Source organism: Bidens hawaiensis, unplaced genomic scaffold, assembly GCF_021521415.1.
Source record: "Bidens hawaiensis isolate Kalapana, Puna unplaced genomic scaffold, B.hawaiensis_p1.1 tig00033425_1, whole genome shotgun sequence".
Lineage (NCBI taxonomy): Eukaryota > Viridiplantae > Streptophyta > Magnoliopsida > Asterales > Asteraceae > Bidens > Bidens hawaiensis.
In genome coordinates this window covers 2,839-74,927 of record NW_027495723.1, presented here as the reverse complement: position 1 = coordinate 74,927, position 72,089 = coordinate 2,839, and positions in this window count along the sequence as shown.

The following is a 72,089-nucleotide window of genomic DNA, read 5'->3' as shown; positions in this document are numbered from 1 at the left end:
ATCGGGTGTTACTCAAAGTCTCACCTTGGAAAGGTGTGGTTCGCTTTGGAAAGCGAAACAAACTCAACCCACGATATGTTGGTCCTTACCGGATAATGAAACGCGTTGGTCCGGTGGCGTACCGACTGGACCTACCAACGGAACTCAATGGCGTACACAATGTATTCCACGTATCCAATTTGAAGAAATGCCTATCTGATGAAACCCAAGTAGTCCATTTGGACGAATTGCAAGTTGATGAACAGCTACGCTTCATTGAAGAACCAGTTGAAGTTTTGGATTGGGAAACCAAAACACTCAAGCACAGCAAAATCCCAATCGTTAAGGTTCGTTGGAACTCGAAACGTGGACCGGAGTTCACGTGGGAACGCGAGGATCAAATGATGAAAAAGTATCCTCACCTTTTTGAAGGGCTGACCAAACACAAAAAACCGCGAAACCCGACAGACCGTCAGAAATCACCGGAGGTATGAATTAAATTTCGGGACGAAATTTCTTTCTACTAGGGGATGATATGACAAACTGAAAATTTTTTATTACTTTTTCAGACACTCATCACGACTTGACTCAAATTTTCGGGACGAAAATTCTTTAACATGGGAATGATGTGACAATCGTCAATTTCAGGTTAACTCCGTTAACTCAACTCCGTCAATTCAAACTTAAGATCATTGAATCTATAACGCACACCTCATTACATTTAAACTAGGGTTTAAATGACGCTTAACACTTACTACATGTGTAGTCTTTCGGGAATTGCACCGAAACGCAAACGAGTTGACGCAAACAATTGGTGAATAAACGAAAAACGTCAAAACAATAATTATGTGATAATTATGTGTTAGACTTATGTGTTATGTGATAACATTCTTATAAACATTAACTTAATGTGCTAGAACTAGTTAATTAAGCTAGAAAAGTAACATTTGGAAGTTAAGGGACCAAAGTGTATTATATTATTATTATTAATATTAACCTAAACCCTAACCTCCTTCTCTCCCTCCCCAAAACCGACGGCAGCTACCCCCCCCCCCCTCTCTTCACGATCGGCTCACACACACACACATATTGCTTTGTTTTTGATCTTGGGTTTCACAATTGAAGCATCCTACACCCGATTCTAGTCATCTTCTACCTTCCCTTTGATTATTTTTGTGCTTTGGAAGGTATAATTATAAACCCTAGAATCTGGAAATTATATACATGATGTTCATATGTCTTGTTTTGATTGAAAGATGTATTGATTGTTGAATTGATAGCTAGTATTGGTGTTATTGCATGTTAATCGTTTGTTTCTTGATTTTGAGTTCAAGTAAAACCCTAATCATGGATGTAATGTGTATTTGATGTGCATGGATAATGATTATGGTGTCTACAAGGTCATATGAACGGATTATGGTCCATAGATAGTTAATAGGTTGAGTTTTGTTGCAAACAGTTTCTAGACAGATTGTGTTGTTGATGTTCAATTGACTGTAACGGGGTGTAAATATGAAAATTGGTTGAGATTATTGATACTACAGTAAACTAGGTTGAGTCTAGTTTCTAAAGAATATAAATTTGAAATTTTTGGACGTGTAAAAGTTAACCTTTATGATTTTACAAAAATGTTGTGCAAAGCTGAGTTATTAGACCTGCTGTTAGGTTGTTTTGTAAATGTTATATCTCATGAACTACGAGACCAATTGGGTTGGTTCCACTTCTGGAAATTGACTTGTTGAGTTAGAAACCTAACCCAAGTGGTCTTGCATTTGTTGAATTTTTAGTTTAACGAGAATTTCAAATAACATTCTGTTGCGCATGAATTTGACTGTTATGAGTTTGCTGTAATGTTTTGATCATTGTGAGAAACATATGTGGAATAAAAATAAAATAAAATATGTTCTGGAAACCTAATACATGTATGCTTTTGTGATGATTTTTGATTAATTAATTAAGATGCTATGATTGGTGGTATAGTATAATCTTTCAAGTAGAATTTCTGTCTCGGTGAAACTAGCTGCTGAATTTTGTGAAAATGCATGAAACATGATAATTGCTAGTTAATTGTTAAGTTTTGACCAAATTGCCCCTGCGGGGAATACTTGCTAAATAATTGTGGTGTTTTGACCAAATTGCCCCTGTGGGGAATAGTTGCTAGTGATGTACATTATTAATACATGACACGTAAATAATTGTTCACACATGTATCGTATCACAAATGTACTTGTTAAGTCACACACAATTCACAAACGAAACGTGAAACGTGATATTTGCAAAGGTATTATGTGCCGAGTCTAGAGACTCGATAATAGTTCCGACACTTAGAAAATCTCCTTGTTGTTTTAGAACGCTAGAGAGAGTTTTTCTGTGACGCGCATCTTGGTGAATTATTTTGGGAATACTTCGCAAACAGTGAGTTCACTTACCCCTTTTAAACTGTTTTCAAACGCTTTTCACTTGGGGGAGATAACATACTCCGAAAACGCATTTATGACTTTGTTAATATAGATTATATATCACTTGTAAAGACTAAGTGGCAAACGCAATAACTAAAGTCCTTCATTCACATCGAACCGTTTAATATTGGATAATAGCGAGTCATTGTTGAGTAGTACTACTGGGTTTGACAAACCCCACCCAACGCTAAACTCGACTGGAGGTCGAGTGGGTGTAATCTTGGTTAAACACATACCATGGTCGGGATAGACCTGGTGGCAAGGCAAATGATAAACAGTCAGCTTCGGTGTCAAACACTTAGTAATACTTGTTTTATAGGCTAGCTACCTATAGATTTATAATTGACACAACACTATCTGGTAACGCAAAACGCTTAACGCAAAACGCTGAACGCAAAACGCTTAACGCAAAACGCTGAACGCAAACGCTAAATGCTTTATTTTATATAAACTTGTGAACTCACCAACCCCGTGTTGACACTTTTAGTATGTTATTCTCAGGTAGCCGAGGCGGGCGCGCGGTATAGGATCATGCATTGTTTGAAACGCTTTTGTTTATGCAACCTAATTTTAAACTGTTATTATGGGGTTTTGAGTCGTCCTGCGTGACGCAACTTTTATCTCTTGGTTTTTACGCTTCCGCACTTAATTTCATTTAAACGTTTTTATGGTTTGATTATAACTAATGATTCCGATCCTGTTAGTTCACACCCTCTGACGGTAAAACTCCGTTAGTGGATTTTAAGGGTGTGACATCAGTCGTCCGATGTTTCTCCCGGTCAGAATCTCAGTCAGACACCCGTTATTCTAAAGAAATTCAAGAGAACATCGCATTAATGGTGGGATTCATGAACTGCTACAATGTTTTCTTTGCTGGAGATTTGGTTCAACCCGTAGTGGCTGTTGAACTTGATCAAATTCATCCTGATGATGTAGAGGAAATGGATATCTCCTGGCAAATCGCCATGGCTGTGTTTCGGGCCAAGAAATTTACTAAGAGAACTGGAAGAAACAATTGGAACATGCCAAACAATCAGAAGGTGGATTTTAACAAAGACACTCTGAGGTGCTATAACTGCCACGAGCCGGGTCATTTTGCTTGTGAATGCACCAATCCAGCCAAAGAAGGAAACATGGAAAGGGCTCTGGTTCTCGTGGGTAATGCTAGAGGAGAAGCTGGAAGTAGCTCAACTGATGGTGAAAGGGGTATGGTTGCTCAACAATTCTCATGGACAGATCAGATGGCTACTCTCAACTTGAACAATCAAACTGCAAATTTTGCTCATGTGGAAAAGACTGATGAGGAAAATGCTACTGAGGAACAAGTCAAGGAACTCCAATTCGCATTCATGGAATTCACCTCTCCCAGCTCGCTGAGATAAGCTCTTCTTCATGTTCTCAAGCCTGTATTGATAAGATAGATCTTTACAAAACCCATAACAGTAATATGCTTAGAGAAATGGAAACGATAAAACCCAAAAGCATAAACTTAAGAAAACTGAAAAAGCTTATTTGGATAAAATAGAGGCACAGAAAAAGGATTTTTCCAAACTAAAATCTGATTTTAGTTTCAAAATCTTGTCATCATCTTGATGCCAAACAAAAAATTGTTGAATTAACCGCTGAACTGGAAGCCGCTAAGTTAGAGGTCTTTAATCTAACTAAGAAGTTTAAAAGGGATGAATTTGATTTTAAGAAATTTGATGTTTCCAGTAAAGTAGTTAATTCCATGATTGAAAATCAGTTATGGTGGAAACAGAATGAGGGTGAGGGTATAGGTGACAGTCAGGTACCCCCACCATATAATGACAACTATACATGTCTTCCTCTTACTAAAGAGCAGGAAGAAAAGATCAAAGATATGAAATATGGTAAACCTGCTAACAGTGAGAACGACTCTGTGGAGAATATTGCATCCACTTTTAAAGTGAACGACTCTAATGTGTTTACTTTGTGTGAAGAAAAAGTAAGCATTGAGGAATGGATTGATGAGGACGATGACTCCAGTGTTTCTTTTTATAAAAAAATTGATTCTGATGTTTCTTTAAAACTGTCTAATTTCAATTCTGTTATTCCGACTGTTTGTGTGAGCTCTGGTTTTAAGAGCAAGGATTCTTGTGTGGTTGATTCTGTTAAGACTTCGAATTCTAGTAATGTTGTTTCTAATAAATTTAAAAATTCAAAAAAATTCAACAAGTATTCACCGCCTAAGTTTGTCAAAGAGGGAGGCTCTAATGACAAATAAGGTGGTGAACATCATGCTAAGCAAGCTGGTCCACACAACCGGTCCAGACACGGAGTTGCCCAAAATAATTTCTATGTTAAACGTCAAACCTGTTTTAATTGTGGCACTCCCGGTCATATTGCCAAAAATTGTCCACATTGTTCATATGTTCCTTTTTATATTTTATCAGAGGAATATGCCATACATGCCTCATAACACCTACAGGCAAATTTCAGGCACTATCAGGCTAATCCCTCTAACGATGACTAGAACAGAAACAAATCTGGCAGGTTTAGTCCTCATCAGACCAAACCCAATATGTTTCGTAAAGAGGGTAGAAAAGGTGCTTCGGTTTCCAAAACGAACACGAATTCAAAACCGAAACCTGTTAAAAGGACAAAATCGGTTGTCCCTAACCCTCAAAAACCGGATATCAAGTCGCCCATTCTTACATATAATGCTAAATCTTACAATGGTAGACATGAATGGTTTCCTAAATCTTCGGTGAAAGAGACTTTGAATTCTATATTAGATGATCATAAGGATATGTCATGGCAACCTGTGACAACTTTGGATGAGTCAGGGTCACCCAGTGTAACTATGGACTTGGTATCAAAGTCTAACTAATCTCGCACATCGTGCAGGAACAGCTATGGAGGAATATCATCAGACCTTGGTATGTTGATATTAGCTGTTCCAGACACATGACAGGAGACATTTCCCAGCTACATGACATTCAAATCTTTAATGGCGGGTATGTGTCCTTTGCGGGAGGAGAAAAGGGGAAGATCACTCAGAAGGGTACTATAAGTAACGGTGTTCTAAAATTCGAAAATGTTAATTTTGTTCAAGAATTGAAGCACAGTTTGTTGAGCGTGTCTCAAATCTGTGATATAAGGACTTTCAACTCATTTTACTAAGAAAGAGTGTTTGGTTTTAAAACCTGGTATCATCATACCAAAAGACTGGATTCTTGTTCGATCACAAAGAAAAGATAATGCTTATGTGATTGACATGAACAAAAATGTTCTTGATGAAATAACTTGCTTGTTTTCAAAAGTGTCAGAACATAATGCCATGATTTGGCATCGTTGTCTTGGTCATGCAAATATAAAAAACTTGAATCGTCTTGCTAAAAATGATTTAGTTCGTGGTTTACCCGTTAAAGATTTTGTTACTATTGAAAAGTGTGTGGCTTGTGCCTTGGGTAAACATCATCAGAAAACTCATAAGCCAAAATTGATTAATACCATTACATCAACTTTTCAATTGCTTCATATAGATCTTTTCGGTCCAGTTCATGTTTTGAGTCTTTCTCGTAGTTCTTATTGTCTTGTTATTACTGATGACTACTCACGTTTTACTTGGGTTTTTTCTTTTCCACCAAGAGTGAAACTGCAGAACTTATCAAGAGATTCATAATACTTATAGAGGATCAGCTTAACCTAAAGCTGAAAGGCATTCGTTGCGACAACGGTACTGAATTAAAGAATGCCTCATTTAAATCATTTTTTTTCAGAAAGAGGTGTGCTTCGTCAGTACAGCTCAGCTCGCACTCCGCAACAGAATGGTGTGGCTGAGAGAAGAAACAGAACTCTCATCGAGGCGGCAAGAACAATGTTGTGCGACTCTAAGTTGCCATTATTTTTCTTGGCTGAAGCTATCAATACAGCATGCTACGTTTAGAATCGGGTGTTAATCAACAAGTCTCAAATGAAAACCCCATATGAGATTGTCTATGGTCACAAGCCAACCGTTGCACATTTCAGAGCATTTGGTTGCATCTATACTCTAATAAATCTTGAGTCAACTCCAAAATTTATGGCAAAGCTGATGAATGTTACTTCGTTGGTTATGTTGGTCATACAATAAATCGACCAAGCAGATTCTGGAGTCATACGATGTTCGTTCGTTGGAAGAAAACGAAACTGATGCTCGTGTCGGTCCTGACTGGTTGTTCGACAACAACGAACTATTCAAACCGTTCAACGTGTTTCCAGTCACCAACTCAAACGTCTCAAGTGATGCTTCCGTAGACACTGAGAAAGAAGATCAACATGTCATATCTCATATATCTCTAGTTTTGGATGATGATCTGACAGAACCAATCGATGTCACCCCGTCCATGCATGACAATCAACCAGAAACGGTCACAACACCAACATCCTCGCCAACTCCATCAGAAAGTACCTCAACAGTTGAGGGGGAGTGTCTTATTCGTCAACTTTCGGGAGCACACTATTTCCCGATATCATTCCAAATGAATATGTTGCTAGCACCTCGTACTCACACGATACAGCGACTTCTGGATGGAAGAACCCTCTTGGCGATGTTGATGTAAATATGTCAAACTTGCACTCTACCGGTGATGTTTCCGCTCATTTGGTCCCATCGAGAATTCAGAAAAATCATCCAACTGAGAATGTCATAGGTCCTATTGAATCGGGTGTGTCCACCAGAAGTCAGATAGGACACATAAACAACTGTTTGTTTTCCTGTTTCATATCTTAAATTAAGCTAAAGACGGTAGAAATGGCACTTCAAGAACCGATTTTGGTAGATGCTATGCATGAAGAATTGAATCAGTTTGATAAGTTGAAAGTTTGGAGATTGGTTGAGTTACCGGAAGGAAAAAAAGCAAGCAAGATGACACCGGAGTTATTGTTCGAAACAAGGCACGGTTGGTAGTTCGTGGTTTTCATCAAGTTGAAGGGTTATATTACACGAAGGTCTATGCTCCAGTGGCTAGACTCGAGGCCATCAGAATATTTCTGGCTTATGCATCATTCATGGGGTTCACATTATATCAGATGGATGTTAAGACCTTGTTTTTGTATGGCGAAGTCAAAGAAGAGATCTACGTGGATCAGCCACCGAGTTTCGTTGATTCCAAGAAACAAATCACGTCTACAGGTTAGACAAGGCATTGTATGGGCTTCATCAGGCTCCTCGGGCATGTGTAGGTTCCCTGGACGGATCACACGAGATATCCCGATATACACAGGTGCGGAATCCCTGTGTAGATCATTACGGACGTAGAATATTAGCTCACGAACACACGTACACACAATACGAACAACCACACGTTATATTGATAACTCACACCGAGATGCTTACAGACTCACGTCAATAGACTCACACGTAACTGAACTCGATCAACCAAAAACCTAAAATGACCAACAACGAAACAGTAACCCGTAGGTTACTTAAATACACGACAACTTCGCCTCAGGCGAAGTTGTCAATAACTTCGCTCGTTGAACAAGTTCGCCTAGGCGAACTTGTCAACAACTTCGCTTGGTTAACAAGTTCGCCTAAGCGAACTTGTCAACAACTTCGCTGTTACACAAACAATTACATAAACAATATTACAGACTCGATTACAGACTTTATACATATGAACTACTGACATCTATGCACCAACAGACTCCCCCTTGGCAGTAGCTTCATATCTTGATCTTTCAGCTCTTGTCTCGTAATCATGTATCTTCATGCGTGCACTCCTTCTCTCACACACACCGTCACAACTCGTTGATACTTTCTTGCTTCATCCTTCCAAGCTGGAATATAAAAGATCTTTTTCTCGTTGAGCATCTTCAGATCAGCTTGCGATAAGTTGACAAGATGCATCGGATCGTAAATTCTAAGTATCTCTTGTTCATCCTCATCTTCCATCACAGCTTCAGCAGTCTGGCAATCAACGTACCACCATTTTAGATTCTTCAACACATCTTGAGGCATATTCTTCATTGGAACCTCCTTGATGCATCGGATCGGCTTTTACTTCATCACCATCCATGGCTTGCCATCTGCTCTCAATCCCCTCTCTGTATCCTCCACGAGCTTTCCCTTCTGTGGCTTTAATAGTTCAAACTTCTTTTCTTTTACGCCTTCTTTCCACACAATCTTCTCAATCATTCTTGCCATATTGTTGTTACTTCTGTTTATCAGGCCCAACCTGCCCAAATCTTTCACCTCGCATTCCGGCAACGTGTTGAAAGATCTCAACATTCTCTTGAAGTATTGAATGCCATCATAACGTTTTACCACAAATAACTTGATCTGTTCATCATAAATCCAACAGATGATTCCCTTCTTCGCCTCAGCATAGCCTTTAATGTTATAGCTTTTCTTGAACATGGCTGGAACAGCAGGCTTCTTGGTCTTGATAAACCAATGAGCACAGCCTTCCTTCCACCTAGGCTGCTCCTCCCACTCAGTAGTCTCATCCATCTCAGCCCTCACATCGGCTTTCTCAACCTCAGGGATCTCGTGTTCGACATTTTCTTCCACAATCTCTCCTTCCTCTATCACATCATCAACAATAATTTCTGCACCAATCTTTTCAATCTCACTGATTGGCAGAACATCTTCATCAAATAATACATCGTCGCTGAACATGTCATCATCAAGTTCCTTCAGCGCATCGATCACGTCGTCCTCCACCATCACTACATCATCACCACCAGCCGCTTCGGTAGACTCCCCCTCAGCTGTGGAAGCCCCAAGAGCTTGTGAGGTTCTTGGCAGCTCACCACCTGCACCTTCCGGTGCATTGGGATCATCGTCTCGGTCTTCTCTACGCTTGGTCCTCAACTCATCTCCTCTACAGCTCATCTCCCCCTGAGATGCCAAGAAAACCTTCAAGGCATCTATTATTTTCCCGTGCTCAGCCAGGAGGGATGCCTGCAGTTGATTTGCTTCCACTAGGCTTTGAATAGTCTTTGACTGCTCAGCTACAATCCGCTCTAGTGAAGCTATCCGTTCCGAGTCAGAACTGGGCGTGTCCGCAGGTGGTACCGTACCCGATACTCCTGCAGTAGTGGTGATCGTAGACTCAACAAATCGTGCTACTACCACCGGTGGAGTACGCGATTGAGGTGGTAGAGACACAATTTCTGGAGCCGACGTCTGGACGGCTGTGATCTGTGGAATGTCAGCCGACGATGTAGCCACTACGGGAACAACCGTAGCGCTTGTACTCGATACCTGCACAGAGGTAGGAACAAGGGACATACCAGACAAGGCAGGTGGAGCAAAACGTGCAAACCTTGAAGTCTCTCCTGCTCCTAATCCCATACCCGTCGTTTCCCTTCTTGAGCGCTTTCGCACCAGCTGCACAGCCTCTTCTTCATCATCTTCCTCATCTTCGTCATCAACAATTCTTTTCTGCTTACCCACTGTTCTCTCATGTCTCACCATCATATGTCTGGCCTCTTCAATCACCTCATCAAAATCTGCTTGTGGACCCGGAACTTGAATGTTCTCATGTGGATCAAACCGGTCCATATCAAACAACCCTTGCCCACCGAACATGGCGTCAAGATCAATCTCAGAAGCTGGCACAGCAGCAGATACAGCAGTAGATACAGCAGGCGCAGCTGATACAGCCTGGGGTGCTGCCGCCTGTTGTTGTCTTGGATCCCTAAACTCGTCCCCTGTTGCAGGCACATACTCCGGGTTTATAAGATACCCAAAAAGCGGAGTATGCCTGGGACGCAGCTCAGGCTTGCTTCGTGCGCTGGAAGTGCGACACTGAGCAAAGATACGTTTCGTCACACATTCCACGTATCGAATAGGGCGTCTTTGAGGTAGCGACGGAGCCACATGATTTAAAATCATCTGTAGGAATCGTGGATACATCGTAAACCGCTCACGTGCCACAGCCCTCCTCTAACGATCGATCTCGTAAAAGATCATCTGACTAAAAGAATATCTTTTATTGTAAGTCAGGGCAGTCATAGCAGACTGCATCGTCGCACCCATTCCATCAGTGCCCGCCTTCCGTCCCGACATACAGACTATCAAGACATGCATTAGGAAGCGCCACTGATCTAATAAGAATCCTTTCCTTCGCTGTGTATCCCCTAAGAGACCTGAATACCCCATCCTTAGGAACGCGCCATCACGAAAAGGAGCAACAAACTCCGTGGGGTCATCTCTTGTTTCTTCTCCAAATTGCAACGCCACCCGTATGTGTTCAGAGGAAAACTGAACAACTTGACCATTAACGGTGGCTCGCATCACCGGGGGCTCAACCCAACAATCATACTCTACCGTCTGCCAAAAGTCTTCAATATTCGGCAGTGAAATAGGCAGGGTAGTGGTGATAGCGTGAAATATTCTTGAGCGCATTAGAAAGGTAATAATCTCCCGGTAGTCCTCCACGCCTTTTGCATCTGGATCTAGAGTGATGAAATGGTTATGAGCTGGAAAGAATAGCCTCTGATCGTCACCGTCATCACCACCAGCTCCTCCAACAGCAGCCATATCTGCACTAAACGAACCAAGTTAGATAACCGTTATGCAACTCACAAGTTCGCTTTATACCATGAGCGAAGTTGTGATAAAAAATGTATAGGCGAAGTTAAAGATGAGGCGAAGTTGGGAACAACTTCGCTTCATCTGTAAGTTCGTCTAATTAAATTTAAGTAAAATGATCAAGGCGAAGTTGATGTTAACTTCGCCTTATCACAACATCGCCTAGGCGAAGATAAGAGTTAGGCGAAATTAAGCTTCAGGCGAAGTTGTGGATAACTTCGCCTCAAGCGAAATTAAGCCCCAGGCGAAGTTGCGGATAACTTCGCCTAAACCCTAACTTCGCCTTCATCTGAATCGGCGACTGTTCAGATTCAAACGGCCAATAATCCGATGATTTCGCACGATTTGACGATCCAGGAGAGAAGAACACAACATATTAATGTTATTAAGACGAAAAGTTCGTCCATGAACACGTAACACAAGTTTGAAAAACTCGGTTTTGAAGGTCCGACGACCCGAGGTCTCGAACCGGGTAAAAACGACCATGAAAAGAACATGTTTTTGAGGTATAACGACAACACGTACCCTCAAGTGATAATCGAAACTGGAAACGAAGATCGAAATCGGAATAGGAATCAAGTTCGCCAGAAAAATTCTTAAGTTCGCCGGAAAACTCGGAGCTTAAGTTCGCTGAGAATTTTGAAAATAATGAAATTTACTGTTTGAAAAACCTTATATAGGGTCAGTGTAGTTCAGGCGAAGTTACGGATAACTTCGCCTAGGCGAAGTTAAGCATAAGTTCGCCTGATTCAAGAACTTCGCCTATAATTTCAAAATCAAACCTTTAAGTTTGAACATTTTGCAATTAACATTTGAAACTTCCAAAAAGAGTTAAACAAGTATGATCGTGTCTAAGTAACCAGTTATCAAAACAAGACAACTACAAAAATAGGAAAAACTTATAAAAATTTAACAAATAAGGGATCAAATTTCAGTCTAGTCAGGGACACCACGTTTCAGAAAAGATCCCAACAGGAATCATACTAACTACGTGACTGTTACATAGATCCGTGTTTAGCTGTATTCTGACATATAGAGACTGGTTGTAAGCAGGTAATATATTTAAGATGGTTTTCATCGTTTCTGTGATACGAGTTAGGTTCAATTAATCCTTAAAATTTAAGTGGGCAACAACTCAGAAATATTGATGCCTCCTATCTATCCTCAAAGCGTATTTGGCTTTCCCCAAGTCACCCCGAATTGACTTCGACCCATAATGTCTGATTAACATGTAAGTATTCTATGTCTGGATCCCGTATTCATTCTTACTCCATAATTGAGAAGTCTCGATATCTTGAACTTTCTAATGTTACAATAACTTCATAAGTACTATTTTTTTTTTTTTTTTTAAACGATACTTATAGACTTCAGAGTAATAAATAACTGCAAGTCCCGAATCTGGATCACTGCAGTGTCTTGAAACGCTTTCTTCACGGGAATCAGAACACTTACGGGCTCGTGTATGACTGGGTAATCACTTTTCTGCCTATCCTTCGGAAAGATATACATGAAGACACGCAAAACTCTTAAGGAGTTTCCACATAAAATCAAGTAAACTTTAATTTGTATCACATCTATTTTTACGCACCATAAAAAGTTACCATGACATACAATGATTGTCCTAAAGCCTTTTAAGCCTAATAACATCACCAGTTAAGCACACAAAGATAGTAAATATATCATTTTCCACGGTTGGATCAATTTTCTGTTAAACATAGCAAAGAACTTCTTACGAAGTATTAGACTTGAAAAGTAATTTCATTTCCCATAAAAAAATTTAGACTTTAGTCACCCCGATCACGTCAAAGTCTTCAGGTAAACAGCAATCCCGAAGATCCAATGGATCAACTGGACCGACCACATACAAGTATGTGTCCTTCTAACTATGTATGACCGACTAATTTTCAGCGACAGAAAGAAAACACATCATAACCGCCCCGGTCAGTTTCAGTCATCTGGTTAATGGCGACCCTCATTCTCTAAGTAGAAACGAGGACCAAAACATATCCCAGGATATGTCCATCAATCTGAGGTAACCGACTAATTTTAAGCAATAGTGATGTTTTTTTTTTTTTTTTTTTTTTAAATAAACACAAAAACATGGTTACTCGGGATTGATCATCCCGTTCAGCTCAATTAGGTTTTGAAATCTGGATTTATCAAACGCTTTTGTAAATAAATCAGCGAAATTTTTCAGCGTATCGACCTTTTCGACCTTGATCAGTTTCTTCTCAGCACAATCCCGTATGAAGTGATGACGAATGTCAATATGTTTTGTTTTACTATGTTTCACGGGATTGTTAATTACTGAGATGGCAGCAGTGTTATCAATTAAAATAGGAGTGAGTAAGAAATTCAGACCATAGTCGCGCAATTGTTGCTGAATCCACAAAACCTGAGAACAGCAGTTGGATGCTGCCATATATTCAGCTTCGCACGTTGAGATTGCAACTGACGTCTGTTTCTTGCACTGCCATGAAACTAATCTTCCACCGAGAAACTGACATCCTCCTGTTGTCGACTTCCGACTCTGATTGCAGCCTCCATAATCAGAATCTGTATATGCTACCAGTTCTACGTCTCCTCCCTTCGGGTACCACAACCCTAGCTTCGGCTTGCCTTTAAGATACAGCAAAATCCTCTTCACACCCTTCATGTGAGATTCCTTTGGGTTTGCCTGAAAACGAGCACAAAGACAAACAGCAAACATTATATCAGGCCTAGAAGCAGTTAAATACATCAAAGAACCTATTATTGCCCGATACTGAGTTGGTTCCACATCTGCGTCACCGTCAATTTCAGCTCCCAACTTGTGGTTGACGCAAATTGGAGTGTCAAATGGAGAAGAGTCCTCCATCTTGAAACGCTTGAGGACATCATGAACATATTTTGTTTGATGAATGAACATCCCATCCTTCTTTTGATCAACCTGCAATCCTAAAAAGAACGTTAGTTCACCCATAGCACTCATCTCGAATCTTTTCTTCATAACGGCCTCAAATTCCTGACACATGGAGACTCTTGATGCAGCAAATATGATGTCATCCACGTAGACTTGAACTAGCAAGAAGTCACTTCCTTCTCTCTTCACAAACAAAGTACTGTCGATTAAACCCCTTTCAAAACCATTTTCTAGCAAGTAGTCCGATAACGTTGAATACCAGGCACGAGGTGCCTGATGTAATCCATACAGCGCCTTGCTCAACTTGTATACGTGATCAGGAAAGTCTGGGTCAGGAAAACCCGGAGGTTGCTCAACATACACAACCTCATCCACTTTCCCATTGAGGAACGCACTCTTCACATCTAGCTGAAACGCTTTCATCTTTTCATGAGCAGCAAACGCCAGAAACAATCTTATGGCTTCCAATCTGGCGACAGGAGCAAACACTTCGTTATAATCAATCCCCTCTTGTTGATTAAAACCTTTCACGACAAGCCTCGCCTTGTTTCTTATAATGATCCCCTTATCATCTCTCTTGCACTTGAACACCCATTTTGTGCCTATCGCATGCACATTCTTTGGTTTTTCAACCAAAGTCCAAACTTCCATCTTCTCGAATTGAGCCAACTCTTCTTGCATGGCCTCGACCCACGAGCTGTCCTTTAAAGCCATTTGATAATTTTTCGGTTCAATCTGGCTTATAAAGCAGGTATACAGGCATTCATCGATTATTCCTGTCTCCTTAATGCTTGTATAAACACAGGTGTGTTCATTCAAGCTGCTTCTCGTTTGTACACCTGAGGACACATCACCAATCACATTATCCAAAGGGTGATTTTTATGAATTCTCGTGGTCGGAACAGAACCGACATGCAAATTATCTTCCAAATTAGAAGAGATCTCATCAATGGTTGTTTCATGCTGAGAGTGAAAAGGATTGATAAATTCTTATTCAGTTGAGGCAGCAGGGGTATCGATAGTGTTTGATGAGGAAGGTTGACATTTTTCAATCAGCTGTCTTTGCAATAGATTTTCTTCTTCATCGAGCATTATCTTCGTCGCAGCTCTTTCTTCTTCTTCAGAAATCTCCAAATCCGGTACGTTAAACGACTTAAAAAGCTTAACATAGTCGAAAAGCTCAGCAGGTCCATTGCTTGGTTTTGGCGGTTGGTAACTTGTGATGTCAGTGTTACATACCACCTCCACCTTGCAAGTCGAAGTATTGAAGACACGCCTGTTGGGAGTCCCAACAACATAACCGACTAAGATTCCTTCATCGGCTACTTCTCCAAATTTCAAATTTGTCTTCAAGATCGAACAAGGAGACCCGAATGGTTCAAGACCACTCAAGTTGGGCTTCCTTCCATGCATAAGCTCGTAACAAGTTTTACCAAGTCTCTTAACGGTTAACACTCTATTCAGAACATAGCAGGCTGTAGCGACTGCTTCAGCCCAGAACATCACAGGAAGCTTCGAATCTGCCAGCATAGTCCTGGCTCCTTCAATTAAAGTTCGGTTCTTCCTTTCAGCCACTCCATTCTGTTGCGGAGTATACGGAGCGCTGTATTGATGTTCAATTCCTTTCTGAAGACAGAAGATCTCCATTTCAAAATTCTTGAACTCTGTCCCATTGTCACTTCTGATGAACTTAACTGTTTTACTCATGACGTTCTCAACTTTAGTAATCAAACTCTTCACCATTTGAGCCGTCTCATCTTTCGATTTTAGAAAATATACCCACGAGTATCGCGAGTAGTCATCAGTGATCACCAAGCAGTAAGAAGTACCTCCTAGACTTTTTACATTCACTGGACCGAAGAGATCCATGTGAAGCAGTTCTAGAGTACTGGCAATTGAGTTGACCTTCTTGGTGAGATGGGATTTCTTGTGTTGCTTTCCCTTCTTGCATGCAATACATTTGTCTTCAAAGTTAAAACTTTTCAAGGGAACGCCCATCACAAGCCCATTTTTGACAATGTGGTTCATCTTCCGAAGATGAATGTGCCCCATTCTCCTGTGCTATAGTTCGGATTCTGATTCGCTTGCTTTCGTCAACAAACATGATTCTCCCAAGGCCATTTCAGTAGACCTCATATCCATCACATACGTATTTGTATCACGTGGAGCTGTCATCACTATCCACTCTTCTGGTATTTGAAAACCAGGCTTCAACACGATCGCCTCATTCTTCGTGAAGTGAACAGTATACTCCTTATCACAAATCTGCGACACACTCAGCAGATTGTGCTTCAGCTCTTCCACAAAATTCACATTCTCAAGTGTCATCTTCCAATTGGACACCGTTCCTTTCCCAGTAATTCTCCCTCCACTTTCACCAGCAAAACTAACTCTCGCTCCTTGAACAGGTTTTAAGTCGTGTAACAAATATTTGTTACCCGTCATGTGCCGGGAACAGCCGCTATCTACAATCCAAAGACTGTGGGCAGCCCTGTTCAACTGTTCCTGCACAATAAAGCAAAGGATTAGAATCTAGGGACCCAAGACCAATTGGTCTTGGATCTATACATCCCGTACTTCTGCTTTCCGAAGTTAGCATTTGAATAATTCCTGTCAGTCCTAGTAGGAAATCTCATTGGAGATTGAATGTGAGGCCTTCCAAACCTATGTGTATTGAAAGTATTATATCTTGCGGTTTGATTATTAGCATTGTAAAACTGAGGTTTGTTTCTGTGAAAACCTGAATTAGTTACATTTTGAAACTTTAAAGGGTTTTCATTTTTAACAGTATTAAAATTACCAGTAGACTTATGCTCAGTTTTAATAGGCCTCCCACCTCTGAATTTCGGCGTCAGAGGACAATCTGCAACAAGATGTCCTACCTTATTACACCGAAAACAACACCTATACTCCATTTTCTTTTCAAATGTTGTTTTGGATGTAGAGGCAGTGTTACAACCGTTCGTCTCACATAAGGTGGGACGTACGGGTTGAGTGGAGTACTCTTTTTAGAAGTTTTATCTTTATCTCCACCAGTGGGTAACACTACCTTCTCTTTTGTCTTACCAGATTCGGACAACTTATCCGAATCCGATGAGACCGGACTCGTAACAGAAATATTTACACTTGAAACAGGCGAACTCGTTTCGCCACTACTAACGCTTGAATCTTTACTTGTAACCTTGATAGGAACTGTCTGAGGAACTTCAAAATCAGCAGATTTCTGTACACTAGGGTTAAAAGTGTAATTGTGGTTATACGGTAGTGGAACCTCGTGATAACCAATTCCTCCTCTCTTTGTAGAGGTACCTTGATCACTAACAAGGTGATCAAGAATAGCTGAGGAATTTCGGAACTGCTCCAGTTTTCGGTTCAGTTCCACCACTTTCACCTGGTGGTCAGCAATCTGCTTTTCACGTTCAGCAATCAGTTTAGTCTTTTCTTCTAAAACCTCATAACTAAGATCAATAACTTCAATTTTCTCAGCAAGTTTAGTTTTTAAGCTTTTAACATCCTTTTCACATGCTTTAATTTTAACTTTGTAACTGTTTTCTCTTGCTTTTGTGAAGTGATGATCTTCTTTAAGAGTTTTAAATTCAGCATCTAAACGAACATACTGATCAGTCATGGTAGCAAGTTGCTCAGACAAAATCTCACATTTAGTACAAATAGATTTAGAACTTACCTCGGAGCGTTGATCATCGTTATCTGCCATGAAAGCTTTTTCCTTACCAGCAGCTTTCTCTTCTCCGGTAGTCTTCTCACGTTCTTCATTCTCAACCTTAGCCATATTTGCCTGTTCATTATTTTCATTCAAATGCAGGTTCCAGTTATATTCACCTGCTTCTCTGGACAGCATGGCATTGACTTCTTTAGTACTTCCAGTGTGCTGTGGGGACCGGCCCTGACCACGCTCAACTCTCTCGTTTCTGCAATCTTTGGCAAAGTGCCCGTTTTGTTGACAGTTATAGCACCTTACCTTGGACTTGTCGAACCCTGGCCTGCCACCAACAAACTTTCTCCCCGTCTTCCTCATGAACTTCTTCACTCGCCTCACTATCATGGCCATCTGCCATTGTAAATCCATCTCCTCCAGATCATCAGCATCGATCTGGTCATAGTCTTCATCCAGCATTGCCGGATCAACTACTTTTCCTTGAATATAGTTTTCGTATGAAGCAATAAATGAAGCATAGAGGCCAAACTGCTCTTCAGCAGATTTGACGCTCATTGGCATCTTTGAGTAATTATTGCTTGAGGAACTTGAAGATCCACCACTCTGGCTTGCTGTCTATTGAGTACCACTTGATCCACCCGCAACAAAGCAAACATCCCCATTTGAATTTACTGACACATGCCCCTCCTGTGAAGAATTGGCACCCGACTCACCTTTCGAGTAGTAGGCGACAGAGTCAGTTTTTGAACTTGTATTGGAGTTCACTTTCGCACCATACATGCTTGGATCTTGAACCTGATCCATAGATGTTTCTTTCCTCACCATATTAAGCTCAAAAGTTCTGAGCTTGTTGACAGCGGTTTCAAGATCATAAGTAGAGAAGTCCTTGTCTTCTCTCATTAATACAGTATACATCTCCCATTTTGGTGGGAGAGCATCGAGAAGTTTTTCTACAATCTCTTCTTCTCGGTAGGAAATGGAGTAGTTACTCAATTCAGTCATGAGATGATAATATCGAGTGATAATATCATCAAGAGATTCGTTCTTTAGGTACTTAAAGACTGAAAATTGAGTTTTAAGCAGCTTTATCTTTGAGGCCCGAATGCCTACATTTCCTTCGAATCTGCTCTCAAGAGCTTCCCAAAGCTCTCTAGCCGATGTATACTTTCTGAATGTATGGAGGATCTCCTGCGGAAGAGCCATTGTGATTGCAGCATGAGCCTTGCTTTCGGCTTCGTACATTTTCTTCTCCTCCTCTTCCATTTTACTGTATTTCTCTATTTGGTCTCGACCCTCATACTGCATGATTGGTGGAATATATCCATCTTGGATGCATACCCACAATTTTGCATCCTGGTACTTAACATACTGTATGAACCGATCCTTCCACGCAACAAAGTCGGTTCCTTTTAGCAATCTTGGGGCCTTTGTGGCTGACCCCGCTTCAACTTCCATCTTGACAAGCTCTGAAATGTTGATTGACGACATCCTTCTTGAAGACTAAGAAACCTGAAAAATTTTGAACTTTCTGCAGATCTGAAAAATGGATTTTAACGACGATTTTGACGATTTGAAGTCTTAAACACACTGGTAGGAAGCTAGAATGAGCAAAAACACCACAAACTCGTCCCGGTAACACCCGAAATGAAACGAATTCTACACCCGCGTGAATATCCCGAACCTCACAATCGAGCAAATGCTCTGATACCAATTGTAGGTTCCCTGGACGGATCACACGAGATATCCCGATATACACAGGTGCGGAATCCCTGTGTAGATCGTTACGGACGTAGAATATTAGCTCACGAACACACGTACACACAATACGAACAACCACACGTTATATTGATAACTCACACCGAGATGCTTACAGACTCACGTCAATAGACTCACACGTAACTGAACTCGATCAACCAAAAACCTAAAATGACCAACAACGAAACAGTAACCCGTAGGTTACTTAAATACACGACAACTTCGCCTCAGGCGAAGTTGTCAATAACTTCGCTCGTTGAGCAAAATCGCCTAGGCGAACTTGTCAACAACTTCGCTTGGTTAACAAGTTCGCCTAAGCGAACTTGTCAACAACTTCGCTGTTACACAAACAATTACATAAACAATATTACAGACTCGATTACAGACTTTATACATATGAACTACTGACATCTATGCACCAACAGCATGGTATGCTACGTTGACAGCACATCTTCTGGATCATGGCTACAAGCGAGGGACCATTGATCAAACCTTGTTCCTTAAAACTTTTGAAAAAGATTTGATTTTAGTCCAGATCTATGTGGATGATATTATTTTTGGATCCACCAGTGCTGAGCTGTGTGCAGAATTTGAAGGAGTAATGAAGAAAAGATTTGAGATAAGCTCGTTGGGAGAGATGACAACATTTTTAGGGTTGCAGGTCCGTCAGAGCTCGACGGGAATTTTGCTGCATTAAGGGAAATATGTTGAAGATATTCTTGCAAAATCTGAGTTTCGGGATTCTAAGAGTGCCACCACTCCTATGGCAGAGAGACCACTTCTGACATCTGATCCGGAAGGGAGTCCCGTAGATCAAACTTACTATCGATCGAAGATCGGGTCCCTGATGTATCTCACCTCCAGTTGTCCTGACATCATGTTTGCAGTCTGCCAATGTGCTCGTTTCCAGGCTAATCCTAAACTCTCACATTTAATTGTTGTTAAACGTATTTTTTAGATATTTGAGGGGAAAACCGAAGTTAGGTCTTTGGTATCCCAAAAATTCATAATTTGATCTTTATACTTTTGCTGATAGCAATTATGGTGGAGATGACATTGACAGGAAATCCACATCTGCCGGGTGCCTGTTTTTAGGAGGTCGTCTCATTTCATGGCAGTGTAAGAAATAACAAACGGTGTCCAATTCGACTGCCGAGGCAGAGTATATTGCCGCATTAGCTTGCTGCTCACATGTTTTCTGGATGTAAAACCAACTGCCGGATTACGGTTTGGAATTTCTTGACACCCCTATCTTTTGTGATAATGATGCTGCCATTGCAATTGTTAGAATTCGGTTCAACACTCTAAAACCAAGCACATCGATTTAAAATTCATTTTATTCGTGACTGTTACGACCGAAAATTGATTCACCTTGAACAAGTTCACACTGATAACAATGTGGCGGACTTATTTACAAAACCGGTCAGAACAGCCAAATTTAATGTGCTTGTGAGTTTTCTTAAAATGCTTCGTTTTGAGGATTGAGTCTTTTTTAGAATAAATTTGTACATATTTTATAAGCTTGCACAAATTTAGGGGTAGAAAAGTAAAAAAATTCAAAAAGAGTGTGTACGTGTGTTTATTTTTTTTTTAAAAAAACAAAAATTTCAAAGTTGTGATTACGTTTTTCAAGATTCACTCTTGCCTAAAATTATGTCGGTTGCTCAAGTTTGAAGAACATATACATGTATATGTTTGGTTCGGTGATTTACTCGTAGATTCACAGGATAGCCATTTATCTAAATACTGAAAACATCTGGGGTGTTTGTAATATGTTTTCATGTTTTGAGTTCTTTCACTTAAAATTATGTCGGTAACTCTGAGTTGGAAGGACATGTATCTTCATATGTGTTTGGTCCTGTTAACCACTTGTGGTCATACGGGATAGCCATTTACCTTAAAACTGAAGAGTGACCGGGGTGACTGAGTTCTTAACATGTGTGTCTTATGTAACTCTCTGGGAAATGATATGAGTATTCAGTTAACAGCTTTTAGAAGCTTCAAATATTTTCAAATGAAAATTGATCCAACCTTTGGAAAATGATAGATAAATTGTTTTTCTGTGCCTAAAGGGTGAAGTTATTAAGCTTAAAAGGCTCTAGAACGGTCATTTATTTGTATGGTAGATTTCCATGATGCATAAAGTTGAGGTGATATAAACAAAATATGTTAAACTTACTGTGGAGAGTCATTTTGAATAAATGTGCACGTCTCCATATACATCTCTCCGGTGATAGGCAGAAAAGTAATTACCCAGTCATACACAAGCCCGTTAGTGTCTTGATCACCAAAAATATTGTGCTATCTTACTGTAGTGATCCATATTCGGGACTTACATGCATCTGTTATTGTTACTATTATGTCATTGAACAAAACTTGTAAGTACATATATAATCCTTGCTGTTATCCTTCAATAGGCTTAAGGTCCTAAGTTTTGCTGCTTAAAATCTTTGATCAAGCACTAGGGGGTTGAAGTAAAATTGGGGTGATCGGGGGAAAACCAAATACGCCTTGAGAAGAGATAGGAGGCATCACAGGTCCATAAGTGATGTCCATCTAAGCATTATGCCGAACTGAACCTAACTCATATCACTGATGCAATGAAAATCATGCTAAGTTTGTTATACATGCTATCAACATGTTTCTTTATGTCATAATAACGATTAACATGAATCCTTGTGAAAGCATCTTAAACAATATGATTCCATGTTCGGATCTTTTCACAAAAGACGGTGTTTCATTAAAAACTGAAATTTGATCCCAACTTTGCAAAATTCAAAGGATTGGTATTTCGTGTTAATTGTTTATTATTTTGTAATTTTTATTTATTTATTTATTTTTTTGTTCTATTTGTTTTATCTCAAAACTACTCTCCTCAAAACGTGTGTTCAAACTGGGCTGTTTTTAATGTGATTAATTTGGTTTGGACTTAAGTTTGTTTACGGTTTATTTAATAACATGGTTTTGGGCTAAACTTCTAGTTTGGGCTCGTCTGGTTGGGCTCATCGGGGTTCTCGGCCCACAGTTCATTGGGATATAAAGGTCCGCAAAACTCTATTATTTTCATTATTTTCAAAAAGAAAATTATCTTCTCTCCAATAATTCCCTGGCCGAAAACCTTATACCCTCCAGCTAATCATCAAGAGTCTGAGAGTGTGCTTTATGTGTTGATTGCTCCTTGTTTGATAACAGGTAGGGGATCGACAGGTGATGTTTTTGATATTATATGAGTTTGAATGAGATGTGATATAGATGATTGTTCGGGTCTTTGTTTGACAATTCATATAATGAACTCACATTATATTGCGCATTCGTTTTGATTATACCATGGTTGAGGTTTTTAAAAATTAGTTGCAGGTCCTTTTATCCATGGAGGTTTTTAGTTCGTCAGAGAAGATACACGATTCACGAGGAAGAACTCAAAGGGTTCTCTGTCTCCAGAATGTCATAACGAAAACCCTTGAGTGATCAAAGAGTTCTCGGTTGAATTTCGTTGACCGAGATCTCCTGGCTTTGACCGAGAACTCACGTTCTTAATTAATCTTGACAGAGAACAGATTCCCTTGACCTAAAACTATTTTATTTGACCGAGATCTACTCTGCGAACAGAAAACTCATTCCTGGACCGAAATCTATTTTAATATTGTTACTGTTTTAAGTTATGGTCCACCGAATATGGTTTTGTTATAATTTTCCCTCCATGTTTTATAATTTGAAAATTGTGACCTCATGTTTGTGACTGTTACTCAAGTATTTACTAACCTGACTCGTTTGTTGCAGAAATGGCTGATTAAGCTTCTTTAAAGTTCGTTGACACTCACAATATAGCTGGACATTTGTTCGATCCCCCTCCAGCACACAAAGAGTTCAAGTCCATGATAGTTGGCCTCAGTACTTGCAAAATTTCTCACGCAGTACGTGAAAATCCTATCATCTGCAAGAAAATGATCACAGACTTTTGGAACAATGCTTCGATCAACCAGCGAGGCCCAGGTGGAGTTGTGTCTATAGACTCCAAAGTACAAAAGAAGTAGGTCGTCATCACAGAGGACATTATACGGGAAGTTCTTTTATTTGGGGATCAACCTGATTACCCAACGGAATACACGACTGCCGCTGTTTCTTAGGTGCTTACAAGAATGGGTTACGAGGGAACCAATCCTCCGGCAATCAAGAAACTGTTTCACCCGTACTGGAGATTCTTGATACACACGTTCTTCTAATGTGTGTCGGGAAGAAAGAGAGGTTCCGATGAAATAAGCCACACTCAGATGTCGGCCATAGTTGCTCTGATCATGAATTGGAATTACAACTATTCCAAGTTTGTTTTCGATGAGATGATGAACAACTTGAAAGGAAAGAAGAAAGAGATGTTTCTCATGTATCCTCAATTTTTACAAATGATTTATGACTCACATTACACTGACATTGTAAAATCTGTTGAAACATTAGATATGAAGTCGATGGGACCCAACACTTTTGGCTTAATGAAGCAATCCAGGAAAGGATCGAAGATTGTTTATTAGGGCCTTCATGCTTTGGTTAAATTTGGCCGGTTTTCCGAAATAGAAGTTGTCCCAGTTATAGCTCAAGTGGCTGAAGAACATGTAGCGCCAACTCAAAGGCGTGTTGCTGCACATGAGATTTCTGACGATGAAGATGAAGAGACTGAACACCGTGACACAGTTAGTGCTCCAACTTCTGAGCAACTAAAGGATTTTGAGACCTTTAAAGATTTACTATAGTCAACTACATTGAAGTCTCCTCAAGCAGCTGTTGTAAATGAAGATAATGAAGTTATCCCCGAGGAACCAGCTGCCGATCTCATTCCACGTAAACGAAGAAAGAAAGATCCGAGACCTGGCATGCTGGTCGATGAAGATGAAACAACAACAAGCCCACAGCAAGAATCACATCAACTTGAGTCGAATGCTCCTGAGACTCATGTTGATCCCAGTCCATCCACAGCCAAGCATCATACTCAAGATCAAATTTTTAATGACATTGCTCGTGAGTTTGATTTTAAGGCAGACATTCCACACACTAATGAGGCCTATATTCCATACACTGATGCTCTCTCTGGATCATCTGACCCAACTAATCAGGGTCAGTCAAGCTCTCGTATTTCTGATAAGATTTCTCAGATTCTTGCTATGCAAGAAAAATATCTACAGAAGAAAGGTAAGGGATTTGTGCTTGAGGATGCTCCTGTTGATGTACAAGCTCTTCAACGTCGATTTTTTGAACTCGAACAAGACTCTATAGTCAAAGATGTACGCATTCAAGAACTGGAAGCTAGTAACACTGATAAAGATTCCAAGATTAAAGAGCTTCAGTCTGGTATGGGAGAATTAACTGCTATATATCTAGACCTCCAACAAAAACTTGTTCAGAAGTTTGGAGATGAATTCAAGAGCAGTGATGATGTAACTTCAAATATGCCCAATGTGAATCAAGGTAGCAGTTCCAGCGGTCGTCCAACTGTCAACATAGATGAATCTGAGACGATGGTGTCTGCTCCTCCAATGTCAAAAGAAAAATCGGATCCCATTCAGAAAAGGTTTCTTGTGATGAAGAACTCCAATCAAAACGTTGAATCATCCGATCATCCAGACAGATTTGTCGTCACCTTTACAAAGGGATTTTCAGATAAATATGGTGATCGCTCTGGAGTTGTGTCATGGGGTTTTGATGTTGAAAAGAACATGTGGTGGGTTAAACGGAAATCCGGGACTACTGAGTACTATAAGAAGATGAAAGATTTTGAATCTTGGACAAAGGTGGATCTCAGTGACCTGATAAACGCTCCATTCCACAACCCTACCAATGATAAACGAGGTACTGATTTCTGGAACTTCCTGAGGAACCAAGTTGATAAAGGCTTTCCGAACATGACAACTGCATAATCCTTTTTGAAGAAAGCAAAGGGGGTCAAGGATCCAAGGATAGGAAAGACCAGGGTCAACATTATATGGCCTGCCACATATAAGGCTACACATATTCATGTGCCTAAAGCTATTCCAAATGGTACTCTGGATAACATGAGATTCTGGATGTATGATAGTGAGACTGCCGCCGTTGTTATACGATTACAGAAGGGCATGGGGCAGTTCAGATTCGTTGATCCAAATGATTTTCTAAAGTTTGGGGAGAAAGATATCAAGACCGTCAGTACTTTTCACATAATAGCTTACCTGATCTTTGAAGAGGCTGCAAAAGAATATACACGCATGGCAGCCTCCATTATCAGGACTAGGTTTTGGGCAGGTTCTTTGAAAGATGCTGACATTGATTACATGGAGCATGATTAAGAACGAAGCTACAAACCAAGGGGGAGATTTTTGGGCCTAGACTTAATGGTTTGTACTTAGTTTAGGTTAATGTTGGGCTACATATGTAAACCGAGATCCTTATGGATCTCTGTGGACTTTGGGCTATTGTTGGGCTAGTTGTTTGGTTACTCTATATATAGTGCCCTTGTATAGGGTTTTTGGTTGTTAGTTGATCTTGTGTTTTTCCGTTCACCGTATCGTCGTGAACGAGTATTGTATTGTGCTTAAGAACCCGACGTTGAATATAACGTGTGTTTTGAAGCATTCCCGTGCGTTCTTTCGTGTTATTAATCATTATCTTGAATCTTCTTGTGTTGGATTTCCGCACCAACATCCATTGACATCATATTGAAAGATCTGTCTTGGAACTTACAACTACAAACGAAAATTGCAAAAATATTACGATTCACGATTCCAAGTGTGCAAATTCTATGCGGGAGATTTTGTCTTCCGCAACAACGAGGCATCGGGACAAGAACCCTTGAGAAAATTAGCTCCAACTTGGGAAGGGTCGTATCATATAAAAGAAGTATTATTGAATGGCACCTATAAGTTAGAAAAACTAGACGAAACTGAAATCCCAAGAACTTGGAACGTCGCCTAGTTAAAAAGTGCTATATGTAAGAAAAGTTGTTTTTTTATTTCGGCCTGCGTGCCACCAGTAGACAACAACAAATGTGCGTAGCACCTTGTGTTAAGCATTTCCTTGTAAATTGGCATGCGTGCCATTTTTATTCAAGTAATCATTTAGCCGCAATATACTTTATGATCAAAATTATCTTTATTTTTGGCATGCGTGTCAGATAAAATTATTCCTAGTCTACGTGTTAGATAAAATTATTCCTTACCTGTGTGCTAGAAGTGATCCACGTGTCAAATAAAAGTATTCTTTGCCTACGTGCCAAAAATGACCCGCGTGTCAAATAAAACTATTCTTGGCCTGCGTGCCAGAAGTGACCCGTGTGTCTAATAAAATTATTCCTGGCCTGCGTGCCAGAAGTGACCCGCGAGTCATTAAACTTAAGATCACAATATCGAATAATCCTTTATTAACATACAAGAAGATCATAAGTCTAACACTTATATTATTCATAAGACAAAGTGTAAAGGATAAAAAACTTCTTATATTAGTCAACATGGGATTACAAAAAGTTATACCACAAAACGCAATTATAGCATGACTAATCTAAGGGGTCTTGAACGTTGGTATATTCTTGGTCTTGTGCTTGGAAGGGTGGAGTATCCGGCTTAGGAAAAGTCGGAGGATTAGAAGGCGTATCATCTGAAGGTCCGCTCAAATAATCTTTTAAGCTTTGGAAGCCATCCTCTGCCGATGCAAATTCGGGAAGCATAGTTTAAAGAGGAAATGATAGATTTTCATACTCCTTCATAAGTTTGCTATACTCTTTCCCAACGTGAAGGCCATGCAGCGGATGCTCCTCAAACGGACACTGAGCCTTCATATATTCAACGCCCTCCTCAAAACCTACCTTGCGGCTCATTTGAGACGAGTCGTTGAGTAAGGTAGAGAGACAATCTACCAACTCGGGCCCATCCTTGATATGGTCAATTACCTATGAGACAAGTTTAATACGCTAATCAGTGAGCAATGAAGATATGAGAAACGAGGCAAAGGAAAGTAAAGAAGCATAGTCATCAACCGTTGCTTCTCATCCTCAGCCTTTTTGGCTCTCTTCTCCATCTCCCTATAACCATCAGCCAGCAGCAGTTTATCCTCATTCAGTTTTGTTGCATGTTGCTCTAGTTGTTCATGAGCTTACACAAGTGTAGCATGAGCGGCTTTAAGATCCCCAACTGTCACAACCCAACCTAAGGCGAAAATTTCGAGGCATGAGCTGATTGCTCACAGCACTCAAGGTACTATTATGCAATATTTAAAAGTGACAATATCTATTTAATTTGATTAAATGATTCAAATAATTCAAGTACAAATACAAAATTCATAATCATACAACAATACAACTTATATCACAAATGATCTTGATTAATTCTTTTCTAACTTAAATTTCTCACTAATCTTCACCAAATCTTGCAACTAGTTCAAACAATAACATGCATATGCGTATAAAATAGAGAGGTTTGACAACAACACATGTTGAATGAGTAAAACACAAGTTAAGACACAACAGTAATAATAATGTAATATATAAAGAAAGATGCAAATTGTTCTTGTGATAATAAATAGTTAAGCCATATTACATAAACAACAATCAAACCATAAAGAAAGGGCTAAACCGTTGTCATGCGAATGGGCATTGGTTACCAAAAATGAGATGTCGGTGAAACCATTGTCAATGCGTCGGACGCCGGCCACTACGACGGTCATATGATCATAATAGACTGAGAATATGTTGGACCTATCTGAAACGTATTCAAATAAAGCAAGTAAGCAAATAGCACGTTAGGCATAAACTGATATACACACAAGGATTAAACATTTGCGGTTTTGAATACTAGATAATAGATAAATACTATAAATACGCATATGTCCCCAAAAAGATTTAAAATTAGTAAAAAGGGGAGTGATTACTCACCTGATCAAATAAGAAAAACGGTAATGAATACGACAAGAAAACGATAAACCACGCTCGACGAGGTATATCAACAAGCGAATTTCCTAAGTAATAATAATTACGGAAGTTAAAAAAGAATTCAATAGCGAAACTAAAACTAGATAGAGGTTCGGGATTTTAGATGATGATCAGGTGTGTTCTCGCGAAAGTTTAAATATTACAAAGATTTATTATTATCTTAATAAATAGTATATTTTACTTAATAAAATACTTAAATAAATATTTACAAAATTTTGAATAGATTAAAAAGAGATTTGTTTAATATGTTTATTTTTAAACTAAAAATATGTTTAATGTATTTATATATATTTTCATTATTAATAAAGATTTCTTATAAATTAAATAATGTAAATAATAATTAATAGATAATAAATAGTTTATATAAACTAAAATCTTTAATAAAATACATAATAATTATGCAAAATTATAAGGTTTAATATATATTTTAATTCTGTATTTTAAATAAACAAAACCTTTTTAAATCTTTACATTTATAACAACCTTTATGAAATTTATACTTATTATATAACTACATATACCTATATATATATATATATACACACACACATAAGTTTTAACAAGGTTCGGAAAAAAACCTAGTTAATGTGTCGGTTCTAACAAAATAATAAATAAACTACAATAGTTATGTTATTAATAAAAAAATTAAGGATTTAAATATTATTGACTAGGCTTAAAAGAAAATGTTTGCAAAAAAAGAAGAAAAAAGAGGCTGGTCGGGACTCAGAACCCGCGCCTCCAGCCACCCCAAAGAGTACTAGGCTTAAGGATTTAAACTAATAACGATAATATATAATCAGTACAGTCGCAACCCAAATAGTATTATGAACCCTAGATCATCAATCGGCCAGATCTTTAATTGATTGGCCGATTGATATTAGGGCTATTGAACAACAATCTATAACGAGCAAACCCTTATAACATACTACCTTTTACTACGATGATTTGACGGCCAATTGAAACAATGTATGTCGGCATGGGGTGGGCTAAGAACAGGCATAAGTGAACTAATTTACACTAATTTTTATTGGGGGTAAGGTTCGTGATGATATAAAGTTCGTTTGTGTGCGATGAATTGTATTATTATGCACATATGATGTTTAATAATAATCTAGGTTCTTGACAGTTTGATATATAAACCAATTCGTATCAAACTGATCCAATTTCTTAATCAAATACGTCGGTGGAGATCGACAAAAATCAATATACTGATTACATAAACAAATTCCAAGTTTACAACGATAATTACGGCTCAAGATAACAAAAGGGGTCGCGGTTACGAGTTCGGATCCGGGATGGGTAATTGGGTTTATGGGTTAGCTGTTCAAAATTTTTTTATATATTCCAATGGGGTCCCTCAACTATTGATATGGATACAAAAAGAGATAAATGCTTAGTTTAAGGTTAAAAATGAATATAAATCAAAGTTATTTATTATATATTAAATTCATTATATAAAATATTAATAAAATAATTGATACTCAATAAACGCGATATTTTCTTGGTAAAATTTCCGAACATAAGAGCAAGTCGGGTAAATGGATAAAAATAATAAAAAAATCCGAGTTGTTACATCAGCCCTTTTGTCCATTTCTTCGGCCTACTCCTTACGCAGCCTGGACTCTTCCTCATATGATTGAATCAAGTTACCTTGATTGCTAACCTGAGTCTCCAATGCAGCATTAGCCTCCAAGGCATTGGCCAAATCTTTCTCTTTGGGCCTGGTCTCGTCACGAGCGGCATAAACGATGGTATTATGTTTTTTACAAGCCTCTTCCCACGCACGAGCCGCAGCATCCTGGCGGTCCTTCTCCTTGCGGAGAGCAATCTCCGCGTCTTTCAGTTGCCATTGGACAGTCTGAGCCTTTAAATGTTGCTCTTCAGCAACCTTTTTGTCCTCCTCGGTCACCCGGGACATCTCGCCTCACTTCTCTCCCATAGATAGCCATTCACGCAAAATTTCTTGCTCGTTGGCCACTGTTTTAGCCAAGACAATATTAAAACTGCGGGCAAGATCTTGGCAGGGGACAGCCGCGTTGAAAGGCACGCTCAGCCGGAGGAATACCGCGGCTTAAAAATTAGCACAGACATCCTGATTCGTAAAACGGGATCCCTGCGCCAAAGTACAGTGCGGTATATACAAGTGATCGTCCTCCCCAGGGTTTGCCATCCCGTAATAATCAACACCTGAGTGTTGACAATGGGAGGCCTCCCCACCACCCGCTAGGCGCGTTGGTGAGGAAAATGAAAAGTGTGGTGGAGATTGTGGTGGAGAAGATGGAGAATGGTTCGGAGATTCCTGCGTCTTTAACTGGTTCTTTCCCTTTTCAACTAGATGCGTCATCGAATATAACGATTGATGGAGGAGGAGATGGTGGCTTCGGAGTTGATACACCTTGATCAAGTGTATCTGCTATTCCTGCAAATGACAAATGCTAATGTTAAGAGTCAAAATCACAAAAAAATAGAATAATGTTCCGTAAACTCAACAACTTACGTGGTGGGGATTATGTGGCAATTTGCCTCACTCGATCCTCAAGGCGGACATTTTGCATTTTAGGGTCGGATGCCCGCTTCTTTTTCTTTGTCGGTTCCTCCTCGGCATCAACGTGGCTTACTTCGGCGTCACTTTCCTTGGAAGAACGGTGCTTCCTTTTCTGCTCAAGATCTGCTAGAGCACGCATAACAGCTGATGTTTCAGGAGTATCATCGGAACAATATTCTTCGTGGGGTGATGATTCGTCACTTGAGGACAGAAGTACAATCACCCCGTCAGAAGTTAAAGCATTCAACGGTCGCAGGTTCAAGGAAAGCGCACATAATTGGAATATTTCTTCAGACACCACTGAATCGGCATGCACCGTTTTGGGAAAGAGAAAATGATCCGCGTGTCTTATCCAGGATGGGCAAAACCTTTGCATCATGGATGCGCTTCTGAGCGCATCCCACAGTTTTCTCCAACAGGGCATCAAGCATTGACCGCTCACCTGGAGAAATACAAAACAAAATAAGTCACGACACGCGAAAATAAAATATGAAAAGTACAGAAGCTTACTTTCATCCGCCTTCTAAAAAAAAGGCTCCAGATCTGGATACAGCCATAAGCGGCTCATACCAGCCCACACAAGAGCTTCCTCAGGGATAGCCCACATAGGCATTGGCTTCTGGATTAAGGTCCTGAACCACTTTTAATCCTTAAAGAGGGAAATGTTCATGTCCGGAAGCTTCTCATTGGCCGGGCGGCGAACCATTGTGATCGGGATCACTTCCTCCCGCATCCAGAAAAACTTTATCCTCCAATCATAAGCATTGCGGTGTGGTTCAGTACCTATAACCCTCTTGGCAACAGAGGCACAATTAAACCACCCGCCGCGGCCATGCATCTTGTAGCAAAATGAAAATTTATCAACTTTGGGCACAATGTTGTTTGCCCTACAAACGAATTCGAAGTGGCGAATTCGCATCAAGCCGAAGGGATGGACCTGTGACAGATGTATTGTCACACCCCAAAATCATTAACTTGACAATGAAAGCCTTAGGAAGACTTAATTTAGTTAATTTGGGCGGTGACAGACGCTGTTTAGCCAATCATATTCAAAAATAATGAACCATAAGTTGGACTTTATTAAATATCAGAGTTTTACACGTATCATACATGCACGGTTCTATTTTAAATTACAAGTCCAACTATCATTCATTCAAACATACAACACCATTTTCCCAAATCCTTCACGAAGCATCCATTTTCTTCATTCACCTGAAAAGTATGTTAAAATAATTTTGTCAACACGAATGTTGGTGAGTTTCTCAATTAATAAAAGAAAATCGGGATGTAACAGTTCTCGACTTTACTCCCATTTATTCATCATTCTTATCAATGATAAAAATATAATTTTAATTATTCATCATTCTTTTCAATGGTAATATTCATTATTCACCATTCTTTTCAATGGGAATTTAATTTCCACTTTTCCAAACATAGTTATATATTTCTTAAACAAAACATGTTAGTTGTAAATGAGCAAAGAGTACAACACATGTATGACTATCATTTATGATAAACCTGATACATACCAAAATCAAAATATTCCCACCTTTTCAACCAGAGCGACTGGAGAGTGGGGGGCGTCGCCCCGATAGATCTACCAATATTTTTAGGCCCTTTCTCTCTAGGTTAACGGTTTTTCCTTTCATAATGACTCATCCCATTTAACACAATTTGTAAAATATATAGCCCTTTTCTTTACATACTTCTCCCCCAAAAACATTTATAAATCATTAAAATATTTAAAGTGGGGATTTACGAGAAAACTCACCTTTGCCTCAGCTCAAATAACATTCAAGTGTGATAATATGTCAATTAACGTAAGATCTTATTAATAGTCATCCAAATGATAACCGGATTCCTATGTTTAATACCAAGTATATTAACACATAAACATAGATACAAATAGAATCCTATCATAACTTAATTATTTATCCTCACGTGTCTTATTTATTATAATTTTAATAACTAAATTACAAACTTTTATTGTTTAGGAAAATTGTAACTGGATCGAATGTTTTAAAATATCTTATAAATATATTAGAACACCATAGTTTCAAATAATCGTTGTAAAAACTAATATTTGATTTCGAAACTACACTTGGACGTTATTTAATAAAAATATATATTTATTTTAAAATATAATATTCTTTTATTAATGCACACATGTTTGAATTCTGACAAATATATTATATACCATTTTTTTACAAAACATAATATATAATTGTTATTATTAATTATACTAAAACGTGTTATATTAATTTTCTTAATATAAAGATTTTGTTTTCATATTTTATATGAAAATTTACATCTTCTAATAGTATATTTATTTTTAATATTAATGGTGGTTCCTATTCGGATAAACTATTTCAGTCCAAATATCGTGTCTATAAATATATACAAACACACGAAATATTTCCAAGTCTCAATTGTACCATTTTTTCGATATTATCAAGTGGTTTTCTAAATAATTATTAACAACATTTTGTCCAGTTATGTCCGATAACAATATTTATATTAATCTCTTGTTATCTATCTTTTTCAACACTTAAAGATATACCTCCTCGCGTATGGTTCGAGTCTATACATCTGCTCAATACCCGCATGCAATGCGATCCGAATATACCAACGAGTTCATTTTTGCGCACAAACGTTTCTCCAGTCTCGGATCGTCCATACGATACCTCAAAACCTACATGCAACTTATTTTAAGAAACTATTTCCGTTCTAAATTTTAACCAGTAACTTACGAGGCTTATAACTCACCATACAGAAATCTGATCATCGATTTCTTTGGTGGAATCAAAGATCTATATGTTAGGAAGGTTCACCGAAAATTTCAGCCCGATCCGATGGTCAGATCTCCGGGAATCTACATTTCTTTAGATCTGCGTTTTCAAAATCCGCCCAGCGAGCTGAACACTAAAACGGGTTTAAACACCTAGCTTAAGTAACTCCGATCCTCATCTCCACCGTTCAAAATGGTTATCTAAGGGTTATGAACCCTCTGTAAAATATCAAGATGATCGAACCATTAGATTTTTAGTTATACACCGATCTTTGCGGACGTGCAAAACTATTACAATCTGTCCAGATTTTAAAACAAGTTTTTAACGAACTTAAGCTCAGATTTAGGACAAACAGAGCTTACCATCGCGTTCGGGATGTCGAAAAATGGTTCCGAGTAGAAGACGGGTTTCGGCCGCCAACGGACCACCGCGCCAGACCACCACCGCCCACCGTCGGCCACCGCCGGACCGCCATCGGCCGCCGGCCACCTTGCCAGAATCCTCTAACCTCTCTCTAGCTTTCTCTCTCTAAAATGCAAAAATTAAATGGTGGAATGAAGGTAAAGTGGGGGTAGGCCCACTTATATAGTGCGGTTTAAACGCGTTTTGCAATCGCGTTTCGATCTCTCGCTTCAATGAACTCGCTACTTAAAGTGACGTTATATTTTTCAAATATATTTCGTCAAAATATTTATTTCAATCTCGACTTAAATTCATCTCGCTAACTTATGATTTCCGCTAATAAGTTATTGACGATCGTTACCTAATGTCGGTTCCGTGTTATTCCGAACTTAATAAAACTAGTGTTGTTTTTCCCAAAAACAACTCATCCAAACTTATGGTGTCTATTTGACTTATTTTATCTAAATAATAAACCTAAAATACGGAGATAATATCAACTTTTACAAGCTCATCGGTACATGTGCTTTAACGATCGTGTTCAAAACTACTAATTTGCATTTTCCCGCTTCGTTATAACTCATAAATGAGCCATGTTTTCGCCTGTGTTCTCGGTTTTCGATCCTCTAAAATACTCAAATGGATTCACCCCTTGAAACTATCTTGAATGTCGGGTTGGATGATGCGTGCGTGCTAGTGGTATAAAATATGAAAGGATGGAATGATTTGCTTTTGCACAAGATCGTGTTTTAATTTATAAAAGTGATTTCTACAAAGACTAAACACACACAAAATAGGCAAGTGTACCTATCGTATATGTAGAATAGTAATGGTAAGAACCAAGTATCGATCCGTGGACACACAGGTTACTAAGTACAATATAAGAATCCATGTTTTGATAATGTATCAAAGTATTTCTATCTTTCAAGAACATGAATCGATCATGAACGATTGCCAATGATATTGACAACCACCAACTTTGATTTAGTGATTTAAGATGGTGAAACATTTCTCATCAAAAGATAATTGTAATATAACCATGTACTTTACTAGACTACATCACATGTCTTGATTAATTATCAAGTAAAACAAAGCTTCTTCATAGATTTTAGATGGTAAAAGGAGTTTAGCTCATAATGAGCATAATGATGAACATTAAAATGATTGATAACAACAAATACATGATTAAACTTAGAACAATCTAACCAAGTATAGATGAATCCTCCTTCTTAATGATGGTAATGATGGTTGATGATGATGATTAGTGGTGATGACCTCCAAGCCTTCAAACTCTTCACTAGATCTTCAAAGTGAGTGTTAGTGTGTGTTTTTATAAGTGAAAACCGGAGAGAACTCTTTTCAAGGCACACTTGATGAATGCAACATGAGCCACTATTTATAGGCAATCTGGACGATGAGGCACGGCCCCGTGCATGATGGGCACGGCCCCGTGTATTTTTATGACATGTGACAGATTTGTTTTGTCTTTTGTGTGAGGTGGCAACGGACCTGTGGTTAGCAAGCACGGCCCCGTGTTGTTTTGTGACATGTGCTCAATTCTTCTTTGTCTTTTCTGGATTCCCGTCCACGGCCTCGTGCATGCTGAGAACGGCCCCGTGCTTTTGCTTCCAGATTTTGTCTTTTCTTGTTTCAGAAGCATGGGGACGTGTTTCTTTGTTTTCTTGTGTTTTCTTCTGTTTTTCTTCGTCTTTTTGCTTGTTTCTTCATTTGAGGCTTGGTTTCTCCTGAAATTATGTTTTATTATGATAAGTAGTCTTTTATGCTATGTTATTAGATAGAAATTGCAGTTTTTAGAGATTATTTGATGCCGAAAAGATGTATATTTCTATGTACATCAAACATCCCCACACTTGAACATTGTTTGTCCTCAAGCAATCGTCTTATAAATGTTCTCTAAAAACAGAAAATTTAGATATTAGCTATTCCTTAAGTGAGCTCCAAGAAGATGAAACAAAATAACCAATCTTTATGTTAGTGATAAAAGAGAAAAACTTCTGTTTTTATGAGTTTCTGTTTATGCAAAACGTCACGTTCTCACAATGTTCACTCACACTCGGTTTTATATCTGATTATACCTGTGATGTAGGTATGTGAACACTCTTATCCAAAATGCAACCTGTGATAAATAAGCTTGTAACAAGTTCAAATCTCCACCTTTTGAAAGGTCGCATAGATCAGAAGGTAAAAAGGGGTTATGGTTTAGTGTGAGTAGGGATTGGTATATTTTGGTGGTTCAAGGGTTAATGGTAACTTCTTCTGTTCTTCGGGAGTTTGAGATGTCTTCATTGGTTAGCTCTTTTTTTTTAGATGCCTAATGACTCTTTTAAGGTCAGATCGTCAAGACCAGTTTTATCGAGGATGTGGATCAATTCTTCCTCAATCCTGTTCTAAATATAACTTCCAACTCAAATTGATCGTTCGGCTTTGAGCCTAATAGCCCCCACCCTCATTAGTTCGGTATATTCATGCTGAAACTGAGTTTGACTTTTTCTACATCTTCCTTCGTGGGACCAGTTTCCGCAACCTAAGCATCGTTCATATCTTTTTGCTCTTCTCTTCATTGCGTTTTTGGAAATTACACAAAATGGTGGCCTTTGTTAGTTTTGACGCCACTTTTTCCTCACCTCATTGCTAAAGAGAAATATTCTCTCCCTAAGTTCTGGAGGCAACATAGGTTTTGTGAAGTGTATGCAGCAAAGGAAATTGAAATCGAAAGAATGCATTTCCAGTTCTTTAGGGTCTACCGGTAAAAGACCAGTGTTGTATTTTACCGGTGGAAATGGATAGGGTGATCGGGTTTTTGGGTTTTGTGGTTTTGGTAATGGGTTTGTGTCACTATTACCTTCTTCTTTATACAACGCTTCGTGCGGTCTTGAAATGAATAATTGGGATAAGTTCTAAATCACACGAAACATATTGACTCACTCAAAGCTTCCGAAAAAAATATTTATATGGCATGAGGTTTGTCTCACAGTAACGGAGGAATTGGGTATTAACGCCATATTTTGCATAAATTTATTCTCAATATTACAAAACTTTTTCTTACTTTTTCACTTTTAAATGGTTGGTTATTTGCAAAAAAAAAATTCTTGGAATTCTTTTTAGGTTTAGAATAATCTTTGTCTGCTGCAAAAGTATTTGTTTTAGAGAATTTTTATAATTAGTTGGACAAAACAATTGGTCAAGTAATTCCCCTCCCCATACTTGAATCTCACATTGTCCTCAATGTGATAAGATTCATAGAAATATAAAAATTCTAATTGAGTATTATGGGTAAAATGGAGAGTTACTTCCCTACGGGTTAATGAAATTTCGACAGAGCGTCCCCTGTTTTTCGTCCGTTTTCCTGTTTTTGTACCTGTATAATTTAAAACTGCAAACATCCACAAACAACCAAGCATAACTACTAAAAATTGGGTATGGAATCATCCATCCCTTGCCCTATCGGGCTAGATTAGTACCCAATAAAATGTCTTTGGCACTCATGGCCATAGTAGTATCCAAACCAACACAAACAAAAATAAACAAGTACGACGAAAAGTAAATTGTTCAAACACAAATAATAATAAGTTCATGAAGTAACACCAACCCATGCCCGTGCCCATGCCCATGCCCAACTACCTGTGCCATCAGTCATCAGTTACCCGTTTCCGGGTCAAACGGTCCCCACTGCCTGTCCATGCGATAGCCCAATCGTTCAATCTCTCGCCTCGTTGTTTCATACTCGGCTGCTCGCTGTGCATCGGAGGCAGCCATTTGTTCGTTGATCATGTTAAATGAGGCGGTAGTGTTAGCTGAGAATTGATCGATTAGTCCATATATACCCTCCAAAAAGTATCGGCTATCATGTGATGAACTGGGGCCGGCCCCTGATGAAGATGAGTCTCTTGTCTGATGGTAGGTGCGGCGGCGGTGTTGTTTGGGCGGTGATTGTCGTGTCTCATGCACATCATATGTCATCATATCTGATGGGTCTTCTGGGTCCCAAACCTGATTGTACTTGTCACAAAATCTCCACACACCCGGGCTGATTTGCTGAACCATCTGCATGCTCTCACAGTAATCAAGGTTAAGAGCTATCGAGTCTGGGCTCGGGGTTCCTTCTGTGTCTGCACCATATGCTCTGTAGAGGTTGTAGATCCAGGGACCACCAAAGATCGGGGTATTTCCTCGGGCAGTGGCATTTGACATGAAAAGCTTGTAGAATAGCATAGTGATATTGCACGGTATTTCGTTTTTCATGCAGTACAATGCCCAAAGATCCCTTAGGTTGACAACCCCTTCGCTCTGACCTCTAGCTGTGACGGTATGACTCAGAAAACAGTGGATGTACCGCATGAGTGGGTCACGCAGTGCTGTGCTCTTCGAAACGCTCGGCCTATAGCTTGCTGTTCCATAACTCAACTGTTCCCAAGCTTCTTCCCTTATGGCACCTGCTTCAGGTTCATCATCGTCACCCTCATCTGTAAAGGTTGTTTTAGCCTCGAACCAGATATCTGTGTTAGTTTCTTCGACCGTGTAAATACCCAAATCAATCCCCAATTGAGTGACAGAGGTTGTATGCCGAATACCCCCACATCGGAACTCAATTTCCTTGGTATCCCACATGTCAAACTTTTTCTTTTTCATGTTGAATGAGGCTAGGAATTCTTTTGTAAGTTCTGTTACTGAATCCCCCGTTTGGATAAAAACCCGTCTCCAAGGTCCCTTCACAATGTTCTGATAGCGGTTCCATTGGTTAACTTGTCTGAGGGTTTCTTCGCATGCATGGAAGTGAGCTTCAGGATATCTGTTGTTGAGGTAAGTTAATCTTTCGTTTGCCAATCGGTCCTCTGTCTTCCGGTTTCCGAAGACGAGGAATGCATGAAACTCTTCCCCATACTTGGCCATCTGCAATTTAAACTTAAATTAGACCAAATTCATAAACAATTTCCAATTTGCTGAAATAGAGAGCAAAGCACGGTGGCGTGCTTTCAGAAGCACGGCCCCGTGCTGCTGCTTCTGGTTCAGTTTTCTTTAAAGTTTGACTTTTTGTTGACCACGACTCGTGTTGTTTTTGGGCACGGCTCATGTTTCTAATACCGATTTCTAACTTACTTAGACTCGAACCTTCGTTTCTAATCGGTTACATCAATTGGGTTTAATGGTTTGTCGGGTATTTATTCTAATACCCAAAACCCGAATTGTTTCTTTCAATTAATCCCTAACCATCAAACAATCTACAATCTATTCATCATAATAACCCATACCCTTTTCAGGGTTTGACCCGATTTGGCCGATTTGAACAATTTTAGGGTTAATCTAAACCTAGAATGACGAATATGAGTAATGCAATTGCTAAATTAACATACCTTAGGTTTAGAATCGACGATTAGATGAAGAAATTCGTAAAATGGTCGAGGGTCGGCGGTTTTTGGTTCAGAACGCAGTGAAATTAGGGTTGGATGTGTGAGAAAGTACTTTTATTAAAGGTAAAACTCGTAACTGTTGTTTGACCAAAAACACGGCCCCGTGCAGTAGGAAGCATGGTACCGTGCTGCTAAGTGCAGACAGTACTGTTTTGTTTATTTTTTTTTATTTGTCGAGCTTGGTTCGCTTTTAACTGGTTTTTATTTATTTTCTGGTTATTTTAACATGGTAATTAAAAATCCTAAATTTCATTAAAACATAAAATAAAAGCCATAATTAAAGATAGATGAAACGAAAAGTACAACAACAATTCTCGGGTCCTAACATATAGTACTAGCGGAAACAACACGAAACGAAGTCGGAACTTCAACGGGTACCACCCCCGAACAAGTCCTGGATGTGTGGTGGTGCTCGTTTGGCTTCCAAAAGTTCATCAAGCTTTTTGTTGAGCGTGACGAGTTCTCGGTTGAGAAAGTTAAGTTTGGAAGTCACATCTTTGTGGTGGCCATCCACAACATGGAAGTTCTCGAACCTGAGCAGGTCGACTTTGTTAATCAGCTCGACCACTCGAGCCTCGGTTTGCATGTTGCTCTCAACTTGGTCTCTTACGATGCATTGGAGCCTCATGATTTGTTCCTCAAGGAAGGAAGATTCATGTTGTTTCCCTTTCTTCACTAGTTTCCATTCAACCCGTTTTCCTTCCATTTAGGTAGTTTTTGTTTGGTGTGAATGGAATAGTGAATTTATGCATGCATTATATAGAGACTGGAAAGTTGAACACGGCACCGTGTTCTTGGAAGCACGGCCCCGTGCTGCTAGAAGAATAAATGTTTTAGATTCAGAGAATTGTACGGAGTCAGCGCGTATCATGCTGAAGATTCTGGGTGACCACGGCCCCGTGCTTAGGGAAGCACGGCCCGTGCTTTTTGTCACAGCGAATTTTCTTTTAATTTTCAACATGATTCATGATCCTGAATTTTTAGAGTGATGTTTATTGTAATAATTTGGAAGTTTGGTCATCTAAAAATTACTTTTTATTGAATAAAGATCCTAGAACAGTTATGGGATAAGCCCGGGTTTCCTAAGAAAAGAAAATAATCGGGTTAAGCCCGAAGTCCTAACACATTGCGCTTAATGCACTTTTTTAACATATAAAAACATAAAATTAAGTTTCCTAGAGCTCTCCGAAAGGTGCTCCTCCTCCGAATGGTCCTGGTGGTGGAAAATACGTGAAACCAAGAACTTGAAACTGGAGTTGTTCGTTAATGTCTCGGAGTTCCATTTTCATGTTTTCCACTGATTCGGTGAGTTGCATGAGACGCATCTCTGCGAGGACATTCATTTCGGTGAGTTCTCTCACGAGTTCTTGAAGTTTCAAGAGAAGCTCGGTTTTGGAAACATGGCGGGCATCGTTTCTCGGATGTCGGGAAACGGGAGTTGCTTCATTCATCTCAGTTGGCATACTGAATTATCAGAGGTTTTTGGTTTTGGTTTTGGTTTGTGCGAGGAATGCAATGACACAAGGTGCCTTTTATAACCAAACAGGAAACCGAGCACGGTACCGTGCTTTTGGAAGCACGCCCCCGTGTTTTAACTCTGACAATTCTGTTACAAACCAGTCTGACTGTGATTTTTGCAGCGTAGATGTCGGCCCGCATTTTTAGGCACAGGACCATGCTTTAAGGAGCACGCCCCCGTGGTTTTTTTCTGATTTTTTTTTATGAACATTATTTACAAGGCCTACTTTTGTGAAGGTCTTGGCCAGACCTTGTTTCCTTAATTTTTAATTTAAAATGTTCGGAGGGTTAGTACCTCCAAAACTTCTTTAAGTGGACCGTCGATGTATGGTTTTAATCGATGTCCATTGACCTTGAACTTTTGGCCGTTTGAACTTGAAATTTCGATGGTTCCATAGTCAAAAACTGTTTCAACTACGTATGGACCAGTCCATCGGGATTTCAGTTTTCATGGGAAAAGACGTAAACGAGCGTTGTATAACAGTACACGATCGCCGACTTGAAATTTCTTGTTTCCTTTTAAATGGGCGTTGTGTATTCGTTTAGTCTTTTCTTTGTAGGAACAGGAATTTTCATAGGCCATCGCTCTCAGTTCCTCGAGCTCACGAATTTGATCTTCCCGGTTTGCTCCGGCGGGCGTTAGATCACAATTCACTGCTCTGAGAGCCCAATAAGCTTTGTGTTTTAATTCTACTGGTAGATGAGATGCCTTCCCATAAACGAGCTTGAAGGGTGTCGTTCCTATGGGAGTTTTTTAAGCCATACTGAGGGCCCACAATGCGTCATCTAACTTTTCTGCCCAATTTTTGCGATTCATCCCCACACTTCTTTCCAAAATTCTCTTAATTCCTCAGTTTGAGCCTCCACCTGCCCACTGGTCTGTGGGTGATATGGTGTTGCTAGTCGGTGGTGAACCCCATATCGTGCTAAGACCTTGTCCATCAGGGTGTTACAAAAGTGAGTACCTCTGTCGCTGATGAGGGCTTTTGGAGTACCGAATCTTGAGAATAACTTTTTCAAAAATCGTACGACTACTCGAGCATCGTTGGTGGGAAGAGCTTGTGCCTCCACCCATTTAGACACGTAGTCAACTGCAATAAGGATGTATTTATTTTCGAATGAGTTAGGAAATGGCCCTATGAAATCTATCCCCCATACATCAAAGTTTTCACAAATTTGAATGCCTTTTTGAGTCATCTCATTTTTCGATGAGATGTTCCCGGCTCTTTGACAAGCATCGCATGCTTGGATCAAAGCATGTGTATCTTTGTATATAGTTGGCCAGAAAAATCCTGCGTCAAACACTTTCCTGACCGTGGTGGCAGTACCGTGGTGTCCGCCTGTTGGTCCTTCATGGCAGTGTTTGAGAATGTCTAAGGCCTCCTTGCCTGCTACGCACCTACGAATGACTTGATCCGCACCTATCCTAAACACATATGGATCTTCCCATAAGTAAAACTTAAGGTCGGAGAAAAATTTCTTCCGTTGTTGGTGGGTAAGTCCTTTTCTGAGGATCCTACAAGCTAAGTAATTAGGGAAGTCGGCATACCAAGGACTTTCGTCTTTTTCCTCTATCACTTTTTGAATGTGCATGAGAACTTCATGTGGGAAGTTATCATTGATAATTTCCTTGTGGAGTTCTTTGGAAGTTGGACATTCTAAATGTGAAAGATGGTCCGCGGCTACATTTTCTGCTCCCTTCTTGTCTTTAACTTCGATGTCGAATTCTTGAAGTAGTAGGATCCATCGGATGAGTCTAGGTTTGGCATCTTGCTTGTTGAATAGGTATCGTATTGCGGCATGATCGGTGTAAACTATGGTTTTGGAAAGAACTAAGTAGGATCTAAATTTTTCAAAGGCAAATACTACGGCTAGTAATTCTTTTTCAGTTGTGGTATAATTTTTGTGTGCATCGTTAAGAGTTTTACTGGCGTAATAGATTGGGTGAAAGTGTCTTTCTTTGCGTTGTCAGAGTACGACTCCAACTTCAAAGTCACTTGCATCGCATATAATTTCGAATGGAAGGGTCCAGTCGGGTGTGGTCATGATTGGTGCGTTGACAAGCTTGTCTTTCAGTGTATTGAATGACTCAACACATTCCTCAGAGAAGACGAATGGTGCGTCTTTCTCTAGAAGTTTGGTCATAGGTCTTGAAATTTTTGAAAAGTCTTTTATGAAGCGGCGGTAGAAACCGGCGTGACCTAGAAAACTTCTAATTGCTTTGACTGAAGTCGGTGGTGGGAGTTTGGATATGGTTTCTATTTTGGCCCTATCGACTTCTAGTCCGTTTTGAGAAATCTTGTGACCTAGGACAATGCCTTCCCTTACCATAAAGTGGCATTTTTCCCAGTTAAGCACTAGATTTACTTCTTCACACCTAGCTAGCATTTTGTCTAGGTTTTTCAGACAATGATCGAAGGAGTCTCCAAAGACTGAGAAGTCGTCCATGAAAACTTCCATAGAGTTTTCGATCATTTCATGAAATATGGCCACCGTACAGCGTTGGAAGGTGGCTGGAGTATTACATAATCCAAATGGCATTCTTCGGTAGGCGAAGGTTCCGTATGGACACGTAAAAGTAGTTTTCTCTTAGTCTTCAGGGGAAATGGGAATCTGAAAGTATCCGGAAAATCTGTCAAGAAAACAGTTAAACATCTTTCCAGATAATCGTTCGAGCATTTGATAAATGAAAGGAAGTGGAAAATGATCTTTTCTTGTGGCATCATTAAGTTTCCGGTAATCGATGCAAACTCGCCAGCCTGTGATGGTCCTCATTGGTACTAGTTCGTCCTTTTCGTTCATTACGACTGTCATTCCTCCCTTCTTGGGTACTACTTGAACAGGACTTACCCAAGGTGAATCTGAGATCGGGTAGATTAATCCGGCATCAAGCAGTTTGATTACTTCCTTCTTCACCACATCTTGCATGTTGGGGTTGAGACGTCTTTGATGTTGGACCACGGGTTTGTATTTTTCTTCCATGAGGATTTTGTGAGTACAAAATGAGGGACTAATGCCCTTGATATCCATGATCTTTCATGCGATAGCCTTCTTATGGTTTTTGAGAACCTTAAGAAATTCGTCTTTCTCTTCTTTGGAAAGGTGAGATGAAATAATTACTGGGAGTTGAGAATTTTTTTCTAAAAAGGCGTATTCGAGATGGTTTGGTAGTTCTTTTAATTCCAAGGCTGGTGGTTCTTTGATTGATGTTTTTGATTTTTCATTGTTTTCAATGACTTCGTATATCGTTTCTGATTCTTCGTGGTAGTTGTTATTGAAATTTTCATTTTCTAAAATGGGTTTGTTTAGTGTTTTGTCTAAGACTTGTGTTTCTAGGGGAGTATTGATGGAGGAATCTTGCATATAGAAACTTACGATGGAATCTATGATGTCAACACAGTATAAAGTGTCATCGTGTTGTTGCAGATATTGCATAGATTTTCCTATATCAAAAGTGATTGCCTCTCCATTGACCCTAAGAGTGAGTTTGCCGGTGCAAACATCAATGATAGCCTTTTCAGTGGCTAAAAAGGGTCTTCCTAAAATTAGAGGTACGCTTTTGTCTTCCTCCATGTCTAGAATCACAAAATCTACTGGGAAAACGAACTTGTCAATTTTGACAAGCATGTTTTAAACAATGCCCCGAGGATATTTAATGGATCGGTCAGCTAACTGAATGCTCATGCGGGTGGGTTTTGGTTCTCCTATCCCTAGTTTTGCAAAAACCGCATAAGGCATTAAATTAATACTAGCTCCTAGGTTAGCTAGGGCATTGCTAACAGATAAATTTCCTATGAGACAAGGGATAGTAAAGCTCCCTGGATCGGTAAGTACTTGCTTTGGAGAATAGCTGAACATTCTTCACTCAAGGTGACATGCGAGAGCTCCTCCAGCTTCCTCTTGTTGGTCAGTACTTCTTTGAGAAACTTGGCGTATTTAGGCATTTGAGCGATAGCTTCGACAAAAACGATGTTGATATGGAGTTGCTTAAAGAGTTCTAGAAACTTCCCATACTGGGCTTCCAATCGTTCCAGCTTCAGTCTTCCAGGGTATGGAATAAGTGGAACATAGGTTTGAACTGGCTCCTTAGGCAGTACTGTGCTTGTTGGGGTCAGCCTTTCCTGCGTTTCATCAGGAGACTTTTTCTCCAAAGTTGGTGAAACAACAGTGGTTGTACCACTCCTGAGTGTAACGGCGTTAGCTGTTGCATTCGGATTGGTGATTGTATTACTTGGAAGAGTGCCAGGTGGTCTTTCGGATAGTTGTCGAGCAATTTGCCAGATTTGGGTTTCTAGGTTCTGAAGTGATGCTTGTTGACTTTTTAAATCGGCCTCATGCTTCAGTAATACTCCGCTGATATCAACAGCTCTTGAGTCGGCTTTCTTCTCGGCTTCATTTGTTTTGGTCATTAATTGGATTAACATTTCTTCAATCTTCGAGTAGTTTGGGTTTCGATGGCTATTAGAACTTTGATCTTGAAATTGAGGTTTAGGTTGGAAGGGTTAATTCATTGGTCTTTTCTCAAACCCGGATAAAGGTTGAGTGTTACCTCCGTCTTTCCAGCTGAAATTCGGGTGGTTTCTCCATCCTGGATTGTAGTTATTGCTGAGAGCGTTGTTCTGTTGAGCGATGAAATCGAATTCTTCCATGGCCATAATGACTTGTTTACAGTCACTTGTCTTGTGACTTCCTCCACAAGTGTCACAGGTAAGTCTGGTTTTTGATAGTTCGGCTTGAAGTTGTTCGAATTTTTTAGAAAGGGCTTCCAGCTGGGCTGTGACAAGAGTGTTGGAGTCAACGTGGTGTATTCCCTTATGGGTAGGTGTAGATCTTGGTGGGTTGTAAGCGAAACTCTTCTTTGCAGCCTTCTCCAGGACTTCAAATGCTTCGTTAAGTGATTTGGATCCCAGGTCTCCACCAGCGATCTGGTCGATGGCCTGTTTGTTTTGACTGGATTGTGCGTTAAAGAAAGTTTGGACTTGTAACCATACGCTCAGTCCATGATGTGGGCACCTTCTTAGAAGACTTTTGTATCTTTCCCATGCTGCGTGTAACGATTCATCATCATTGGTCCAGAATCCGGTAATGCTGGCTCGATATTTGGCAGTTTTATCGGGCGGAAAATATTTGAGGAGAAACTGTTCAACCATCTGGCCCAAGTGGTGATGGAACCAGAGGAAAGAGATTCTATCCATTCTAGGGCTTGGCCCCTTAGAGAGAAAGGAAAGAGTTTAAGCTTGATTTGATCTTCTGAACAGTTTTGAATTTTAAAGGTTCCGCAAATTCGTAGAAATCGAGATATGTGAGAAAGAGGGTCTTCGTCGAGGAGACCATGAAATTGAACTGAATTTTCTACCATATGAATGGTGCTAGATTTGATTTCGAAAATTTCGGTGATTTCGGGAGGAGCCACTCCATTGCCATAGCCTTCGAGAGTCGGTTTGGCATACTGGCTCATGTTCGGCTCATTGTTCTGGGCCGCCATCATTTTTTCGGTTTGATTTTCTCCCGATGTGGTGGCGTCTACTGATTCGTCTTTGATTGCTTCTACGTTTTATGTTGCCCGTTTACGAGTTCGTCGATGAAAGAGTCGTTCCGGTTCAGAAATTGGATAAACAAGCTCACGCTCAAAAGTAGAGGACATACATGAGGCGAAATCAAAATTACGCTAAAGTAAAAGTCAGTTAAATTTAGTCTAGGTTGAACTATAAGTTAAGCTATTTTAAACTAAACTAATGTCTAAGTTAGTTAAACTATTTCAAAAGTAAGGTAAATAAAGGTTAAAAATTAGGCTAGCCGTAAAATTATATAGTTTAATATATAGTAAAAATTAAAGATAAAATAAAATAGAAGTAAAAAAATTTGTACAATTATAGACAATGATTAAATTAAAACTTGGATCGTTCTTAGAAACGTACCGTTTATCCCTGGCAACGGCGCCAAAAACTTTGATGCGTGCGTGCTAGTGGTTTAAAATATGAAAGGATGGAATGATTTGCTTCTGCACAAGATCGTGTTTTAAATTTATAAAAGTGATTTCTACAAAGACTAAACACACACAAAATAGGCAAGTGTACCTATCATATATGTAGAATAGTAATGGTAAGAACCAAGTATCGATCCGTGGACACACAGGTTACTAATAATAAATCGTTGTTTTACTTTAATCGGAGGTTTTAATCATTTTGGGGTTGATTTTTAAACTTTTTATAAAATATAAATACTTATATATATAGTATATAGGTGACCGAGACAAGAGATTCTAAACGAGTTGTTCAATTATGCGAAGGTTACCATCTAAGATCAAGAATCCACTCCATTTTTAGCGTTGATAATTAATATGTAGACATGTAATAGACTTGTCGTAGCAATATATGATAGATGGCTCCTTAAAACTTAAGTGAGCATCTTCGGCACTAAGGAGATGGTATGCACATTTTAAAGTCCACCCTTTCCTAATTTCATACCATCTCAATGATGTCGATTTGAGTTGACAAGTAGTTTCGGAAAGTAGAAAGATTAGGATTGACTTCGATTTCTCAAATACCAATTCTAACAACTTCGGGTGGTTGTAGTTCATCACACAACCTCCCCTTGGTTGATTTATGTAGGTTATAATTACACATTCCGTTAACATATGGTTTCTTTAACTAATTTGATATCCTAAGCAAAGCCAATTTTGGATTACCAAGGTTTAGAAAAATACACCATAACTTATATCTCATCATTTCTAAGTACAATATAAGGATCCATGTTTCGATAATGTATCAAAGTATTTCTATCTTTCAAGAACATGAATCGATCATGAACGATTGCCAATGATATTGACAACCACCAACTTTGATTTAGTGATTTAAGATGGTGAAACATTTCTCATCAAAAGATAATTGTAATATAACCATGTACTTTACTAGACTACATCACTTGTCTTGATTAATTATCAAGTAAAACAAAGCTTCTTCATAGATTTTAGATGGTAAAAGGAGTTTAGCTAATAATAAGCATAATGATGTGCATTAAGATGATTGATAACAACAAATACATGATTAAACTTAGAACAATCTAACCAAGTATAGATGAATCCTCCTTCTTAATGATGGTAATGATGGTTGATGATGATGATTAGTGGTGATGACCTCCAAGCCTTCAAACTCTTCACTAGATCTTCAAAGTGAGTGTTAGTGTGTGTTTTTATAAGTGAATACCGGAGAGAACTCTTTTCAAGGCACACTTGATGAATGCAACATGAGCCACTATTTATAGGCAATCTGGACGATGAGGCACGGCCCCGTGCATGATGAGCACGGCCCCGTGTATTTTTATGACATGTGCCAGATTTGTTTTGTCTTTTGTGTGAGGTGGCAACGGCCCCGTGGTTAGCAGGCACGGCCCCGTGTTGTTTAGTGACATGTGCTCCATTCTTCTTTGTCTTTTCTGCATTCCCGTCCACGGCCCCGTGCATGCTGAGCACGGCCCCGTGCTATTGCTTCCAGATTTTGTCTTTTCTTGTTTCAGAAGCATGGGAGCGTGTTTCTTGAGGCATGGGGGCGTGTTTCTTTGTTTTCTTGTGTTTTCTTCTGCTTTCTTCGTCTTTTTGCTTGTTTCTTCGTTTGAGGCTTGGTTTCTCCTGAAATTATGTTTTATTATGATAAGTAGTCTTTTATGCTATGTTATTAGATAGAAATTGCAGTTTTTAGAGATTATTTGATGCCGAAAAGATGTATATTTCTATGTACATCATTGGATTTTCACACGTTTAACCGAATACGTTCGTTTCTCCGTCATTTATCACCGGAATTTCTTTATTCCGTATCACTTCTCACATGTTTTACAATGTGTATATTCCCTTCACTCTTAGCTTAAAATACTATATTTAACTTATGGGTCTTAGTTTTCACTTAATCCAGCTTAAACATGTCTTAATCTAGTTTATGGAATATAATAATACTTTTTATTTTACCGGGTATCACATGTATCCCATGGCCAGTCAAAATATTTCCTAGGAACTTGGTTATCGGAAACCAAAGATTCCCAGACAAAAAATATTCGGCGTACACAGCCATTTTGTCGGCTGGAGGCTTGTCAGCAGTTGAACCGACAACTGGGAATTCCGGTTCCCATTCGGGCGCTATACCGTACGTCGTGATGAGTATCTAGAAATCTGATTGCTTCCAACTTATCTCAACCGTCTCTATAGACGGTGAATATGAGGTTTTCTTGTCACCGGCCATTATTTCAGAAGGTAAAGGGAAACATCGAGCAATGATGAATAGACGTCTAAGATAGATCGAATTCGAGAAAGAAAATAAGAAGAAGATGAAGTGGTAAAGGCGATAAATAATTCAAGTAAAGATCAATTTCCCTATTTATTCCCAATGCAGTTAATGCGATGGGAACGTGACAGATGAAAGAGAAATACAAGGTCCAGTGTGTCACACCCCGAAAATCTTAATTTAAACAGCGGAAGACTTTGACCAAGTCTTTCAGGTGGTGACAGACGTCGTCTCAGCCAATCACATTTATGTATACAGAGTTATTATACGTGTCATATTACACGATTTTTATTCAAATTACAAGTTCAACATAAAGTCAACATTTTTTATTCAAACACACGCCACCATTTTCCCAAGCTCTTCGCGAAGCATCCATACTTCATTTAATTACCTGAAAATAATATTAAAATAACGGTCAACACGATGTGTTGGTGAGTTTCCCTTTATAACAAAAATAGTCCATATATATATATATATATATATATATGAATCGAAAACAACATCCATATAGTGATCTTCTGTCATTATATCCGATATAAATTCGTGTGTAATCGTCATTACACCCCGAATTATATCCAAAATATCCCATGTATAATGGCTTACCACCATAATAACACCAAACCGTGTGTAATGATATACTGTCATTACATCACAAAAACAATAGACATTTTATACATTTTAAACAAATCGTGTTGTTGTAGACGAGCAAAGAATACAACATTACGTATGACTATCATAGTTGATAACACGATACATACCAGACTCAAAATAACCCACTTTTAACCCAACGCGATTAGAAGTGGGGGGGCGTCACCCTGATAGATCTACCCATATTTTTGTGCCCCTTTCTATGGTTAACCGTTATTTAGCCAACTAGACTCATCCCGGGTTTGACACGGTTTGTAATATAAAATGCCTTTACAATATCAAATAAATTCCATATGAAATGAAGAATATGCTTTTCCCCAAAACACAATTAAATATCGATTTGAAAAAAATTCCAGTTAAAAATCGAGGGGGTTCGATAGAGAAACTCACGGTTTGTAGCTTTTCGTTCAAATATCTGCGTGTCCTATATTAGTACACGTTTTATTAATAAAACTTAGCATGTGTTATTTTTATAAGAGTCTTTTATTAATCCTAGTCTAATGTCCACACAAGCACATAAGCAAGTAAGTTCCTATTAAGTTAACGAATACATCTAGTTCGGTTTTCGTTAACTATTGTTTTAATAACTAAATAATTTAATAAGAAAATAAAATATACGATTATAATAAAATATTAAAGTTTCAGTGGCTGGAAAGAAAATATTAATTTATTATTTTTCATGGATTTTGTCGGTTTTGTCGTTTTCGCGTTTAAAAACGAACCGTTCGGCTTTTTGTATAAAACACCATTTCTAAATCTTGAAAGATACTTGTTACATACATATTAGTCAGGTTTTAGAATTTACTTTACCAAATATGTTATTTTTATTTCAGTTAATTTTCTTAAAATAGCAACTTTATAAACGTTTTCGTGTCGGTTTTCGCGACACGAACCGTTTAGGACTAAGTTTTGTTATCTTGTCCTCTTTTCATATATTACCTTATGTTATATACGAGTATTTTACAACTTTATGGGCTGTTCTAAAACAGTCCGTAAGAGTTGTGTCGGTTTTGTTTAAAATGCCGATTTTTCGACCATTTACGTTACCGACAAGTCAAATAAGTTGAACTAATCTACACTAATCATCTTATGAACTAATAACACATATAATGACTGATGTGTTGTAAAACACATTTACTTTCCGTATCATTTTTATCATGTTTTAACTGCTTTTTAGTTTAATTATTAAGTTTTATGGTTTGTTTATGCTTGATTTTACAAAGTTGATTGTTTACTTGTAGGTTATGAGGTTTGGTGGAAAAAAGAGTTAAAATTGAAGAGTTTAGGGGCTTAATTGGTCAACTTTCAAACTTATAAGTCAAGGCCCGACCCAAGCCCACATCTTAGAAGCCTTTTATAATATTATATGAAGTTAATTATTGGAGTTTTCAGCCATTATTCACCAAGGAAACCCGAAATCAAAATAAAAAACCCTAAACCCTAACTGTCCGATCGGGGCAACTGTAGCAGCGGCAGAAAAAAAAGAAAAAACGGCGGCTGAGGCTGTTTTGGCGGCTGGAGAAGAAGGAGGACATCGGGGCAGCAGCTAGGGATCAATATTCATCATATTTCTCAGCCATATTTGATAGTATAACACTCATTAACTTTGCTTTCTTGTTTATGTTCTTAACTATATTGCTTTTGATCTTTAAAGTTAATTGTTTTTCCATTAAGTTAAGGATTGAAGTGTGTTTGATTATACTTAATTTTGGATTGAGTTTTATTATGATTTGGATGAGTATTATGGTTGTTTTCTTAAGTGTTTGCTGCTGTCCAAAAGTTATGTTAAGCTAAACTTGCTTGTTCTACCTAGGATAGATGATTGTTGAGTAGTTTAGACTTGTATAATGGATTGTTAATGTTCAAGACTTGAATTATTGATGTAAAGTTTAACTAAACCATAAATTAGATTGTGTGTGATGGCTGTGTTTTATGTTTTATTACTTATAATCCTCTTGCATTAGTTAATTGAATTAGTTTTGATTAATTGATTGCTTGTTAGACTCTTGACTTGGTGTTTAGGGTTTATTTGCCGGGTGTACAACCGTAGGGATAAGTGGGTAATATAATCATCTAAAATCAGTTAAAATACACCTTCTTTGAAACCGAGAGGTGATAAGAAGTAATATTGTCTCGTTGCTTTTACTTGTTAGAATTAAGACCGCGCGAGAGCGGGTTTTTATCTTGTCAAGTTTGAGTGTTTATGTGCAATTAGTTGGTTTAATTTGGGTTAAGTTAAATTGTTCCTCTATCCTTGGTTACATAGTATTTGTCTCCATTAGGATAGTGTGTCGATGAGACCGAGAGGAGAGTCGTCATTTGAACACGTTAATAATTGTTTTTCCGGTTTATTCTCTAAAATCAACTAAGATAAGTTAGAGATTGTTAGAGAGACTGAGAGGTAATTTGACTTTCTTAAACAAGTTTTAGTTGTGTCATCTTTTATAACCGGTGTCATGAATATTTTCAATCCGTTGTCTTGTTATTTCAATCAACATGATTCATTCCTAGGTAGACGTCTTTATTCATTGAATTTAAACCAAAGTTTTCAAAGTTTTGTCAAAAGTTTTCATTCAGTTAAGTTAAGTAGTTAAATAAATTCTAAAATAAATTAATTAAATATTTTGGTGAGTCTTGGTTAGAGTTTCGTAATTATAAACGTTTTCACGTATCTTCGAGTTCGATATCCGGACTTTCCTTATCTATGCTATACGCGACCGTTTGTGTGAACTAGGATAGATTGTTTGGTTTTTAAAGCTTAGTTGCGACTTGTGTTTTATTTATATATATATATTTTCACACATCAATGACACATAATTCACCATAAATTGTATTTTTGATCAAATCATTTCACAAGACACGTTTAACCCAATTTTTAAGTTTGTAGTTCATATTCTAAGTTTGTTAATAATGTTACTAATCAAGTTTTGTTATTTTTATATGAACAAACATCACATTAATACCTAAATGTCCATGTTCAAATCATCATGTCATTTACGTATAAGTTCAAGTAGTTCATTAACCAATCAAATTATGAATTTTCTAAGTGTTAAACTAACAACGTTTCCTATTATAGTAACTTTTAATTTTTGATAATTCTATCCAATTCAATCTTCCCACTTTGATTAAGTACAATTCTAACTTTAATTCATTCAATTAGTTTGATAGGGTTTCATGCATCCTAAGTGTTCTATCCAATTTTGTTCTTTCAATTTATCATTCAACAAAGTTTTCTTATTTAGTAAGTTGTTTGCTAGTTCCATCAATGTGTTAACTAGTCCATATTTTTAATCATGCATCCTATCTTAATTTAAGTATGAAATTCATCGCATATCAAACACATTCATGCCAAGTATCCATATCAAAATCAAAAATTCAACTTTTCATTAAATAAAGCTTCCTCAATTAGCAACTTTAACAATTTTTGTAAATCCTCAAGTATCAATTAATAGTTCCATATCCTAATTCATTTTCATTTTTGTTGTTCCATATCATTCCTTGATTCAATAATCCATCCAAAAATTAATCCAAAACCCAAAAATCCCCAATTTTTCACTTATGAACAAACTCTTGTTTTGTTTATCTCTAACAATAATTTCCCAATAATCCATGTCCATATTATCAAACTATTGATCATAATTATCCTAATTCCATTCTAACAACAAACCCTAACATCAAGTTCATTCAAGTTTATAACTAACAATCAAGAGATTCAACAACACTTATAATCAAGCTTAGCAATCAATGTGTGATCTTTAAGATGAATGTATGCATGTGTAAGTGGGTTTAATCCATCCACCAACACATACATACATACCTACGGTTCATACATACACACATACCACATCCATAATTTCAAACTTCCAAACATCAATCAAACTCGAGAACAACTAATCTTATGCATTTCAATCTAGTAATCAACCTTAATTTAAAGCTTACTTGTTGTTCTTGATGATTTGAAAGATGAGAATGGTGGTGTTATGGGTGTATATATGATGTTCTTCTTCCTTAATTTTTTCCTAGCTTAATCTTCTTACTTCTTCATTTAAACCTTCATAATTCTTGGTTGTTGATTAATATGTGTGTGTGTGTGTGTGTGTTTATGTTTGAATTTGTGTTGTGTGTGTTTGTGTGTTGGCCATGGGTTTTAAGTAGAGAAAGGGGGTAAGTGGGTTAAAAGACGTGTGGTGGTGGGGATTCCAACACATAAAGGTAATTATTAAGGTAATGATTGGAAATGAAAGGCATGTGGATAGGAATGCTACAACACACATGCTTCTAGAATATGTAATGATTGGTAAGTGACATGTGTGTTGGTTTTGAGAAAACAATGGGTGGGATGGTTTTGGGTTGGGTTGGGTTGGTTAATAAGTATTTAAACAATAATCTTAAGTTTCCGTTTTAATGTCTAACGAACTTTAGCTAATCAAACGAATCCCGTTTCTAATAATTTTTGTCCGACTTTGAACGAAATTGTATTCTTGATAATACAAGCCTAAGAAACTAATTTTTGGAAATTGTTGACGTTAGGTCCTTACCGGATCGTCCACCGACACTCGCTTTACGTATTTTTCAATTTTTACGATTCGAGCCTTCTAAAATTAAGTTTATACATTGTCTCGACTACTTTAACATGTATTTTAATTTTTCGAGATCATTTAGCCTCTTTAAGGATTTATTTACTTTTTGACTCGTTACCCGAGGTTATTCCACGTCAGGCTTGTTACGTGGTAATTTTTGCACTTTTTGTTGACTCTGAAACGTCTAAATCACTAATAAAGAAGATTTTTCTCATAATGTTGAAATTTTATTGCTAATCGAGATTATATTAGTGAAAATTTTTGGTACAATTCACAGTCTACCTTCCTTTAAGAAATTTCGTCCCGAAATTTAGAAAGTGGTACTAGGTTCGGATTCTATAGAGAATAGGTGGGGGTACTTTCGCTTCGTTTTATCTTGTCGTCCCTAAGTGAATTCGGAATCAAGCGTTGGATTCCAACGGACTTTAACCAACTTAATTCAGTTTCGCCTAAGCTTATGAATGTTCTTATCCATAACTTATGCGTGTTCTTTTATAATGTCTATCCGGACTCGTGTTGATTTGCGATTTGTCAGATAAGCATTTCCTTAGATTAAATACGTGGAATGTGTCACTTATCCTACTGACTATTGAAGATAATTCGAGCCAACACACAATTGGACCATATCGATTGGCGATTTTGAAAGACTCCAATACAATGAAGACTCAATTTTCCTCTAGCTTAGCTTAGTAATGTGATGGTTGAAAAACTCTATTTCCGTATAAGGCTCCCAATGGAGGAATTATAACGCTGGAAGATAATTACTTAATGAAAATAAGCCAATGGTAAGAGGGTATTTCATAGATTCTTGGAGAGTTAACCCAATCCTTGACATAGAAATTCATATTAGAGTTTAAATGCACTTGTAAATTCACAATTATGTTCCGGAACCATAATTTTCAATTTACCTTACAAGATTACTCTAGCATTCTTTCCATTATGAATCAATTATTTTCTCCATCTTATCTTTTTCCTAATGGTTAGAGAATGACCTAATCGTTTTGCTATTACCTAAAGAGTGTCGTGCTTACTTAGGTGTTTGTGGGATTCCGTTTATGAAATCTACGATGAATTGAGCATTTAGACTTATGAATTCGTCTAATACTAATTCACATAAATTTTTATATTGAGGCATCTAAACTTTATTCAATCAGTTTTAGATTTCTCTTTCTTCAAGGCTCTGCCTTGTACTTTTCCAATCTGAGTTGTAAGACTTGTTTGTAACGTTAATCCCATCGTACATACATGTGAAGGCTTTTCTTTTATACTCAATCATCATCTACTATATTCATTTATCAGTGTGGTAAAAATATCGCAATTGTAATTATTGAGTACTTCTACTTCAATGAACTGCCCCATTTTGAATTCCACTTGATCTACAACACTTAGAAAACCCTTATGGTTGATGTATACTTTGTTATATAAAGGAGATTTCTTCAAGTATTAAGTGTAAAAATGTCAACTCCTAGCTCAAAATATGAGTTGTATAATGCTTCTTGTGCACATTGAGTTATCATGATGCATAGACTATTAGCTTTTGTTTTTCTGCATAAGCGTAAAACATCACAATTACTATAAATCGATGTGCTCCTTATGGGAGGGGCAAGATAGTGCATTAACTACACATCTCCAATAATTCTCAGTAAGGCCTAAAAATTGTTGCACTTCGGTAGGAGTCCTTGGTGTCTCCAAATACTCAATTGCTTCAATCTTTATACACTTATATGTACACCTTTCTTAATGATTTATATGTCAACGAAATTGAATTTCCTAATTCTAGGGATCATGCTTAGAGAATACAATTTTTCTTTCTTTAGCTATCATCAATTCAATTTAAAGTGTTGTTCCTGAATTTTCTTGGTTCATGAATAAATATGCTTATATCATCCAGGTAGGATTTGCATATCTTATTCATGATATTCAAGAACATTACGAATTATTTGTCAATCTGATTGTTATGACTTACAAACTTATAATGGTCCTATCGTGTTTCTAGAATGCCCTTTAGAAAGTCTTCTTCTATTGATATCTAGTTGGTAAATTGATCTTCGGGTATGGATCAGGTCCTCCTTGAAACTAATCAAATAGATCATCAATTCTCGATAATGGGCATCAAATTCTAATGGTCAGTTTGTTCAGTTCCAGTTCCTGGAGTTTTTTGAATAGATTATTTTTTCTAATGACGCCAATCTATATAGAGATCTAGATATCGGTGCGTCATATTATACAAGATCCAGCCTAAACTTGATCAGAATTATCTAGGAAAATCTATGGGGAAAACTTCTACATAAACTTGAATTGTAGGCATATCTCAAGGTGTAGGATATTCTTCATGCAATAGCTTGCGTGTCTTGGTAACAATCATCAATTTGGTATCATTTGGATCACCATAGATTGCTAGGGTTTCACCATTAGCGAGTGGTAAACACACTAACCTTTCTGAACCATGATCTTAGCATGATTTTCAGATAATTAGCCTATGTCTATATTGAGGTTGTCTAATTCGATATATAGATCATTACAAAGGTTATGGGTTTCTATCGAAAGATTAAAGTCACTAATGACTATAGCGGTTTTTATTTACATAAATAACTTAACGAATACCTTTTATCTAAGTCGATTGGTATTCTAGCAAGAGATAACCCTAATCGTTTAAAGATCAAACTTAATCCGGCTCTAGTATTGACAAGTACAAGAACATAATGGTTATTCAGTGATAACTAAGTGAATCCTTACGGGTTTTCATGGATCTTCCTCTAGCATTATAATTTTTTAATTTGAGACAATCCTTTTTGGGTGGTTGCTCATTTATCAAAACAATATTGGGTTAGCTTATTGCTATCTACCGAATTTCTTGTTCAACATTGGGTTTGCTTATCGCTATCTACCGAATTTCTAATGTTCAACTTAATGCATACTGTTGGGTTATAATAAATCTTGGAATCATCATAGACCCTTTCAATCTTACTCTTCCTAGTGGATTTCAGATAGTAGTTCCTTTGCTTGTGTCTTTATTTGCACTACGTCCTTGATTGTTGCTTCAATGTGGCGTTAATGTATTGTGTGACTTGTTGAACTAATTTTTCAAAGAATGTCGATAACTTAGATCTTCTAATGGCAAGGGTTTGTCTTATTTTGGGTGGTTTACTATTATTTTCGAATAGCAGAAATAGACAAAGGTCATTATTAATTATTGAAGGCGTGTGAATAAATATAGGAAATATTCACAACCACATAATAATCAATAAATCAAAAAGATTATGATAATGGAAAATTATCGTACTTGTTTAGAGTTACTAAAATAACTACTAAATAGGTGTGTATACGTATCAGCACCAATCACAAGTTTTCAAATTTTCCTTACCAGATTATCTAAGTTATAGGATATCAAACTAGAGTAATAAGAGGGAGTTACTAGAAGTCTAAGTATTCCCTAAATAGGTTCTAAGAATTAAAACAACAATATCAATAACAGAGTTACGCATCATGAGAATCTGGAAAGATAGGTTCGCATCCTAATCCTCTTATTAGCATCGATCTCAAACGGATCTAGCTTAGGAAGATAAAATATGGCCTAAGGTTAGTAGGAACTAGGATCTATGAGTGTGTGTGAATAATTTATCTAAAAGGAATATTAAGATTCACCGAAAAGGCACCGGCGCAGCGCACGATTGATTGTACAACAGAGGTCGTTGGGGGCGGTCCTCCGACCTACTGTCGGTGTTGCGAATCTTTATAATAGTGTGTGAACTAGGCTTTTGTGACATGTAACATAATCCATACAAAGTAATCGCTAGTAAATAAAATATATCTGTATATTCATATAGATAAAACTTTAAAGTTTAAACTTTAAACTTTACAACTTTATTTATTTATTTACCTATTATTTTTATTATTAGTTCATTTATTTATTATTTTTATCTATTTAATATATATATATATATATATATAATCATTTAACTTATTATACATTTGCTTCGCGAGGAGGGAAAATCGTGTGTTTGAATATACGGGTTATAATTTAGAAATTTTTACCCAAAATTTCTAATTCAATATAACCATTGGCCCTGATACTAACTTCTGTCACACCCCGAAAATCTTAATTTAAACAACGCAAGACTTTGACCAAGCCTTTCGGGTGGTGACAGACGCCGTCTCAGCCAATCACATTTAAGTATACGTTTCAAACGAAAGTTTAACTTTTTTTGACCATCAGAGTTATTACACGTGTCATATTAAACGATTTTTATTCAAATTACAAGTTCAACATAAAGTCAACAATTTTCATTCAAACACACGCCACCATTTTCCCGAGCTCTTCGCGAAACTTCCATACTTCATTTAATTACCTGAAAATCATATTAAAATAACGATCAACACGATGTGTTGGTGAGTTTCCCTTTATAACAAAAATGGTCCATATATATATATATATATATGAATCGAAAACAACACCCATATAGTGATCTTCTGTCATTATATCCGATATCAATTCGTGTGTAATCGTCACTACACCCCGAATTATATCCAAAATATCCCATGTATAATGGCTTACCACCATAATAACACCAAACCGTGTGTAATGATCTACCGTCTTTACATCACAAAAACAATAGGCATTTTACTTTTTAAATATATCGTGTTGTTGTAGACGAGCAAAGAAAACAACATTACGTATAACTATCATAGTTGATAACACGATACATGCCAGACTCAAAGTATACCCACTTTTAACAAACGCGATTAGAAGTGGGGGCGTCACCCCGATAGATTTACCCATATTTATGTGCCCCTTTCTAGGGTTAACAGTTATTTAGCCAACTAGAATCATCCCGGGGTTGACACGGTTTGTAAAATAAAAGGCCTTTACAATATCAAAAAAATTCCATATGAAATGAAGAATATGTTTTTCCCCAAAACACAATAAAATATCGATTTGAAAACAATTCCAGTTAAAAATTGAGGGGGTTCAATAAAGAAACTCACGGTTTGTAGATTTTCGTTCCAAAATCTGCGTGTCCTATATAAGTACACGTTTTGTTAATAAAACTTAGCTTAAGTTTTTGTTTATAAAAGTATTTTATTAATCCTAGTCTAATGTCCACACAAGCACATAAGCAAGTAAGTTCCTATTAAGTTAACGAATACATCTAGTTCGGTTTTCGTTAACTATTGTTTTAATAAATAAATAATTTAATAAGCAAATAAAATATACAATTATAATAAAATATTAAATTTCAATTGCTGGAAAGAAAATATTAATTTATTATTTTTCATGGATTTTGTCAATTTTGTCGGTTTCGTCGGTTTCGCGTTTGAAAAACGAACCGTTCGGCTTTTTGTATGAAAATCCATTTTTAAATCTTGAAAGATACTTGTTACATACATATTAGTCAAGTTTTAGAAGTTACTTTATCAAATATGTTATTTTTATTTTCGTTAATATTTTCTTAAAATAGCAAGTTTATAAACGTTTTTGTGTCGGTTTTCGCGACATGAACCGTTTAGGACTAAGTTTTGTTATCTTGTCCTCTTCTCATATACTAAATTATGTTATATATGAGTATCTTACAACTTTAGGGGCTCTAAAACAGTCCCTAAGAGTTGTGTCGATTTTGTTTAAAATGCCGATTTTTCGACCATTTACGTTACCGACAAGTCATATAAGTTGAACAAGTCTACATTAATCATCTTATGAACTAATCGCACATATAATGACGCATAATTCACCATAAATTGCATTTTTGATGAAATAATTTCACAAGACACGTTTAACCGAATTTTTAAGTTTGTAGTTCATATTCTAAGTTTGTTAATAATGTTACTAATCAAGTTTTGTTATTTTTATATGAACAAATATCATATTAATACCTAAATTTCATGGTTCAAATCATCATGTCAATTACGTATAAGTTCAAGTAGTTCATTAACCAATCAAATTATGAATTTTCTAAGTGTTTAACTAACAACGTTTCCTATTATAGTAACTTTTAATTTTTGATAATTCTATCCAATTCAATCTTCCCACTTTGATTAAGTATTCTAAGTTTAATTCATTCAATTAGTTTGATAGGGTTTCATGCATCCTAAGTGTTCTATCCAATTTTGTTCTTTCAATTTATCATTCAACAAAGTTTTCTTATTTAGTAAGTTGTTTGCTAGTTCCATTAATGTGTTAACTAGTCCATATTTTTAATCAAGCATCCTATCTTAATTTAAGTATGAAATTCATCACATATCAAACACATTCATGCCATGTATCCATATCAAAATCAAAAATTCAACTTTTCATTAAATAAAGTTTCCTTTGCAACTTTAACAATTTTTGTACATCTTCAAGTATCAATTAATAGTTCCATGTGTTTGCTAGCATATATCCTAATTCATTTTCATTTTTGTTGTTCCATATCGTTCCTTGATTCATTAATCCATCCAAAAATTAATCCAAAATCCCCAATTTTTCACTTATGAACAAACTCTTGTTTTGTTTATCTCTAAGAACAATTTCCCAATAATCTATGTCCATATTATCAAACTATTGATCATAATTATCCTAATTCCATTCTAACAACAAACCCTAACATCAAGTTCATTCAAGTTTATAACTAACAATCAAGAGATTCAACAACACTTATAATCAAGCTTAGAAATCAATGTGTGATCTTTAAGATGAATGTATGCATGTGTAAGTGGGTTTAATCCATCCACCAACACATACATACATACCTACGGTTCATACATGCACACATACCACATCCATAATTTCAAACTTTCAAGCTTCAATCAAACTCGAGAACAACTAATCTTATGCATTTCAATCTAGTAATCAACCTTAATTTAAAGCTTACTTGTTGTTCTTGATGATTTGATAGATGAGAATGGTGGTGTTATGGGTGTATTTATGATGTTCTTCTTCCTTAATTTCTTCCTAGCTTAATCTTCTTACTTCTTCATTTAAACCTTCATAATTCTTGGTTGTTGATTAATATGTGTGTGTGTGTGTGTGTGTGTGTGTGTTTATGTTTGAATTTGTGTTGTGTGTGTGTGTGTGTTGGCCATGGGTTTTAAGGAGAGAAAGGGGGTGAGTGGGTTGAAAGATATGTGGTGGTGGGGATGCCAACACATAAAGGTAATGATTAGGGTAATGATTGTAAATGAAAGCCGTGTGGATGGGAATGCTACAACACACATACTTCTAGAAGATGTAATGATTGGTAAGTGACTTGTGTGTTGGTTTTGAGAAAACAATGGGTGGGATGGTTTTGGGTTGGTTTGGGTTGGGTAATGGGTATTTAAACAATAATCTTAAGTTTCCGTTTTAACGTCTAACGAACTTCAGCTAATCAAACGAATCATGTTTATAATAATTTTTGTCAGACTTTGAATGAAATTGGATTCTTGATAATACAAGCCTAAAAAACTAATTTTTGGAAATTGTTGACTTTAGGTCCTTACCGGGTCGTCCACCGACACTCGCTTTATTTATTTTAAAATTTTTGCGATTCAAACCTTCTAAAATTAAGTTTATACATTGTCTCGACTACTTTAACATGTATTTTAATTTTTAGAGATCATTTAGCCTCTTTAAGGATTTATTTACTTTTTGACTCGTTACCCGAGGTTATTCCACGTCAGGCTTGTTACGTGGCGATTTTTGCACTTTTTGTTGACTCTGAAACATCTAGATCTAATAAAGAAGATTTTTCTCATAATGACGAAATTTTATTGCTAATAGAGATTATATTAGTGAAAATTTTTGGCATATGTCACACAGTGGGGCTACGCCACGTCACGCGGGAAAAGTGAAAAAGCAAAAAAGGTGGTACCAGTAGGTTACAGTTAACAGCCGGCACAGAATCACGTCAATCATTCGGCGCCTGCAAGCTGTCACATCGTCCTTTTTCATGGTTATCTTCAAGAAAACGGAAATATCTCCACCAAACACGAAAATTCAAAAATCCCCATAAGAGATCTTAAGTCCAAAATTTCACCTGCATAAAAGTTCACGCGGAAGAAACAATGGACTGGGGGGACTAATAGAGGTAGGGTAGAAAAAAGACACTAATACCCATAAAGAACATCCGCGGGTAAACAAGGACTTCCACAAAAGTCACCTGCGGAACGTTTCAATCACCCGCATAGCTCAAGTCCGAGGAAAGTTAAAAATAAATTCCAAAGACTACGTGCGGGTTGTTAAAAATAAATTCCAAAGACTACGTGCGGGTTGACCAAGACGTCCTCGGAAGTCATCCGCAAGGTATTATCCCCACGCGCGAAGGTGAATAGAGGGTGATGTCAGAGGGCCAACTGTAACTAACTAACTTCCTTTTAGAAGATTTATGTAACATCCCAAAATTTCCATGAATAATATTTTATATATTATTTACGTCAGAAGAATTAATTGTGTTACTAGGATAATAATAATAATAATAATAATAATAATAATAATAAGATAATAATAAAGATAAAAGATGGTAGGCTTTAAAGATGGAATTAATTATGGACCAAAAAGAAAAGATGGGCCTAAGGACCATGGGCTTAAGAGAGTATAAATATCCCTTAAACCCTAATCCTTTCCATTTTCATCCATCTCTACACCATAGCCTACACCTTCAAAACATACACAAACACTCTCTCTCTCTTCGCTTTTTCGGATCCAAATCCAAGGATGTGACACCCGGTAAACTCTCAATCCCTTAAACCAAGTAATCAACCTAAATATTAGGTAATTATGTTATGTGCGCCCTGCGCGAGCGCGCCATGTTAGTCAGCGCGTGCATTTGTTATGTGCGCCCTGCGCGAGCGCGCCATGTTAGTCAGCGCGTGCATTTGTTATGTGCGCCCTGCGCGAGCGCGCCATGTTAGTCAGCGCGTGCATTTGTTATGTGCGCCCTGCGCGAGCGCGCCATGTTAAGAACCAGCGTGGGCATATGTTATATGCGCCATGCGCGAATGTTTTGGCTTTATGTTTTCATGTACCTTAACGTTATGTTGTCTATGTTGGGTTTTATACAAGATTATCAAAGTTCAAGTTAACCATATTTAACATGAAAACGCAACGGAAGCTTAGATTTTAAAACTTGTTATGAACATACCATTATGTTAAAACTAAAACCCAAAGAACAAGGATCAATATTACAAGAACAAAATGCTCACAAAATGTAAAATGTACCTCTTCTACCTTTAGAAGAAGATGTAGGTGGATGAAGATGATGATGTCTTCAAATGGCAAGGTTGCAAAGAGAAACCCTCAAGCTTTGTATACCCCAAGCTTTGAGCAACAACACCAACTAGTTGCTAGGATTTTTGAACACTTGAACTAGCTCACAAAACTCCCTTTTTTCTGCTGCTGCTGCCGTGAGTATATTAGAGAGGAAGAGAGAGTTTTGAAGCTTGAATACACTTGAAAAATATCAAAGAACAAGACCCAATTGCATGTATGGGGAATGGAGGATTAAAAAAGGAACCCAAGACAAGTTACAAAGAGCATCTTGTTTTTAATTGGGTAAAACCACCACCCCCACATGGGTGGCCGGTTTTGTTTTGTTTTTTTCCTTTTTTTTTTTTTTTTTTTTTTTTGTTTTGTGTTTTAACATTTAAAACATCTCCATTCATTTTATAAAACTCATTTTTATAAAATGTACATACATCTATTTAATTATTTAACCAATTAAATAATTAGTTTATATAAACAAATTATCCAAATAATTTATTTGAATCCTCAAGTGTGTTTGTTTAGAAAACCAATTTTCTATACATGTAGTGTTCGGTATTCGTTTAAATGATCAAATTATTAAAAGAATACATTTGGTGTTGTCTAGCTTGTTATTGGGTATGACCCGACTTGGATCAAACACAGTTAGCCACATTAGTTTAAGTATGTGTCTCGGGCATACGTAATTCCAACAATCTCCCACTTGCACGAGATACATAGAAAATTAATGCAAGTGGTGAATACCGCCTAACAACAGTTCACCACCCCTAATGTGTTTGACGAAGTGCCATTCAATAACATCATCCCTTCAAGTCCCTTACTTGATATGATTTAGGTGAATCTATCATTATATCCCTTTGTTACTAGATGTCATGTTGGATCTAAGAGACATAGGCGATCATTCCCTTTACAATTCAACTTTATCAGGCCTTAGACATCTAAACTCTCAACACATAAGAGGAACAAATTCCATCTTGACTGTATACGCCTCTCACTATCACTTTTATACTCCACCTGAGCTCATCCTTATGTACCATCTTTTATGAATAGCGAAGGGGAGAGTCAAAGTGTAATACTTGGTGAAAATCAAGACCCAATATACATCTCAGGTCTAAGGATAATATGAAATTCTCCTTTACTCAAGATTACTAATGATCAAGTCAATCGACTCCATGTAGTAATATTGAGAGCGGGTCAGTCCAATATTTGTATCCCACAAATATCTATGAACTTTGGCAGCAAACCTATGCTCCATATTCATTCCTTATGAATATCCACTAATCCTAGTTCATAATAGTCTTGCTTCATATTTGTTCCCACAAATGTGATTGACTACGGACTTTTAGAATAAGATAACTTATTCATGGATTAAACATGCAAAATTAGAATTTAACTCAAGATTCCATAATCATATAAAAGAGTTAAATTACAAAAGTCTTTTAAACTTTAATACAAAATAGATCAAATCCAATTACTAGAATATCGAAGTCCTAAGCCACTCGCATGACGCTCATGTTTCGGTCTTTCTAGGAGCTTCGTGAATGGATCCGCAAGATTTTGATCAGTTCCAACTTTGCGAATACATATCTTTCCTTTTTCAACTTCATCCCTTATGTAGTTGAATCTCCGCTCTATGTGCCTTGTCTTTTGGTGCGAACGAGGTTCCTTGATTTGTGCAATCGCACCCTCGTTGTCACAAAAGATTTCTAGGGGGTCTTGAATGGAAGAGACTACCCCTAGATCAGTAATGAATTTCTTCAACCATGCAGCTTCCTGAGCTGCCAATGAAGCGGCGATGTATTCTGATTCTGTAGTGGACAATGCTACCACTTCCTGTTTTGAGCTCTTCCAAGAGACAGCTCCTCCATTAAGAGTGAACACATACCCAGACTGTGATCGAGAATCATCTCGATCAGTTTGGAAGCTCGCATCCGTGTAACCTTTTATAGCGAGTTCCTCCTCACCAGATCCATATATCAGAAACATATCCTTAGTTCTCCTAAGGTATTTCAATATGCTCTTAACAGCCATCCAATGACTGTTTCCTGGATTCTGTTGGTATCTGCTTGTCATGCTCAAAGCGCATGACACATCCGGTCTAGTACATATCATCGCATACATGATGGATCCTATAGCAGAAGCATATGGGATTTGTTTCATCATCTCTTGCTCACCCTTTGAGTTTGGACATTGAGCTGAACTCAATATGGTCCCTCTTTGAATAGGTACAAAACCTTTCTTGGAGTTTTCCATCTTGAACCTTTTCAAGATCTTATCAATGTATGTACTTTGGTTCAAACCTATCAAGCGCCTTGACCTATCCCTATAGATCTTTATTCCCAAAATATAGGCAGCTTCACCAAGATCCTTGATGGAAAATCTACTTCCAAGCCAAGCCTTAACGCTTTCCATGGTTGGAATGTCATTTCCAAATAGTAGAATGTCATCGACATACAATACTAAGAAGGTAATTATACTCCCACTAGCCTTTTTATACACACAAGCCTCATCAGCGTTTTTGATGAACCCAAAACTTTTGATTTCTTCATCAAAACGATGATTCCAAGTTCTAGATGCTTGTTTCAATCCATAGATTGATTTCTTTAACTTGCATACTTTATTAGGATGTTTTGGATCGACAAAACCTTCAGGCTGAACCATATAGACATCTTCCTCAAGATATCCATTTAGGAAAGCGGTCTTGACATCCATTTGCCAAATTTCATAATCATAATGTGCAGCTATGGCAAATAATATCCTAATAGACTTTAGCATTGCCACAGGCGAAAAAGTTTCATCATAATCAACCCCTTGAGTTTGAGTGAAACCTTTAGCTACAAGTCTTGCTTTATAAGTATCCAAGTTTCCATGCATATCAGTTTTCCTTTTGAAAACCCACTTACTTCCAACAGCTTTGGAGTTGAGTGGTAGTTCAACCAATTCCCAAACTTGGTTGTCATACATGGATTGCATCTCAACGTTCATGGCTTCAAGCCATTTGTCACAATCATTCTTGGACATTGCATCACGGTATGTGGTTGGTTCATCCGAATCTACCACGTAGCAACCTTCTACAAAAAATCCATATCTTTCAGGTGGATTGCTAACTCTACCAGATCTGCGAACGTTTTGTGTGTTTTGATCAACCACTTGATCACTTTCAACAACCTCTTGTTGAGTGCTAGTATCAACCAATTGTGTATCATCTTGTGATTCTTGATCCTCATCAAATTTCACTGTTCTACTATTAGTTCCTTCCTCAAGGAACTTAGTTTCCAAGAACTTACCCTTTCGAGCAATAATAACATTTTGCTCACTAGGATCGTAAAAGTAATATCCTAAATCATCTTTAGGATAACCTATAAAGATACACTTAGTGGATCGGACTTCTAATTTGTTTGGGGTGTATTGCTTTACATAAGCTTCACAACCCCAAACTCTTAAGAATGATAGCGATGGAGCCTTTCCATGCCATACTTCAAAAGGTGTCTTCTCCACTTTCTTGGTTGGAGCCATATTCAATATGCGAACAGCGGAAAGTAAAGCATAGCCCCAAAATGATAGAGGTAAAGTGCTTCTAGCCATCATCGATCGAACCATATCTAATAGGGTACGATTTCTCCTTTCAGACACACCATTATGTTGTGGTGTTCCAGGTGGAGTAAGTTGTGAAATAATTCCACAACTCTTAAGATGATCTTGAAAAACACCACTTAGGTATTCACCTCCTCTATCACTACGAAGTACTTTGATTGTGGTCTTGAGTTGTCTTTCTACTTCAGTTTTGAAGTCTTTGAACATTTCAAAAGCTTCATCTTTGTGTTTCATTAAGTACACATAACCATATCGACTATAATCGTCAATAAAGGTAATGAAGTATCTTTCACCATTCCTAGTCATTGGTCTAAAAGGACCACATACATCCGAATGTATGATACCCAATAATTCTTTTGACCTTTCAAAAGTTTTATTAAAGGGTTGCTTTGTCATTTTGCCTTGTAAACAAGATTCACATACATCAAATGAATCATACTCATTTGTTTCTAGAATACCACTCTTGCGAAGAGTTTGCATGCGATTCTTGCTTATATGTCCAAGGCGACAATGCCAAAGATAGGAATCACCCAAGTCCTTCTTGAGTTTCTTGGTGTTGACATTGTACATTGAACTACTATGTGACATACCACTTTGATCTATTTCATATATACCATTCATGGGTATAGCTTTAAAATAAAACATGCCATTCATCAAAACATGAATATCACAATTTATAAATTTAAGATCAAAGCCACATTGTTTTAAAAGGGACACGGAAATAATGTTTCTCCTTAACTTAGGAGCATACAAAACATTCTTCAAAATTACTTCCAAACCACTTGGAAGCTTTAATATGTAGTCTCCTTGGGCTTGGACTTCAACTCTTGCTCCATTGCCCATAAAGAGACTAATGTCCCCTTTGTTGAGTTGTTTACTTCTTTTGAACCCCTGCAACAAATTGCAAATGTGAGTTCCACATCCGGTATCAAGTACCCATGTATTTGAAGAAATAACATTTAGTTCAATATGTATAGTAAAGATAATACCTGAGGTATGCCCCGCATCCCTCTTATCTTTTAACGCATTGAGATAGGTCGGACAATTCCTTTTCCAATGACCTATCTCTCCACACTCAAAGCATGGATCTTGCGCCGCAACCTTTTGCTTCTTTTCCTTCGGTTTGGTGGGCGTGATGGCTTTCCTCTTTCCCTTTCCTTGGACGTGGCCCTTGCCCTTAGCAACACTTGCTTTGGGGTTGGAGTTATGTCCCCTTTTTCCTTCATTGATTGTTAGAACGGGTAAAACCTTTTTACCCATTCCCGCTTCGGCCGTTCTTAGCATTGCGTGAAGCTCACCAATGCTTTTGTCCCATCCATTCATGTTATAATTCATGACAAAGGTTTCAAACCTTTTGGTCAAAGAGTTGAGGATCAAATCCGTAGCCAACTCATTAGACACGGGACAATTCAACCTACGAAGCTTTTCGATGTAGCTTTTCATCTTTAGGACATAAGATGAGACGCTTTGGGTTTCCTCCATACGACATGCATGAAACGCTCGAACCGTTTCGAAACGTTCGGCTCTAGCTTGTTGAAGGAACATTTCCTTCAATTGAGTTATCATGTCGTATGCCCCATGATGCTCGAAATCCTTTTGGATTTCGGGAATCATAGTCCCCAACATGAGGCAAGAGGCTTGCACCGAATCTTTGGTGTACTTGACCCAATTGTTATACGCCTCCTCATCTTCCACGTTAGGCTCATCGGGAATGGGATCGTCTAAGACATATGATATCTCTTCTTGCTTGAGAACTATTCTCAAGTTGCGATACCAATCCATAAAGTTATTATGGTTTAGACGATCCTTTTCAAGGATGGTTCTTAAGGATAGGTTACGGGTGTTATGGGTAGAGGTGTTTGCATTGTTAGCGGCCATCTACAAAATTTAACAAAGTTTTATTTTAGTATTATAAATAATTTAATTATTAATACCCTTTTATTCCAAATTTTAAAATAATAATTAAATTCTAGAATCCAACGATAAATCAAATTTCGGTTAGGTGACCTTTATCCCGTTATTTGATTTAACAAGGTAGTCAATCTTGACAATTGCAACCCTTTGCAACTTCTAGAGGTATGGGACCATTCGAAATCCTTATTTCGTGTTGGCATGTTTATCCCATCAACACCATTGGACCCCATGCTTAGGTGACCTTTATCACATGGTTTCCAATTCAAGTCGTCCTACTTGTATAAACATGTAAGATTAACATACAAGTGGTTAGGTGACCTTTATCCCACAAATATGTTAATATTACCCTAAGTATATTAGTTTGCTCAAAATGGTTAGGTGACCTTTATCCCATTTAAAGTTCCCTAATACGTTAAGTGTCATACAAAAGGATGGTGTTAGACTTGTTTCCTTGGTAATTATGAAAAAGGGATTTTTTAAGTTTTCCAATATTCTAGTTTGAAAAACATTATGCCATATCCTAACATGCATTTAGTAATATGGCGATTTTGAAAACCAATTTTCAAGGTTCAAGTTATAATAAAACCAATTTTATTATATGTGAGTAATCGCTTAGTTTTAATAAACCCATTTAATTAAACTAATTGACGCGATATTACCAAATATATATTAGAACCCGTTTCATGCTTGTTGTCGTTCCTATGTGACGGTTTGGATATCCTAATATCAATCAACCACACATTACATAAAGTAAAACAAACAACCAAGCATACATATGCAAAATATAGTCATAACCGAGAACCGCTAAGTTTGACCATACTTGTTAGCCGAAACAAGTATAGGTCATAAGTCACACCTAAGGGACAAAACATGACACAAGGATGGAATGTTGACTCCCACTTGACCTTGCATCCAAATGCTTCAAGTATCCTTTCCAAGTTGTTGTGTTCTTGTTGGGCTTGTTAATGGGCTCCAAACTTCCAAAAGTCTTCTTGGGCCCAAGAGTGAAATTTATGGGCCTAATGGGCTTGAATCCCATGATGGGCCGGTGAGGCCCAACAAGCCCAAAATTTCGGTCCAAGGCCCAAATCCACCAATTCTTGCATCTTCAATTTTTACAAAATGTATCCTAATACATATTTTTCTAAAAAAAGAAAATGCAACTAATCTATTTATTACAAACCAACTTATGAATAAATAAATTACACAAGCCTAAGATTATGAATTATTACAACCATATTGAATAATAAACATAATCAACATACACAAACAACAATCAACACATCCAAGGTCTAGGTTTCGGTTATGACACATCCAAACATACCAAATGTTCTAAGCATGCAACCTAAGCAACCAATGCCCAAAATCACCAAATAAAATCGCCCCCCCCCCCCCCCAAGAGGCTACGGCCCAAATTTTTTTATTATTTTTTTTTTATTTTCAACATCCAAATGTTAATAATGGTTTCCTAAGATCTTTCCATGCATGTCAAGATCTTACAAATCCATGAGGGGTAAAATCCACCAAAATTTCGGACCCCTTTTTCACCCATGAAAAACCCGAAATCTATGAACATGTAAGAAGCATAAGTCCTTGTAACCGGCTCTTGATGCCATTGTTGGGTTTTATACAAGATTATCAAAGTTCAAGTTAACCATATTTAACATGAAAACGCAACGGAAGCTTAGATTTTAAAACTTGTTATGAACATACCATTATGTTAAAACTAAAACCCAAAGAACAAGGATCAATATTACAAGAACAAAATGCTCACAAAATGTAAAATGTACCTCTTCTACCTTTAGAAGAAGATGTAGGTGGATGAAGATGATGATGTCTTCAAATGGCAAGGTTGCAAAGAGAAACCCTCAAGCTTTGTATACCCCAAGCTTTGAGCAACAACACCAACTAGTTGCTAGGATTTTTGAACACTTGAACTAGCTCACAAAACTCCCTTTTTTCTGCTGCTGCTGCCGTGAGTATATTAGAGAGGAAGAGAGAGTTTTGAAGCTTGAATACACTTGAAAAATATCAAAGAACAAGACCCAATTGCATGTATGGGGAATGGAGGATTAAAAAAGGAACCCAAGACAAGTTACAAAGAGCATCTTGTTTTTAATTGGGTAAAACCACCACCCCCACATGGGTGGCCGGTTTTGTTTTGTTTTTTCCTTTTTTTTTTTTTTTTTTTTTTTTGTTTTGTGTTTTAACATTTAAAACATCTCCATTCATTTTATAAAACTCATTTTTATAAAATGTACATACATCTATTTAATTATTTAACCAATTAAATAATTAGTTTATATAAACAAATTATCCAAATAATTTATTTGAATCCTCAAGTGTGTTTGTTTAGAAAACCAATTTTCTATACATGTAGTGTTCGGTATTCGTTTAAATGATCAAATTATTAAAAGAATACATTTGGTGTTGTCTAGCTTGTTATTGGGTATGACCCGACTTGGATCAAACACAGTTAGCCACATTAGTTTAAGTATGTGTCTCGGGCATACGTAATTCCAACAGTCTAATGGGTTGACCATCCCGCATGATGCTAAGGCGGGTGCATCCTAAATCGTTTATGCGCGTGCGGAAGGGAACTAACCTCCCCGCATGGCGGGAACATTGAGAGCTAGTTTGTCTGAAGCTCCAAGATGGAATTGACCTCAACATAACTGATCACTATGTTGAAATACCAAGACCACCTAGAGAATCTACAAATGAAACTCAATGTCCCTAACTGCGAGAAGGTTACGCACCTACCCGCAGCAAAGAAATGTCCTTCACGCAGAAAGCTATGCGCACAAAGTAATACGCACAGAACACTTAGTCTATTCTCCAGACGTAAGGAGATTACTCCCGCCCAAAAGGAAACAGTAGCGTGTTTCAGAGATTTTCCACTTTTTACTGTACACTGACAAAAGTG